Source organism: Gossypium hirsutum, chromosome D07 (genome assembly GCF_007990345.1).
Source record: "Gossypium hirsutum isolate 1008001.06 chromosome D07, Gossypium_hirsutum_v2.1, whole genome shotgun sequence".
Taxonomy (NCBI): Eukaryota; Viridiplantae; Streptophyta; class Magnoliopsida; order Malvales; family Malvaceae; genus Gossypium; species Gossypium hirsutum.
The window spans coordinates 5,487,256-5,559,344 of NC_053443.1; the positions used below are offsets into that span (position 1 = coordinate 5,487,256).

At 30.4% G+C, this 72,089-nt stretch overlaps 6 protein-coding genes and 1 long non-coding RNA gene across 12 annotated transcripts in view; 4 read left to right on the forward strand and 3 right to left on the reverse strand.

Moving 5' to 3' along the window:
* Window positions 1–7,793: 7,793 nt before the first annotated feature.
* LOC107953594 (calcium-dependent mitochondrial ATP-magnesium/phosphate carrier protein 2) lies at window positions 7,794–11,374 on the reverse strand. Its single transcript, XM_016888944.2, has 4 exons — window positions 10,786–11,374; window positions 8,802–9,587; window positions 8,624–8,714; window positions 7,794–8,535 (listed from the first exon to the last, which is right to left on the reverse strand). Exons 1-4 carry the CDS (start codon window positions 11,183–11,185, stop codon window positions 8,343–8,345), a joined length of 1,470 nt encoding a protein of 489 aa, XP_016744433.2. The 5' UTR covers window positions 11,186–11,374; the 3' UTR covers window positions 7,794–8,342.
* A 5,068-nt stretch (window positions 11,375–16,442) lies between these two features.
* On the reverse strand, window positions 16,443–19,695 carry LOC107953593 (uncharacterized). Its single transcript, XM_016888943.2, has 4 exons — window positions 19,632–19,695; window positions 17,880–18,726; window positions 17,632–17,790; window positions 16,443–16,893 (listed from the first exon to the last, which is right to left on the reverse strand). The coding sequence occupies exons 1-4, from the start codon at window positions 19,637–19,639 to the stop codon at window positions 16,669–16,671; spliced, it is 1,239 nt and encodes a 412-aa protein (XP_016744432.1). The 5' UTR covers window positions 19,640–19,695; the 3' UTR covers window positions 16,443–16,668.
* A 1,980-nt stretch (window positions 19,696–21,675) lies between these two features.
* Window positions 21,676–23,460, reverse strand: LOC107953592 (uncharacterized). Its single transcript, XR_001699251.2, has 2 exons — window positions 23,229–23,460; window positions 21,676–22,318 (listed from the first exon to the last, which is right to left on the reverse strand). It is a non-coding gene; the product is annotated as an uncharacterized lncRNA (long non-coding RNA).
* Window positions 23,461–29,898: 6,438 nt separating this feature from the next.
* Window positions 29,899–32,114, forward strand: LOC107953591 (succinate dehydrogenase assembly factor 2, mitochondrial). The gene is made up of 5 exons (XM_016888942.2): window positions 29,899–30,068; window positions 30,155–30,262; window positions 30,367–30,493; window positions 31,598–31,666; window positions 31,752–32,114. The coding sequence occupies exons 1-5, from the start codon at window positions 29,983–29,985 to the stop codon at window positions 31,896–31,898; spliced, it is 537 nt and encodes a 178-aa protein (XP_016744431.1). The 5' UTR covers window positions 29,899–29,982; the 3' UTR covers window positions 31,899–32,114.
* A 4,044-nt stretch (window positions 32,115–36,158) lies between these two features.
* LOC121219287 (uncharacterized) lies at window positions 36,159–46,470 on the forward strand. Of its 4 annotated transcripts, XR_005915959.1 has the most exons (7): window positions 36,159–36,291; window positions 36,742–36,813; window positions 37,476–37,535; window positions 38,168–39,424; window positions 43,829–43,900; window positions 44,563–44,627; window positions 46,259–46,470. XR_005915959.1 is itself a non-coding variant. In XM_041097195.1 (6 exons), the coding sequence occupies exons 4-5, from the start codon at window positions 38,623–38,625 to the stop codon at window positions 43,885–43,887; spliced, it is 861 nt and encodes a 286-aa protein (XP_040953129.1). In that variant the 5' UTR covers window positions 36,170–36,291; window positions 36,742–36,813; window positions 37,476–37,535; window positions 38,168–38,622; the 3' UTR covers window positions 43,888–43,900; window positions 46,259–46,470. The 4 variants fall into 4 exon arrangements, 1 of the variants encoding a protein (XP_040953129.1); XM_041097195.1 differs by lacking the exon at window positions 44,563–44,627 and having other exon boundaries at window positions 36,170–36,291; XR_005915958.1 differs by lacking the exons at window positions 36,159–36,291; window positions 36,742–36,813; window positions 37,476–37,535 and having other exon boundaries at window positions 37,995–39,424.
* Window positions 46,471–49,101: 2,631 nt separating this feature from the next.
* LOC107953590 (random slug protein 5-like) lies at window positions 49,102–53,774 on the forward strand. Of its 2 annotated transcripts, NM_001327609.1 has the most exon segments (6): window positions 49,194–49,344; window positions 49,555–49,813; window positions 49,889–49,925; window positions 51,463–51,568; window positions 52,473–52,583; window positions 53,483–53,774. In NM_001327609.1, coding segments are annotated over 6 exon segments (744 nt in total). In that variant the 5' UTR covers window positions 49,194–49,230; the 3' UTR covers window positions 53,600–53,774.
* A 16,923-nt stretch (window positions 53,775–70,697) lies between these two features.
* LOC121219288 (floricaula/leafy homolog) overlaps window positions 70,698–72,089 on the forward strand; it is a 4,353-nt gene continuing 2,961 nt past the window's right edge. The window contains exons 1-2 of one of the 2 annotated variants that reach the window (XM_041097197.1): window positions 70,698–71,280; window positions 71,629–71,990. In XM_041097197.1, coding sequence (XP_040953131.1) covers window positions 70,806–71,280; window positions 71,629–71,990 — 837 coding nt within the window. In that variant the 5' untranslated portion in view covers window positions 70,698–70,805. Of the gene's footprint in view, window positions 71,281–71,619; window positions 71,991–72,089 lie in introns of both variants that reach the window. The other variant, XM_041097196.1, reaches the window with a different exon arrangement.

The following is a 72,089-nucleotide window of genomic DNA, read 5'->3' on the forward strand; positions in this document are numbered from 1 at the left end:
ATTTAGTGACCCAGGGTGTAATTTACCCTTATTATTTACTTTTGAATTTTGGTATAATTATGGCCTTGGTCTATGTAAATTTGTAATAATTTTTTCTTATACTTAAAATTGTAATAAGTTGATTTTTTTTACTATTATTAATATTACTTATTAGTCCAAATCAATAACACTATTAAAAATTTTCTTTACTAAGCTAATATGAAATTTTAATGAAAAATATTCCAAATTTTATATCTATAAGCCTTTTTTTGTCTTCAAACGGAACGAAAATGAATAACGCAATCAAGTTTCTTTAATTGATCACTGGGTTTTTACTCTCTCTTTTCTCAATTTGTAGGGGGGAGGAGGAGGAGAGGAGAGGGACAGGGTGATTTTTATTTTATTAAATATTAATATATTTATATTTATTTAATGTTAATGTTAATGTTAATGTTAATATAATATAAATTTTAAATTTATTATTATATTTTTTTGAAAAATATTTTTCTTATTTATATATTTTTAAATTTTATATATTATTATTATTTCTTGTCAACAATATTTTTTATTTTTATATATTTTTAAATTTATTTTTTAATATTTATGTATTTTTTTTAGTTTTTTTAGAATTAGGATCAAATTGAGATCATTTGTAAATTTTGAGGGTTAATTTTTTAAATTTGTGACTAAATTGATATTAATATATAAAAGTTGAAGACTAAATTTGTTAATATATTATTTTTTTAACTGACACATCAACTTGTCATTTGTGATTTTAACAGGAGTAATCAAAATGGCCGAATTATATGACGTGGGTGCTTAAATTGCAATTTTTTATTTTATTTTAAATGTTTAAAATGATTTTTTTTACATAGTTACGTGACTATCTGTATAGTTTACTTAAAATAACTATTTTAATAACTATAATTTCACCTTTTTAAGTTGACTTAAGAAAGTCCGGTTTTAATTTTTCAAAAGTATTTTACACTAGGACTAATGAAATCTTTTAACCATATTAATAATTTGAACTAACGCGTAACAATAATAATAATCAAATAATCAAATTATGTCATATTAAATTATTGAGACTAAATCCTTCAATCAAGTATACTACAATAACTAAAACATAATTGGACTAAAAATTCAATTTAAATTTATTGTGTTTTAACATGTTTAATTTAAATTTTTTATTTATTATAAAATCATTACATTTTTTAAAGTTTATACGCCAAAAAAACCTTTAAGAAAATATAAAAAAAATAATTAATCCCTTATATTAAATTTGCACCCAATTAAGCCCCTGAGATTAAAAAAAAACCAATTAAACCCCTCTATTAATAGTTTATGTTATTGGTCACGTTGACCATTAAAAAAATTGATGGACTAATAAGAAAGTGACATGCGGCGACTTATGACTTAATCTATTATTTTCCCATAAAAAAATTATAAAAATTCAGAAAAATTATAAAAATATTTTAAAATTCATTAAAATTAATAATTAATAAACCTTATAAATATTATAAAATATAATAAATCTAATAATTTTCAATAAATTATAAAAATTTTATAAGATTTTGCTTCATCATTTTTCCAAAACTTTTAATTTTTTTTATTTTTGTTTTTAACTTGAATTTAGTTTTTTTTTATAACCCACCGTTATTTTTTGTTTTTATTTAAGAAATAAAATTATTACCCATCTTTATGGATACAACCTGACTTGCCGTTATCTACTAATATTATTATTTTAAATAATATTTATTTTTGTAGGTCTCGACAGCCTATCATATTACAACTTCTATTTTATTTCAACTATTTTTAATTAATAATTCTAAATTAAATACTTTATTTATTTTTAAATATGAAATTATTAATATGATGAAAAATAAAAGATATTCTTGATATTTCAATTTTTTTTTAAATTCATACTTTTATATATATTATAAATATTATATCTAAACCTATACAAACTTGTGAATAAGTAGAATTTCCATTACTAATGCATATGATATATTCTCCGTCCCCTTCCTCTTTATGTCTATTTTTGAAGACCAGAGTAAACTAAAATTTTCATTTGAAATTTACTAAATAATAATCCCATGGTTTCATATAATCAGCATGTACCTGTGTTTACTAATAGAATGTTATCTACATATAATAACGGAGTAATAATTTTACTCTTACTGAAGTTTAAATACATGCTCTAATCAATCGTATTTCCTTAAAATATATAACAATCCGCTTAAAACTCAACCTTCTAAAAAGATCTCCATGCAATGTAATTTAATAACATTATATATGATTACAATTATACCTAGAAGATATTGAAAGGAAAATAAAAACAATAAAAAGCACAAAAATTTTAACGAAGTTTAATAAATTACACTTAGGTCTTCTAATACTACCAAATATATTTCTCAACAATAATCTTCATTAGCGATGGATTGGAGGCGCTAAAGCTTGGTTTTCTTTTTGCGTTGCCCCGTTTTCAGTTTAGTCGGTGTTTTGATTTATGATTAAGGGAAGCGGGACTAGCCAATAGAGTATAGGCGTTGGATCGTGAATCTTCGCACGACGGAGGAGCACCTTGTCTCGGGCAGTCATCGACGAGGCCGATTCCACACTCACTTGCATTCCTAATGTTTGGATATCAAATTTTGTCTCTGATCTCTAACCGTTTGACTTCTTACTCTTGCCTCTTCCCTGTAAGAACCACGAGAAATGCCACTTCGGCTTAGTTTCCATGGGCTCGGGTTTTAGTTTATGCAACATTTGGGTTTGTTCCTTAGGAGTGAGCCCATGGACTCTTTGATAAATTTTGTTAAAAATTTATATCTCATACTAAATTTGGATTGATAAATGAGTACATACTAATATCACTTTTTCTTAGTATAATTACATAAGTCAATTAAATTTAAAAGATGTAATATCAAATTTAGTTCTTAATATTTTTATTTTTGTCAAATTGACATTTTTCAGTTAAATTTGACTTTTAATTTTTTTTAAAAGAGTCAAATTTGATCATTAACCCTTAAAAAAAAGTTGAATTGCCGATTGAATCTTAACTCAGTTGGCATCAATATCGTTGCCAGTATAGGAGAACGCGGGTTTGAGTGTGCTAAAACGCTTTATCCTCTAATTCAAGATTTGGGGAGGGGCTATGAATAGTTCTAGATATTGTGTTAAAAATCAAATATTAGGAATTGTAATACTACGCTCATATAAAAGGAAGTAAATAAAAAAGAATTGAATTGTCATTTTTTAAATTTTTAAACATTACAACCTGCATGGCAATCCGTGTAAACTTCGTGTTATTTTTTAAAAATTTATTTTTTTGAATATTTTTAGAAATTTAAACTTATTTGTTGAAATGACATATAAGACAAATATTATCATGTCAATGTGAAGCACATACGGGTTGCCACGCTAATATCATTAAAAAATAATGTTTTAGTCAACATTTTTGTTAAAAAAAACTATTTGACTTTTTTTTTTTGAAATACGAATGCACCTAAGAGATCTCCCTATTACAGTGATTTTATCAAATTAATCTCTCTACAATTAAATGGAACGATTTAGTCCTTATGCTATTAAAAAGAATAAGCTAAAGCCAATTTGGAATATAGTTAACATTTATTGTTTAAAAATATCATTTACTATTTAATAGAGTAATTTTTTTAAAATTTTTATGGTTCTATAAATGAAATCTTTTATTTAGAATTGAACTACAATTAAAATAATAATTTTAAGATATTTTTTATACAGTGAACGTTAGCTTCATTAAAATTTGACTTATTTGATTCTTTTTAATAGTATATCGACTAAAACAATCTATTTAATAACAAATGTCTAATTTAATCTAGTCCTGTAATACAAGGATCTCCCAAATATTTTTTTTAAAAAATTAAAAACCAAAATTAATAATAAATAAATAAACAAATTCCAAGAAAAAGGAACTAACTTTAGCATTACACCTCTTTAAAACCAAAGTTTGTATTGTGTAATAAATTTGGATTGGTGAAAGGAAGAGTAAAGGGAATAGGTGGATGGTGCAAAGCATTTTGTACCCTAAAATATGAAAAAGAAAGGGGGCATAATCTTCTTCTATATCCTTCCCCCTCTAGATTATTGAAATATAATCTTACCTTTTTGCCAAAACATGCCTTCTATGTCTCTTTCCATTTGTTTATAATTTTCATTCTCTTCCATAGAATGGGAGCCCTCCACCTGTTATCTAACTTTCCCTCTTTCATTATTTGGCTTTATCAGAAGAGTATAATAATTTAATGTAAAAAAAGTCAAAATATTATCTGAGTCCACAAAATTTAAGATTTAATTTTTTTTTGTAATTGATTGAGTTTTAATTTAATTAGTATTAATATTATTGTTAGTGTATAAATATGTGGGTTCGAGTACGTTAGAGTGTATTGTCTTCCTATTTAAGAGTTGGGAAAATGCTATAAGTAGTTCTAGACATTATATAAAAAAGAACATATATAATAATAACTTATAATAAAATTAGTATTTAAAATTTTAATTACTTTTGTATTTTTTATGGTAATAAGTTGTAATAATTTGCATCATTAATATTTATTGCCAAATTTTACTTCAAAATGTATTAATGAAATTTTTTACAAAAATACTAACAATAATAATAAAATTAAATCTTAAACTTTATTCAAGAAAGGTGATGCCAAGAGCAACTAGGGCCTTTTCTCTCTCAAAATTTGTAAAGTTATAGTTTGATCCAAATTAATCAATATTGTATTAATTTACGTATCATTTTTATTTCGATACCGTTGTGTTTTAATATACCGTTTCGAATTTATCTATATTTTAAAAATATTTTCATATATACTATATATATATATGCAAATATGTTTTAATTACGTGCATATAAAATTTAATATTATTAATCAATACCACATTTAATTACTAGTATAATAACATGAGGGAAAATATTATTTAACACAAATGTATTACAATAGATATAAAATAAAGAAGAGTTAGCATAACCTAAACTTGAAATTAAGGGGGGGGGAATAGAGTAAAAAATCTTGTAAAAAGTAAGACATCTTCAAATTAAGTACATGACTTTTTCTTATATTTTTTAAAAATAAGTCATGTGGGTGGCTAAAAATTACCAATTGAAATTAATTTATTACTAACTCATATACTAAAACATGGTGAAAAAATAATACTCTTTTACATAGTTATAATTTATTTTTAAATGTAATTATAAAAAATAAAATTAATTAAGATAAAAAAAATAAAACCTTTTACCAACCAATGCATATCTTAGTAAAGCACGTACCAATTGTTACAATATCGATCAGAACAGTTTGATTTCTCTAAAAATTATAAATTAATATAATAAAATTATAAAATTATAAATACATTAATAATTTAATGGTGTAGTTAAAAAATTATAATTAAATATTAAGGATTAAAAAGAATTCCTAACTTTCCCTTAGATTTGATAAAAAAGAATAATAGTAGTTAGTGGAAGATAAGATATTCCCCCATGAGAGAATAATATGAAATTTGACACATTTGTCTTCTTTCTATTATTCTTTGCAACATTGAGCCATTGACACTTGTCTCGCACACCGTCCATGAATGTACTTTATATAAACCTAGTGTTGCTGAAACTAAGACAATTTACAACACAATCTCTTCTTCCTTTCCCATCTCATCTCCGTCAAAAAAAGAATGTGGAGAAACAAAAAGAAGAAGAAGAAGAAGAGCTTTAGTATACCATTTATTCTCGGGATTTAAATTGCGGTGGCGTTAACATTATCGGAATGAAGTTTATAGTGATTTAAATCCTTGATAACATTATATATCATGTATCCTCTTCTTGTTTCTCTTACAGGATTTGAAGGGGACAAATACAGGCAAGTCATTGAGGCAAAGGGAAGGTCATGCCTTTCTTCCGGATTTTTACTTTTTTTTTTTCATATGTTTTTTTCCTCCTATGTTTTAACGGATAATTATTTGACATATTGGTGGTAGAAAATTTTAATTCTACAAATTGAGTTGAAATTTTATCATGTATTATTAAATTGTATTTAAAAAATTAAAATATAAATAAAATATATATCAAAATCTCAACTCGTTTGTGTAAATGAAAATTTTCATCACTTATATAACAAATAATTATCCATGTTTTAATACATACTCATTAAGATTTCTAGAGCTGTTTGATTTTCTCAACTTCATGCTTGTATAAGTTAAGAATAAAAATTGTTTTCATTATACAATCACATTTCTCAATTTCATTACTAGTTTTTTTTTTTGTTTGTTTGTTAAATTTTGGTATTAGTCTTTGTATTTTGTGAAAGTTGTAGATTTAATTTATGTATTTTAATTTAATTTATGTATTTTGTGAAAGTTGTGGATTTAATTTATGTATTAGTCTTAATACCTGTACTTATCGAATTTCAAAATTTTAGTCATCACCCAAAGAGTAGCAATTAATTTGGTTGGTTAAATTCAATTACTAGTCTTATATTATAAATACAATTATACATTTAGTCCATATTCTCCTATTGGATCATTCTAAATCCCTATACCCAATCTTGATGCAAAATGAATGTCATTAATCCATTAACTGAGTTTTCAATGAGTAATATATGAAATTAATAAGTTGACATCGCATTGCATATATGATAATATGTTTATCACGTCAAAATTTGGAAACAGTAAAACTTAATGAATTTAACATATATCATTTAATAAGGATTGATATTTTTAAAATTTGAAAAATGCATGACTAAAAATACCAAATTAAAATATGTGGTTAAATTCACAACTTTCTCAATATACAAAAACTAAAAATAGAATTTAACCTTTTTTTTCTTTTAAAATATAGAAACTAAATCCACAACTTTCTTTAGTATTTAAATAATTAAACAATTACGAAATTAAAAATTTTAATTATTTAATTTTTTTTCTCAAATTATCAAACAACAACCTAAGCATATTGGGATTAGCTTGAGACGACGAGATATTTTCAGTTTAGATTATCCATTTGAGATCATGAACATGGTTAATGGAACAGTGGTTTTTATTAAATATATATATATATAAATTCTTAAAAATATATTTACATAAAAAAGTATAGTTAGAAAATTTTAATTTATATTAGACTTGAGATACATGATCTACATGGATAGTGTAAAAAATATGACGGTCAAATTGTTAAAATATCTGTTAATGCACGGTATTAACAAAGCTGGAAAAGGAGGAGAGGGGTGTCAAAGGAGGCCAATCCACCTATTCTAAGGCCGACAGCTGAACAAGTAGAAAAGCTCAAAATGAATGCTTAGCATATTAGGGTTTTGAGTGGAGAGGAGTTCTCCCATTGTTGATACTTTTAAGTATTTATAGGTAAATGAAGGCTTTTACTTAATATGCTAATAATAAACCCTAAATAACCTAATAGAAAATCCAACTAGGTCCAAATTAAAATAGAAATATATCACTCTTAATCATATAAAAAATTAAAAAAATATAAAATCACTTAAATATTATATGGGAGTAAATAAATCTCTCCCATAATTAATAACAAATAATATATTTATCAATTCAAAAGTTACATCCTCAGTTATTAACCACAAAAAAACTGACACATGAGATGCAAATCAATCCTTTTCCTAAATTGTAGGTTTAAAAATCCATGACTTATAATCTTCCGACTTCCTAGGTGTGTTAGAACATGAACAATAATTTTATATATATATATTAAAAAATAATGTCAGACCCTATAAACTTGGAGATTCAGACATCATATGGTATATAAATTAGATTCTCAACATTGGTTTACATAAGCCTGGGTAAAATTACAACAAAACTACGTACCCCATTGTTTGAAAGTGGGAATTGTTACCTACTCAAAATAATCATCTTTATTTACAGTAAAAGTATCATGGAACTTTCATATTAAGAGTTGAATTGTATTTTGTCTATTTTATTCAAAAAGTATATAAATTAATCCATTTACATTAGATCAAATAACAAAATGATCCTTTTGTTAAAAATTTTCATTTATTTTTACTGTTAAAAATTGATCTTTGCATGTCAACATGAGGTACACGTAGCGTGCCATACATCACTGTCCAGTTATTCCATTAGCCACAACAATTTTTAACAATACATTTGGATGAAATTTATGATAGAAAGGATCAATTTGTTCTGTGATATAATATATAAGGACTAATTTGACCAAATTTTAAGTAGAGTGAACAAAATATAATCTGACTCTTGGTACAAGAGCGTCCATGGTCCTTTTACCCTTTATTTACTTTTTTTAATTATCTTATTATTAGTTACATTCCTCTATAAGCCCAAACTTTAGGACTTCACTAATCAAAGTTTAGTCTCTTTTTCATTGCCTCATAAACCAAATATGAACTGCTTGCAGCAGGGACTACCTTGAGAAGAGTTGGTATTAGTCCTTTGTAGAATCCTCTATAACCTTCCTTCCTATATGTTCTCCAAAATACGTCCGATATCCCGTTATACACCGTGTTCGACGTGGTACGTTGTGCTTGCATTCTGGGAAACAACCCATAAATGCAAAGGATATTTTATTATCTATAAACAAATGATTGGAAATGGGGACTTGTGTACGTTACGATAATACCTTGTTCGAATAACCTGCAAAGGGTAAATGCATGTTGCTCCTAAAGCTCCGGAGATTGCACCGCAACATATATTCACTAGAGGACCGGGTTCTACAAAACCACGAAAAATGAGACGAAACTGAAAAATGAAAATAAAAATATGCAAGACCAAAATATTGGAAGTGAACAGAAAAGTACCACTGTCCTGAAGAATATGTGTCCTTGAGAAATCTCTCAAGGTCTCATAGACGGTGAGGTCGATACTGGCATAAGGGATAATCCCGAAAATAGATGGCACAAGACCTTTGTAAAATGCTCGAGGTCCCTCTTGAACCCATATATCCCGGGTTAACTTCCCTAGATGCGGAGCCTTTCCACCTTCGGAAGCACAAGTTTGCAATCGTGTTTTTACAAGATCCATTGGGTAGATAGTGGATTGTGCCACTGCACCCGCAACACCACCGACAACAAGTTTCCCACCAGCACCTATATCACCCTTGTTATCCCCCATATGCTCTCCTATTACATCCTTCAGCATTTCGAATGTATAGAACTTGATAGCACTTTCGGGTGTTACCTTCACGATATTTAACCCATTACCTCGGAAAAATCCCAACAAACCTTCTTCCTTCAATATCTTCGTTACAGCAGGCAGAATACTTGTACGTGTAGTCTGAACCTGCAAAACAACTTTCAGGCGATCGAAAGGGGCAGTTGCAATACGAGAAACCGCACCTGCTATTCCCCCTGCAATAAAAGAATTGATTCTCGGAACGTGTTTATTGATGCCTTGAGGAATAACAGCATGTTCTCCAATATCTACATGGCAAACCCTTTCCCAATGATGATAGATGTTCTCGACATTAGCTTCGTGAGGGTAGAGTAAAAGGAAATCCCTCCATTCTTCGAATGTTATAATCCCATTATTGTCCTTATCGACATGCTCCACAAATTGAGCAAGTTTCTCATCGTTGATTTGAATCCCTGCAAAATACCAACAGCCAGGACTTATAAGATGTAAACAATGGATTCATTGCAATGATGGTAACAACCAATTTTTCCACATCAAGATCACAAGAACTATCACGCATTTTCACTGGAGAAGTTTATAGGGATAAATCATGGGGGGTAAAACGGGAGCAAATTCATCAATAACATGCACAACTTCAAGTCTTTGATACGTTACTTGTTATGCAAGAAAACAGACAGATTCCGAAAGATTCGACCAAGAAGAAAATGTTTCGAACATCCAGCAAAACAAATAGACACATACTAATGACAAGAAACTTTACCGGACTATCACACCAAACAAACTGAAGCATGAGTATATACCAACAAGATAGTCTAAAATAGGACACTGTTTCTACACAATGGGAAACTCATCGGGCCCATGAAGGTTTATGCCTTCTCAGTCTATCATCAACAAGCTCGTGGGAGCATCTTCCCAAGTATAACTATATACCAAATTCCCTTACAAACTTGAAGAACACAGCACATAACCATAGTCCATATTACCAACTAAAATACAGCTCTTGTTAAGCTCTACGATAATATCCATGGTCAACGTTTATCTATCGTACTGCGATTTGCTACCCCAATGGCCTAAGGACAAAGCTACTAAAGGTCAGATAGCAAGTGTAAGATATCCAACTAAACTTCCATTATAGTTAATGGTTTGTAACTAGACAACATAGAAAGAACTGTCAAACCCGGTAAATGTGTGATCCAATCCCTTTAGCATCAATCATTTCACAAAGTTAGCCAAATGGTAAACTACTAAAAGGTTTTGTACAAAGTAAAAAACAAATTCTAACATCTAATTAGCCTGCGGGCGCCTACTAATGGTTACCAAACAAGAAAATCACACTGCCACCACACACTTCCTTTCAAACAACACAATCCGCATTAACGCTATATATGTTCCTTACATGTTCCGAGTGGCGGTCCGAGTTACAAGCACTGCAAAAGCAAGTTCTCCGGTCTCCCAACGATGAATTTGCAAGCACTTCACATTCAAAAGATCGAAAACGACAAACACTAACCATAAGTGGTTCAAAGTTTTTAATGATTTTTCACCACCAACTCAACCAATGCAACTATAAGACTAAACTGATCAAACATATAAAGGTGAAGACAAACAAAACTAAAACAATGTAATAAAGAGAGCATCATAGTATATTACCAGCTTTAACAAGTGCATCCCAAAGCTCTTCAGGCAAAATGCAACCACTATGTTCCACATCAATAGCTTGAAAAATCCTATAAAGTTCAAGCTCTTTATCATCCATATACCTCTTAAACTCATAATAATCTACACACCCATCTCTGTTTGCATCACAAACTTTCAAAAGATCATTGGCATACTTATACTCAGCAGGAATCTGTAAAGCCGAAAGACCCTTTTCAATTTGAGTATAATCCAAGAATCCCACATCAGCTGCATCGAAAAAACTGAACATACTACGAATCCTCAAATCCCTTTCTTCTTTGGTTTCCCCTAATGCTAAAAGAACATGTTCCATTGAAACAGGACCCCTTTTTTTTACCGGGTTGCAACATTCAGGTTTGGGTTTGGCCTCCATTTTAGATAAGCATGGAGTTTTTGAAAGGAATAGAACATTCAGAAAAAAAAAAACCCCCCTTTTATTGGGCAGAATGATACAACCAAGAAATTAAAAACATTGACTTGAATAGTGACAGAAAGAAGACAAATGACCTGTAGACTTTTCTCTTGGTAGGTCAAAAAAAGAGGGGGAAAATGGAGTCAAAGTCCCAAAGGAAATTACGGAGAACATCATAAATATAAGTCCAACGCAATTGCGTATGGTTTTGATTACTATAATAATAAATTCAAACTCTTAAAATTTATATATTTTGTAAATTTGATTTTAATTTAATAAATTTATTTCATAGTATAAATGTTAGGTTAAATTTATTATTATTTTTAGAATTAAAGTTAAAATGAAAAAAATATATAAACACCAAAGACTAAATTTATTATTATACCAATTAAAATTATTACAATTGATGATGAAAGACATTAACATCGATTAAATTACTCTATTTTTTGTTTAGATGAACTAAATTACTTTTTTTCCAAAATAAAAAAATAAAATAAAAATAAATCAAATAAACAAATATATATAATATAACAACATACACATATTATAATTTCAACAAGTGGAGCATCATGTTTTTTTTTATATAATTTATATTTTTTTAAAGATTATTTTTATAATTTTTTATTATCCATAAAATTATAAAAGTTTATGTTTAAAACAATTAATTAATTAGATAAACATTAAATATATATTAAAATATATTATATTATGAAAAAAATTAGTATAATGCACGGATAAATTAATAAAATGAATATTTTATACCAATAATACGAGCAACAATTCGATTTCTCTAATAAAATTTTACTAATATAGCATTTATGAACCAAAATTTAAGACCATTATAAATTAAGATTTATAACATATTATTCACTAAAATTTTAGTATAATTTTTATTAAAATATGTTTATATATCCATGCACGTTTAGTTTGTATTTATTAACAAAGATATTATTATTATTTACACATTTAATAATATGTTATTCTATCAATTTTAAAATATATGTTTAATATGAATATTTAGATTTTCAATTTAGTATATTAACAAGTATAAAATATTAAAAATTTAATAAATATTATACTAATTATTAATAATTACTGCCCGTGAATATATATTATGTATTTTAATATATTATATATTCATATGCATAAATTATTTATATTTATTTTAATATATCTATTAAATGATCAAACCCTGCATATGATTTAGTATAAAATAATTTAAAATATTTTAATTTAATAATTTTGAATATATATTATATTACTTGATAAATTAGTATTCGCCTCCTTAAAAATTATACAAATAATATATTATATTTATAAATAATCTTTTGTGATAAATTAACTAAGTATAATATATTTAATTAGATAAGCAAGTGATAATCTCTCTTTTTTATATTTAATTTTATAATTTTTTATTTACGTTTCGAAAATCACATTTAAGTTTAAAAAATTTAAAACAGTGCTGAAATTTTTATTAGATAATAATTTTAAATATTAAGTTATTATAATAATAAATATTATGTTATAATTTTAATTAGATAATCAAAATTTTAAAATTTAGATAAAAAATTAATTAAATAATTATCTATTTGGTTTAACTTAAATATTTATTTATATATTATCTATAAAATTATTTTTCAAATTTAGTTAAATATTTAATTAAATAAAAAATTATTTGAATCTAAATTTTTTTTACCTTTGAAATAATATCCTTTACATTTTTTTAAGATAAAAATAACATAAATTATAATTTACTTTCAATAATCATAAATCTATTAAAATTATAATTTAAAAATTAAATCATAATTATCTTTAAATTTTAATTACCTACCAATAAGTTTATAAATACCAGAATAACAACTTAAGCTTAATTTTATAAATAGCTCACATAACTTGCAATAGAGGTGTTCATGAGCCGAGTCCAACTAAAAATTAAGGCTTGTTTCCTAGGTCCAAGCCCAGCCCAATAAATGACCCTAAAATTTTACCCAAGCCTGACTTGAAAATGTTCATAAAATTTTGTCCAAGCCTAATCCGGATAAAAATGCTAAAATTTGGGCCCGGCTCGACCATATTAATTTTTACATTATTTTTAAATATATATAATAGATCAAAATACTAAAAACATCAAAATAAATATTTCCCAACAAATTAATTTTAAAAAAAAATATGTATACTTAAAAATTATAAAATAACAACATAATAGTAAAATATTAGCAAAATAAAAAAAAAACAAGAAAATAACATTAAAAAACAAAAAGGAAAGTATATTTTTTTTATCCTTTAGTAAATTTAGGTCAGGTAAAAAATGTCTTACCCAAGGCTCGACCCTTTTTAAATGGGTTTTATTTTTTTGTCTAAACTTATTTTTCGAGCTTTATTTTTATTCGATCTCTCTCACATTTTAAGCCAGACCAGGTAGCCCGAACCATGATTAGGGATAACTTGCAATAAAAATTACAATTTCAAATATCACTCAAAGTATCATTGTCTTATAAATGGTTTACGTTGTGTTCCTTTCAGAATATTAGTGGTGAAGCTAACCAAGCGACACATTCACTCTCTCAGTATGGGTTTCTTGCAAGTCCTGCGCAAATTTGGGTTGAAGAGATGCCACCATGTGTCTTTTTCAATACCTAGAGGTGGATAAGTTAAATATTTTAATCAGTTTGGGATTTTTAAGCCTCTTGACAGTAGATTTGATGATCATTTCTTCTTGGGTTTTGTTTTGCTTGGCTATCTATCTTTCTTTTCTAATTGGGAAGATTTTAGATTAATTTGTGACTACCACTCATTTTCTTAAATGAAAATAAATTAATTTGACACTTTTAAATATGTATATCTCTTAAGTAACAAAATTAAATATATATTAATTAGGTATTTCTAAAATAATTTTAAAATAAAATATTTGTGACCCATTTTAGAATATTATTATTATTTAAAAATACATGATAAGGTGAAAATACTACTAATATTTATTACAAAGTTGAAATAAATAATGTCATCTAACATTCAATTGATGTATTTATTGGAAAATATTAAAATATATTTGAAAATAACAAGATAATAAATAAAAATAAAAAAGTAACAATTTTTTATTGGATAAGGATGAGAGAAAATGATATAAAATTTTATGCTTAGAAAATGAAAATGAAAATGAAATCACAAAAGAAAAATTAGAAGTAAAAGTAAAAGAGTTATTAATCAAAATAATAAAATCAAACTGTGCCCAACTTAAGCCATTCACGCGGGAATGAGGATTTTTTTGAGATATTTTCATATTTGGTCCCTTAACTTTTGTTAGACTTATAATTTAACTATAATTTGTTTTAAATTGTTTCTATTTAGTGTAAAGTTTGTCTTCTTAATTTACAGAAATTAAGCATTTCAGTAAGGAATAATGATTCCAATTTGAACTCATTATAAGGATTATAATAAGTATAAAATTTTACTTATAATAATTTTTTAAATATACATATATATAATTTTCATTGAAATACTTTTTAAGCTTATGATTGGTATACAAAAATACTTACATTAATTTTTAAAATAATTATAACCGTTTAAAAACATATTAAATTAAAAAATTTAAAAGATTATACAAAGTTTATAATGCATTATTTGTACAATTTTAAAATTTTAAATAAAATTTATACACTTTTTTAATATTTTAAAAGTTTTAAAGTATAAAGTATAACAATGGGTGAACCAATGAAAAAGCCCCCTTAAAAGAGAGAAAACTATTGGTTGATTACATTACAATTTACAATGGTGTAATGAGTTATTTGATCTTCTAACTTTATAAAAAAAATCATTTTAACCTTTGAACTTGTATCATTTGTCACATCACCTTATAAATGAAAAAATTTACATTGGTTAACTTTGCTGGTGTGACATTCACATGATAGTTCATGTATATGCCACATTAGCAAAGCTAACAAATGTTAACTTTTTCATCCATTTTGATGTGATTTGACAAATAGTATAAGCTTAAGAGCTAAAAGATGTGAAAATTAAATGAAGGCTAAAATGATTTTTTTTTATAAAATTAGATGGTCAAATAAATCATTATATCTAAAAATAAACTCTCTTTATAAAGCAAATTGTATTATTTTAAAGGGTTTTTTTGTATCTTTTAATTATCTGATAAAATAAAAAATATATATAATAAGATTTAAACATGTATCTTTTTTTTTCTTCACAATTTTTATACTTTACCATTCAAATCAAAGCATTAGTTATTCATATCAATTTTAATTATTCATATTAACGTTATATCTATAATTCTATTTATAATTATTTTTATATATTACATTTGTGTGTATCGATTCATTTATATTTTATATAATTTATCATGATTCAATTAAATGTTGATGGTGCGTGAAAAGAAAATACAGATATGGCCGCTTGTGGGGGAGTTATTCAAGATTGAAATGGAAAGTGGATTATTGGTTTTTCTAAACTTATTGGCTCTTGCTTAGCGTTTGAAGTAGAACTATGGGGTGTTGTTGAAGGATTTCAGATTACCTGGAAGATTGAACTTCGGAAAATTGTTCTGAAAATTGATAGTATGGAGGTTGCTACCATGTTGTCTAGTAGTGCTAAGCCTGATGATCATCGGTTGTGTAGGGAGGCTCGCAAGTACACAAATAAGGAATGGGAGGTGATTACTCTAACATACCTATAGAGAAGGTAATAAGCTCGCCGATGGATTAGCTTCAATGGCTTGGGATCAACCGCTACAATGTTTTGTCTTTTACTATCCACCGGATACAATTCGTAGTTTATTAAATGCAAATGTAAATAGAGTTGTGACGCCAAAATTTGTGGTTGACTAGCCACTACTGTTTTATGCTCTTTCTTATTAATTAGAAAAAAAAAACAAGTCGTTAAGAGCTTTATATTTGGCATTCACGTTGAAGTCTCGACAATGAAATCTCCTCTCACCAATTTGTAATGAAATAAAAAAGACAAAATTAAATAGTTAATGATCATTTTGTAATTTTTCATAATTAAACGATAAAAAAAATACTAATAATTGAATTAAGGAATTTGTCACCGGCACAAACACTCATGTTGAAAAATGTTAAACACTATTATTTAAGATCCATGTCACTGTCAAAGGTGGCAAAAATGCCTTAGTTCATGAATTTTATATGAAGTAGTTGGTACTTGATTTTGTACTTTCTTTTATTTTAATTAAGAAGACTTTATCTATATTTTTCAATTTTCGTAAGCAACATATATTAGACATAATATAAGTATATAATCCTCTAAATAATATAAACCATTCACAAAATTGGAACACTCAGACAACTTACCTATGGTTTACACTACAACCAAGAGTTACATTATTCATGACTATGTATCACTAATTTCACAAAGAAAATTATTGGAATTCATATATTTTTAATAACATAATTACTTGAGCAATGGCTCATTGACTAAGCCAATGTCTCGGCCACCAATATGTAGAATAGCCCCATAACTCCAGTATGCTGTTTGATACTGCTGTAATTAGACTCTAAAATTAGAGTCTCCCCTTTTGATATTTTCTTAGTTCCTGGTTTAGGGTAGCAGGTCGACATTCCTACGATATAACCATTTTCGTTTCCAGCTTCCTCTCCCGTCCCGTAAATCGGTATCGAAGAGCATAAACTCCGGCCGTCCTAAAATCATTGTACGAAAACATGCACATTACGACATTAGAAGAAGACATTATATTACTAAAATTCACTAGATGATCGCATTGGACTAAAGTTGTTAATTTTAACTTTATTTGATTAAACCGAATCCAAACCTAATTTAACTTAAATTAATAATTAAAAGTCAATAACTCTAACTTGAAATGATTCAAATCATAAATGATCTAAATTTGGAATAATCTAAACTTGAAATTATTCAAATTAAGTGTCAAGCCCAAATAAAAAAAATTCAAAATGATCCAAACCTAAAATGACATGACTCGAAAAACCTTGAATAACCCAAACCCATATATGAATGAAACAAAAAATAACTCGAAGCTTGAATGACCAAAACTCTAAATGACCCCAAATAATAACCTAAAATTATCTAAGTTTAAACTTGAATACCAAATTGAAATAACATGAACTAAATGTCAAAACTGAATGATTGAACTAGAAATGACTCAACCCAAAAAAACTCAAATGACCCAAATTCAAAGCGATTCTAATTGTATTTGATCCAAATTCAAAAGAATTCAAACTAGAATTAACCTAAATCCAAAATAATATGTTAAGTCAACCTATCCTATTAAATTTATAGATATGCATTGAACACATAAATTGCTTTTGAACTACCATGTTGACATTCTTATAAAATTTATGGGAATTGACCATTGTATTTTGGATAATTTATGCATATGCATGCAAAGGGAATTTCATTACCTTCCCATAGAGAGCAGAACCAGTGCCGCCCGCATGTTGGTGTGCAACACCATATACCAAATAACCACCAAATGGCATTTCGAGACTAACGCTTTTGGCGTCAATGCATTTGTCGTTTGCCGATCCCGTGGCACGACAAGATTCAACTTGATACTCCACCTGCATAATTGTATTCATCACGATCATATTCAAAAATAAATTTGATTGTACGAAAAAAAATTGTTACATCGAATAAACATTTTAATTACCTGGCAATTGTGCTCTGAATTAATCCCAGTTGAATTACGAGATTTCTTCCAAGTATCAGAAACATCAAATATATAAATATTAACTGGCACAATCAAACTATTCATATCGATCCACTTCACGGTGTATTGGAGGTAAAGGTTTCTTTCGATACCAATAAACCCATCTTTCAACCTACATTTTGTGCCATCATAGCAACATGATAGTCCCCCATCATAATTTGGACTCAAAGGTGTTCCATCTTCCTCCTTGGTAACATTATACAAATTGCACCGACATTCGGTACATCCTGTCCTATCTTCCACTCCCCTTGTATCGATAGCATGGACGTTCAACCCCCATGTTTCTACAAACCCTGATGGAATCTTAGTAGGGTTACCGATTTCTATCCCGTAAGGATCAGGGATACGAGTCTTAGTTCTTCGTGTCTCGGAACCGAGACCAAAAAATTGATCAAGTGCTCCATCTTGACATATTCCGCTATTTCTCCCCGAAATATAATCCGAATTGTTGAGCTTTGAAATGTCTTGATTTTCCAAACCTTTACGTACATAGAATTTAAGAACTAGCCAATGATGCAAGTAAGTATCATACAATGGAATTGGATTCCCACTTTCATCAACAACCTCAGCATCGAAACTTTTTAAGGCAATATGACCTTTCGGAAAATCAATATTTGAAAAAAGTTTATTCGCTACCGATCCCGGCCCGAGCACGAACTGAGGTGATCGGAAAACACCAGTTTTTACCTTATGTTGTTTACTCCGAGAGGCTTGTGAAAATGGTAGAGCTGAAATCAACAAAACTGCAGCAAAAAGTAACCATCCAAGATTGAAAGTCTTCATTTCCCTGTCAATTTCAATGTCTTGAGTTAAAACATATAATCCCTAATTAAATATTTCAATGGAGCCAAATTTTATAAAATTATATAAAATAAGAAAATTTGTTAGTGTTATTGTAAGAAATGAACCAAATGGGTCATTTGAATATTCACCTTTTTTGCCAAATTATTTTCATAGTCATCAAGTATGATTTTGATGGCGAAAAGCAACAAGTATAATTTCGAAATCATAAATATATAATATACATACGGAAAAAAAAAGCAAATTTTCAAAAAACTGACCCTTCATGGTGCATTAGACATAATAAAGATATAAAAGAATTGTTGGATGCTTTATTTAAGCATTTAATTATGTGTTTCTTTATAATTCGATTATGAAAAGTTACAAAATAATCCTTGAATTATTAGTAAATTTCTTTTTTAGTCACCAAATTATAAAAAATTACAAAATTATTCAACTATTCAATTGTCTTTTTTATCACCTAAATATTTTGTATTTTTTGTGTTTCCATTTTTTTTAGAACAATTTCATTATAGATTTTAATAATACTGCTTTTTTTGATATAATGCGTAGAACTACTCATATCTCCTCCTCAATCTATAAATAGGAGGATAATGTACTACAGCGCATTCAAACCTACGTTCTCTTGCATTGTCAACAATGTTAATGCCAATCAAATTAAGACTCAATCGGGATTGTGTTTCCATCTTTACATTAAGTAACTAGTAGTTAAAAGGGAAAGGAAGAAAAAATCAAATCAAGTACTAAAACAACTTGAATTCGATTTGATTAATAACTCGAATTCAACTAAATTACCACTTAATCGTATTCAAATTTTTTCGACAGGAAACAAATATTAAAGCTACTAGAATCGAACTGAAAAAATCAAAAGGAAAAAGAAAAGCAACGTACCTCAACATTTTGAGATTATTTTCTTCACCAACTATTGCTTGCTATATATTTCAACGTTGATGTTGATCAAATATCCAGAGCTTTAGTTCAATATATACACATAAACATTTTAATTAATTAATTAATTAATTAGAGATAGTGACAAGGTAGCATATGAGACTTGACTTCCTGTTTTTGACTTTTCTCAAGTGTATTTTGATGCTAATATTTTAAAGCAAATTTCACATTAAAGAAACCCCTGAATCCAAAGTGGCTGCTGCTGAGCAACAGAGCTTACCATTCGTGCCTCTTGTTTTGACTGTTCTACATAATAATATTACTCCTTGAACCTCAAAGGTCTATTTTGGGTGTCAGTTCTTGTACTCTTCCAATTTTTAAAATTTAATCTCTTGACTTTTCAAATATTTAACTCTTCTACTTATTTGATTTAAAAAATAAACTTCGGGTGAAAATGGACTTGTATTAAGACACATTATAAATAAATTAATAAATAATTTTATAAATTCATTAAAAATAAATATAACCGTTATTTTCTTTAACAAGTAGCATCTTAAGATTCATTGATAATATATAAATCAAATAAATAATCTATATTAGCAAATTTAAAATACTAAAATGCCATATATTAAAATTTAATGGAACTCCATTAATAGTATCACCGATGGAATTTTAATAGTAAAAAAAATTATATGGTCACTCTAAATTTTTGATATTAAGTAAATCGATTCTTGTAAAAAATTTACAACGTTAATATTTTTGTCAATTGTATATATTTTTATTGGTATAATAATAAATTTAATCCTTAAAATTTATAATATCGAAATTGAAATTTTATTTTAATTTTTAAATTAAATAAAGACATTCAATTTCTAAATAACTTGTAAGGTCACATCAGTAGGAAGAGAAGATGAAGTTTAACTTTACAATCTGAGATAAAGAAAAGTAAAAAGGTAAGCTTTATAACACAATAGATAAATCTTAATTTAATGTTCAAACTTCTCAACTTGTTTCATTGACTCCATTTTTTAATTATATTGCTTGCGTTTCTTCCAAAAAAATTACAAAATTACACAGCTTACGAGGCATGACAAAAATAAAGGGCATTAAAGTTTATTATTAGAGATAATCAAAGATGCGTTTGTTTGTCACTAAATTTTTTTCTGGAAAATAATTTCTAGAAAATTATTTATTTTTTAGTGTATGAATGAATTTACGTAAAATATTGTCTGTTATTTGACAGATTTTTTAAAAATATTTTCTGGAAAAGCTGTTTTTACATATATTGTAATAATTTATTTATTTATAAACAAATCAAATTAAATATATAATAATACTCAATTATTAAGCTATAATATACATTAGAAAATAAAAGAGAGAAGAACAATGCAATATGTGAAATATTTAAAATTAACCTGTGCTTTCAAAGCACAAAAAAACTATTACTGCACTTCCACGCGTGTCCTGTAAGACAGAGCTTTGAAAATTTCATAAATCAATTTATGAATTCTGACAAATAGATCCATAATGCCAAATACATGAAGAGAAAAAAAGCATGTATAAATAAGTTTGACATAAGTATAGAACTATTCATTCTTCTTTCAAATTTCTTTAATGAAATATTTACAATACCCTTTTTCTCAATGTCTATGCGTCTTAATGCATGTTATTTCAAATGTTTGTCATCAGTAACTCAATGCAATATATTGCTAGCACCAAAAAACTTTAAAACTAAAACCAACTGTTGGCTAGTAACTGAAATAACCTATGGCCACCATGTAGAACGTGCAATGTCGAGCCTTGAGCTGGTTGTCAATGCTAAAGGGAAGAGCTACAAATCACATTTGCTGGGGTTTTGGCAGCAGAGGAAGAAAACAGAAGCAAGTAACCCGGATGATGTAAAGATTAACTTCATTACTTGAATAAGCAATATGCCATATACATAAGTAGTCTGGATTACATGTGTTGGTTTTTTTAGCAGAAAACAAAGGAGAAAAAGAAAAACGAATGCAAAGAAGTTTGAATAAGAAGAAAACTGGATTTGATCTCCAAAAAACAGATCTTTTTCATTGACTTGAGAAGCATTTATGTTACAATGAAATATGGCAGTTACCTAATGTATAACTACTGCCACTAATACATGACTAAAGCCTAGCTAGAATTACACACAAAATGTAGCTGACATACCAGCTATAACATCAAACATAAATCAACAACTACTCCTACTAACTTTAACTATAAATTACATTGGAACTAAATCAAGTTACAAATGAACAAGATTTCCTTTGCTTTTACATAACAAGAAAGATGAATAATTGTAATAAGATCTGAAGCTATGATTTCCTCTGCTCATTATCAATAATTTTAGATTTCAAGACTGGATGATCAGCAGACATAATCTACTATAGTTAGAAATTAATACCAAAAGAGCTACCCAGAAGCAATATATAATGTTGAAATCCCAAACTGTTGAACATTTTACCTCTTAATATTCTGTCTAACACTTGATCATATTATGCAACTTAAAACAGTATAAGATGCTGCCCAATTGTTACAACAGCAAATAAACAAACTCATTAATTGTTAGGATGAATCTAATAACCACCCCCATACTTCATACCTGACGAAATGCAAATCGTTAACACCAACAAAGCCTCCTAGCCCTGAACCGAGAGTAGCTCTCTAGAAACCTGTGCAAGAACCGACAATTAGCAGGAGTTAGTGGGCATTGTTGACAGAAATCATCCTGGTGAAAGGACTTAGCAGCATGAACGAGAGCACACCCAATTGGACATAACCACATGCAAGTTACCAAGCACTGAAATTTGCTAGTATTAGGGCCTTTTGACATAGAACCAGAAGGGGATACTTACAATTATCGACGATAGAGAAGGACAGATTGAAGGAGGAGGAGAATGTTAGGTTTGAGGGGAAGCATTGACTACAGACAAAGTTTAACCCTACAAAGAAACGAGTATGTATTTCCCACAGACTACTACCCTGCCTGCTCATCACATAAACTTAATGAGATGTGCCAACAATCTCAATCTAAAAGTGCACATATTTATTAAACTAGCAGAACAGAACAGCTCGCTTTAACCATGAGAATGAAAAATCAATATCAGTATGCTTTGTAATTAGCATCACAAGTTGCTCTCTTCTCAAACTTACCAACATATGGAAATCTCTGTCTTCTAATAAAACCCTAGTATCACATACATGATCTATAAATAAAAAAGATGACTCTTCTTTACACATTTAACACACACTTAACAGAGCAGTACATTGTTTAACGGATTGACATCACGATGCAATTTCTTCTCAGCAAAGTGGGTATGGGATAATAAATCACGTTTATGTTAGATCAACATATGTAAAAATTGGTCACGGAAGAAAGAAAGGTAAGGTAAAATAAGAAGGGAGAGGGAGGGAAGAAGGTCTCCGCTACCCAGCACACGCGTCCAGTGCAAGGGGAAAAGGGAGAAGCTTAGCACGAGACAAACAGAAACCCAGAAACAAACAAAGCATAAAAAAGGAAGAAGAATAAGATTCTTCAACAGACAGATGAAATACAAAAAAAAAAGCATAAAAAACTTTTACCTTGATTGAGATTCAAGAAGGGAACTGGATGGAGAAGGAGAAGGAAGATGAAGAACGGAAGAAGGAGAAAGAATATGGTGAGAGTGGAGGAAGATTTTCCGAAAAATGTCTTACAGAAATAAAATTGGTAAGATATTTTCCGGAAAAACTCATCTCATTTACATGTTTTAGAAAATATTTTCCCATGTAATTGATTTTCAAGCAAACAAACACTATGTAAACAAACAGACCCTAAATTAAATAATAAGATAAATTTAAAAAAATGGTTTAGGATTGAAAAATAAATTATAAAATTTTAGGAGATTAATATGTAATTTTATAAAAATTTAAGGGTTAAATAATAAATTTACTATTTTTAAAGGCCAAACCACAGTCTACCCTTTTTTTTCACTCGTGTCAGGAGCTTAAATAAGGGTAAATTACACCAATAGTCACTCTGATTTCAATTCAAACACTCAACTTTCGAAAAGTAATAAATCGACCAGTCATTAACATTTTCTGTTATAGGCCTAATAGGACAGCTGACGTGGCTAGTTAACTTGCCACGTTAGATGATGAGCCAAAAAATCTAAAGTTTAGACGGGCTTAGAGAAAATAAAAGAAAAGATGAATTGATTGATTGATTGTTTGATTTAGGGTAAAAAGAGATGATTAATTGGGTTTTTACTTTTCTCCTTCTCCTTATCTTTCTTATTCTTTTTCTTCTCTCATTTGTCTTCATATTCTTTTACCACCTCTTTATCATGGTGTTTTCCTTCTTTCTTCATCTTTGCCACCTTATCTTTTTTCTTTCTTTTTTTTCTATGTTCTCATCACCTTTTTCATCTTTGTGCATCTTCTCATTTTTCTCATTTTTTTCTCCTCTTTATTATTCATTTCTCCAATTTCACTATCCTCGTGTTTTTCCTTATCCTTCTCTTTATGTTTCTCCCTTTATCCTCCTTATGCTTCGACTTTTCCTTCTCCACTATTTTGGTCATCAATTCAAGTTCAACCTCAGCCTTCTCTTCATTCTCATGGTTTGGCTCTATATCCTTCACCTTCACTTTGAAATGTAGTTCTTCCTTCTTCGCCTTTTTTCCTCTACTGACAATTGATTCAAATGTACCTTGCAACTCAAAACCCTTTGCCACAAATTGAAACTCGAATGTAAGTCATTCTTGATTTTTCAGCAAGTTCTCGAAAAGAATGCAAGATATAAATAAGCATGGAAAAAATACAACCAAACATGAATAGAATATAGGATTATTAAAAGATACAACATGATGTTTGGCATATTACAACTACTAGCATCACACATAAAAGCAAGTTTAGCACAAAACTTCTGATAGTAGAAGCATGATGTTCAAAGTTTCAAACAGAAAAGTGATCTGAGTTTTATGCAATGATGAATTTGTGTCCTTCAACTAACTTGATTCCGAATACTTTCACTACCGTCATATGTTAACAAGAAGTTAAATGACATTTCAACTGAATGACAATGAGAGGGAGAAAAGTAAAAACCCTCCAACTGGCCGGTTAAATGACAGCAAGATTCTTGTTAAATGCCAGGTCACTTTTCCATTATGTTTGTAACAGAAAATAGTTAGTAGAACTGATTTGTTATTTTCTAAAAGCGAGTGATTGAATTGAAACCAAAGTGACAGCTTTGTCAGTTGCATCAAAGTTGAGTTACTGTTAGTGTAATTTGCCCTTTAAATAATGACAAGAAAAAGAGATTATATGTGGCTTTTATTCCTAATTTAGGGTTATCTAAAGAATTTTCTGACTTCTATAAATGCACTAAGGTTGGGTGATAAGTGATAAAAGTAACATATTTTAACTCTATTCTTAATGCGTTTTTGGATGATTATTTGATGTAAAATGGTGAATTTTATGCTCTTGATCTTTTAAATTTATGTTTCTATACTTAGGAGAGCATTTGAGAGCAAAATGAGCAAAAATCGGAGCAAGTTTTTGGAGCCACATGGGCTGGACCCTCCCACACGGGCTGGGCACACAACCGTGTAAGCCACACGAGGCTGCCACACGTCTATGTGCCAAATCGTGTGGATTTCACAAATCGTATCCTCGACACATGGAAAAATGCAGTTTTTAGGTTTTTTGGAAATTCTAAGACCTATATATACCAAATATAAGAAGAGAGGAGGAAGCCGTCAAAGATTTTTGAAGAAAACAACTCAGAAAACACCTTTGAAGCCAACTTGAAAGCAGATTTCCATCAAGATTGAATATCTCATTTGATTTTTTTGAAGTTTATTATGAGTTTCTTTATTTCTTGTGGTTATACTGTCTCTAAGATGTTTGTATTTGCGATTATGAACTAATTTTCTAAATACCTAGGGGAGATGAACCCTATGGTGAATTATGTCTTTTGATTTTCATTTTACACAATAAAACTTGGATCTTGTTCTCAATTTTGTGTGCTTAATTCTTGGTTTAATATTTCCGAACTATTAATCCATATTTGATGTGCTTGAATAGAGGAGGAAAAGTCCATGTTTAAGAGTAGATCTAGCATAATTGAGTAGAGTTGTATGGAATCCTAGAAATAGGACGATATAAATTCATTGGATTAGAGTCAAATCTAATAAGGGGATCCATAGATTGAGTTAATGCGACAATAAGGGTTTTAATTAGAAAGAAATTTCAATTAATCAACCTAGAGTCAGTTGCTCTTTGTCTTGAAAGAGATATTAGAAAAATTTAGGGATTTCTACTAATCAAGATACTGAGTGAAGAAATTGTTTAATATAGATTGATAATGATAGATGAAATCTAGGTGAATTCTTTCTTGGGTATTGTTTCTCTTCTTTGTTGTTAATCGTTTGTTTTTCTGATTTATTCTTTGTCGTGTTCTTTAGTTAATTAATTTAGTTAATTTTAGTTTTAATCAATCACTCTAAATTGTTGGTTAAATAATAGAAAGACGGTAATTACTAGTACTTTTAGTATTCGTGGGAACGATATCTGTGCTCACCGTAGCTATACTATTAATTGATAAGTGCAATTGCCTTTGTCGAATTTTTAGTTAGTTTCGTGGACATTATTGGGTAAATTTTTATCTTAGTCTGACAAAATCAACAGCTCATGTGACTCGTGGGCCTTAAGCCTTTTTTCCTTGGGCTGGTATAATAATAGTTCCTCTTTAAATATAAGATAAGTTATAAATAAACCTGATCATGGGTTGAGCCACCTCGCTTAGGTCTGAAGGTCCACTCAAAAAATGAGAGGTTTTCGGTAAAAGTATAGGCCCGAAAAATAGGTTTGAAAAAAAATAAGATCCGTTTTCTAAACGGGTTGGGCCACAGTAATATTTTTTTACTCGATCCGAATCTACCTAAAATTTTTTCCACTGTTATTTTGTTATCATTTTGCTATTATATTGCTATTATATTGTTGTTATTATTTGGACATTGTATAATACTTGTTTTATTGTTAATTTTGTTATTATTTTAAAGGTATTTGCTTGTTAAGTTGCATCTATTTTAGTGTAAGTTAAGTATAAAAACTTTTTTAATGTATTTTTAAATTTTGGGAAACATTTATTTTAATGTTTGTAGTGTATTTAATATATTATATTTTTTAAATTTATTTTTATATACAAGAATATAAAAAAATTAATATGAGCATGTCAGACCGGGTCCAACATTTTTTATCTAAACGGGACTTAATTTTTGGGCCGAGCTAAATTAGAACCTATAAAACAGATCTAAAATTTTACATCATTCTAACTTAATCCATAATCAAATTTAATTATAAAATCCAGTAGTGAAAGATTTGTTTATGGGTAAGATTGCTTAGAACTACAGTGTCTGAGAGAGTGTAAAGAATTTTTTTTTTTGTGGGGATAAACTTTGCATTTAATTTTGTCATTTGAAGGAATTTTTAACACAAGAATTTCTTATTACTTATTATTGTTAATTTAAATTTACTTCAAAGTTATTTATTTTCTTTGCATTTAATTTTATATTAGTAAGTTATATGATTGTAAGTGATTTTACGTGTTTAATTTTTATTAATTTTTAAATAACATATTTTTTTAATTATTATTACATAGTGACAATTTCTCTTTAACTTTTAAATATTATACAAAGTTGGAACTATGAGAAAATAAACTATAATATTAATTTGAAAAAAAAATAAAATTAAGTAAAAAATAGTTTATGATATATATAAAAAATATTTACATTAAATTAATAAACACATTTAATAATAGTGATTAAAACATAATTGTTGAAAATTGACTTTCTTTTAAAAAAACTCAACATTTTCCACATGTACCAAACAAATAACAAATAGAAAATGACAGTTTTCAGAGTGCTTACTTCACACAGTATAAATAATTTACCTCATCATCAATTAAAATAATCACCAATCACTTTTCGATGTTATTATTATTCGAATATTATTTAATATTGTCTTTTTGAAGAACCATTGCATTAATGCTTCATTCTTATATATATATATATATAATTCTAATTTATTAATACTAACTATCTCTATTTTAATCGATAAATTTTTTAATGCTACTTGATTGAATATGTCTAATTATTGAATGCTATTTATAAAGCTAAATTTAAATTTAAATTTAAATTGGTATATAACTTTAATATTAATTAAGTGATAATTAACATGTTTGAAGTTCTATTCAAGTAATAACTCTATATTAAATTAATAAAATTAGAACAATTAAATTATAATTATAATTATCATAATTTTTTTATAATTTATGCTTAAATATCTATTCAAGTAATAATTATATTTTAAACTTAGCACAATTTGTTTACTAATAGTTTTAAATTAAATTATCATTTTTTAAAAATTAATTTACAAATGCAATATAGTAGTATATTTTAGCTTTTTTTTCTTCATAAAATTAGAATTAGCATAAAAAATTCAACAACATTTTTCATAAATTGATTTTAATTTTACTTTTTAAAATATTTACATAGAATTTTAATTAAAAGTTTGAAAAAATATAAAATAATGATACTAATAATTATAATCAATAATATAAGTATAAATATTATTTGTTTGGCCTTAATTTATATAGTTTATAATACAAACTTTAAAGTGACTTTACAAAAGAAATTAATTAAAAAGCTGAAATTTTGCAACATTGCAATAATTGGTTTTTTTATTATTATAAACTTCTAATCATGGTTCTCTAATTATCAAACATTGCAAAATTTATAAAAAAATTAACAAATAAATATATCCTATTTTAATAAATACACATGGTGCATTGCACGAACTAAGAATATTAATTATAAATATAAGTATGTTTATATGATGTTAACAGCATGCATAGACATGACCGAATCCGAGCCTACAATGTCTGTATTCAACATTAAATCGAAAGGTTCTACTCTAAAGTGCATCTACTTTGAATGGATCAACTCATTTAAAATAGTGTTTTTAAAATTGGATTAGATCGGTTGGTTAGGCTGATTAGATTAGAAATTAGTTGATACATCGGTTCGGAATAAGGTAAAAAATTAGATGATTTGCGAACTGGTACGAACCAATTGAATTGAGCTAAAAAACTAATTAAATTAGATTTTATAAAATTTTTAATAATTTATTTCATTTGAATAGGATAGATCGATTGGACAAAGAAACGATAGTATGACTTATTCGACCACCAAGTCAGTTCCTAAAACATCATTTAGAAATGGCATCATAAACCAATGTTTTTTAAATCGGACCGGTAGTCAAACCAATCAAGTTATCGTTTCATCAGTCCAATTAAAAAATTATTTAAAAAAAACTAAAAAAAAAATGGTTCTACTGGTAGTTCCCTATCTAACTAGTTTAAAGCCGCTTTCTAGACATGTCCCTCCTATCGGTTCCCAGTCCAATTGGTTGGTCTGTTCTGGTTCAAACAACACTGGTCTAAACTTGTTCATGGGTCGGGTGATCTACCTGGAATGCTCTACCCGTCTTGACTTGGTCGAACTTGAACAAAAACTTTTTTGCCCTCGAGCTAGCTCAACCCGACCCAATTTTAAATTAAATAATTTTATTTTAAACTTAATTATAAAACATATAAATATTAATATAAAACAATATTTTTAATATTTCATTATTTTAAAATAGTGATCTGAATTATCTAAGTGGATCGGGCCAAACTGGGCCGGGCTCAAACCTAAATTAATTTTTTTAAATTTGGGCCTCACACCAAAAGCCATGTACGGGTCTAACCTGCAGCCTAACTTCTTTACGTGGATTAAAATAAGCCACGTGTTCCTCTTCACTTTGATTTTTAGGGTAAATTGCACTCATGGTCACTATAAAATAAGATCTGTCTTATTTTGGTCACTTTAAAATTATTTTTCCTTAATTTAATCACTTTAAATAAGAAAATTATACGAATTAGTCACTGCCATTAAAATTTCCATTTTCTTTTAACGGATTGCTGATGTGGTATATTAGCACATTGAGTGACTAAGATATTAGCATATTGGTTAATTTTTTAGCCAAAAATCAACAAAATCTATCAAGTGTCAGTCACTCAATCTGCTAATGTGCCAAATTAACAATATGTAAAAAGAAAAATAAAATTTTAAAGGCAGTGAGTAATTTGCACTTATTTCTTATTTCGAGTGATTAAATTGAAAAATAAAATTTTAAAATAATCAAAATAGTACAGGACCTATTTTAGAGCCAACATGGCCTAATTTTTAATTTATTTATATATTGCTTTTCTGCCCTTTTCTCTCGAGTGTTCCAGAATCGGTTCGTTAAGACAATGGCTACCATCAGAATAGCTCTTCGTAACGTCCACCGCATCGTTAATACCTCCGCCGTTGCCGGCCGTACAACGACCGTTTTCAGGTACCCATTAACCCCTTTAGTTTTTCATTTCACCTTTGTTTGCTTTTTTGTTAGTTTTACATTATAAAAGAATTGTCCTTTATCAGGCCACAGTATGGTTGGGTTTCAACATATTTTTCAACTAATATTAGTAACACTCAGCCATTAAACATCGATCTTTCTAACGAAGAAAGCAAAAGGCGTCTTTATAACAGGTAAGCTTTTTATATTTTGGGTACTTTTTTTTTCTGATTTTGATGATCAATATTTAGCTGGATTTTGAATTTTTTTGATTGGTCCCTGTTTTGGGTTTTTATAGATTGTTGTATAGGAGCAAACAAAGAGGGTTTCTGGAGCTGGATTTGGTTTTGGGAAAATGGGTTGAAGAACATATCCATTCCATGGATGAAAATGGAATTAAAGCTCTTGTTAATGTCCTCGATTTGGTAAAAAATCCATTTTTTTGATTGCTTATAAGCTGAACTGACATGCCTTTAAGTTCAAAAATACTCTCTTATTGGTTCATGCTTGTAGTTGGTGTTGCTTATATGAAACTATAGTGGATTATCATGTTTCATTGCTAGTGGAGCAATGTCTTGGTTGCTGTATTAGTAATAGAATTAAAGAATTCTTGGGGTTTTGGATGCTTTTCCCAGAACTATATCTGAATATTGTCAGTTTTGAAGCATGCCTGAGCATTAAGGCTTGAACTGCCAACTATTGATCTTCACTCATAAACATAATCCTTAGCTGGCTTCTAATCTTCCTTCTCTCATCTCTGAGATACGTTTTATGAAGAAAATGATTTTTTTTTATCTAAAGATCAGAAAAAAAAGGGTCTGCATCTCCTGTAAGAATGATTTAGAAGATCCAAAACCAAAAATATCTGTATTTGCTAGCAACAATATGGTGGAGGCTGTCAATCAACATATATTGATCCAAAATCTGATTCTAGTGGTAAAAGTATCATGGAGGCCACTGTATTAGCAGTCAGATTTCATTTTGCCCTCTCTAAAAATGGGTAAATTAGTCCTTGTACGTTAAATCAAATAGCAAAGTGGTTTTACTATTAAAAATTCCATGTTCACGTGACATGCCATGCCATGTGTATCTCATGCTGATGTATAAGGGTTAGGTTTTCGACAGTAATTTAACATAAGAGGGATTAACTTGCTCGTTTTTTGAGTAAAAAGAGCAAAATACAATTTGACTCCTAGTACAAGGGCTTTTATGGTACTTTTAGTGATTTAAGTCCAGTATGGTACCTTTGAGTATGTAAGAAATGTTTTGAATTGATTCATTTTAATGAATCAATGATGTTGGCCCTAGAGATTCACAGCAGATAGTAGAGGCACCGACAATGTGTTTTCCAATGCATGATATTGCTGATCGTATTAAGCATACTAGTGAACTGTGTATTTCTATCCATAAAGTGATATGAAACCATAAAAATGATCTTTCTCAACACTATAACTTTGAGGGAAGAAATCTAACAAATCATGCATCTCATTACTATCCAAATGTTTGCCATATTTCTTTCTCTTTTGCAGGAAAACCCCGACCTTTGGAAATGGCTAACCGGTCAAGAACAACCACCCGAAGCAGTGACCGTTAATCCTGTAAGAGATGATCTAAAATATAAAAGTTTTGCACTTGTATTTCTTTTATTTCCCAGCATTCTTATATGATCTTTCGGTTGTTTAGGTCTTCTCTGCAGTGCAACAGAAGGTTTTGAAAAACCTCAACAACCATTCCTCTCCCGAGACCCGAGCAACCCGTGGCCGGCCATGGGTGAGAGGGTGGGATGATATCAAAAAAGGTCGCGATAGCCCAATCACCGGAAATCAGTAGCTTTTCTTTTGCCTTTGAGATAACAGGTTCTGAAGGCTTGTTTATTTCGAAACAAATTAAGGTTTGTAATATGTAATTTCTTCGATATTGTATGCTAGAATATGAAATAAGGATGGCTGCATTGCTGCAGTGAAGCTGGAGATGTAAGAAAACCCTGAATGTATTTGGTATAGGCCTTATTTAAGTTGATCTATAGCATAAAAATTGTGGCTTGAATTTGTCATTTCTTCTCTGTGCTTTAGCAAATAGTTAGAAATAAAGGTTTCTAGTACTCTTTGAGCCAAATGTGTTCTTATTGTTACTTATTGAGTTTAAATTTGCACATTCCTCTAGTTTCAAGGCATGTTTTGGCCTCTAGATTTTCATTTTTTATTGCAATTAAAGCATGGGAAATGTCTTCCTAAATTTTGCATCTCTTACAACCTAAAACAACATCGATACCTCTCTCCCTCAAGCAAACTCTACATGGCAAAAGTTTTTTTAGAGCACGCCACAGGAATGTGAAGGTTCCATAGAAGCTTCCAATTCAGATAGTACGAGGAGAGTAAACTTTGATTGTAAGGGAGGGTAACAATTGAGTTTATTGTTGGGACTGGACTGCAATTACCATTGTTTTAAGGATAGATTGGGCTTTAGTTAATAAGTAATTTGGACGATTGTTGAATAAAATCATTTTTTGAATGAGGTTTCATAAAATAAGATCAGTAAATCCGAATTATATTAACCAAGTTTATGTGTCTATCTTCTCTCGTTCTCTTATTTGTTTACTACCTCTGTTACATAAGTCCGTTTTCAAACTTGTGTTCGGGACATTAAGTTTGGACAGAGATGAAACTGAATTGTGTTTTTTCAGCTTGGAAATATAATTTCTAAGCTTTATTCAACAATACAATGATACAACAAATTGACTCCAACACTTATAGTTACAAACTAATTTGAACATGTTTCACTTGTATGATTTTTCGTTACTCAAAAACATTTCTATAAATCAATCATAACTTCAGCTAAAGAGATCCAATTGAGATTCAAATTGCGTTCAACAACAATTTAGGGATAAATATCGAAGATCTTATTGCTTAATTTTTTTTATCACAAAATTTCTCAACCTTTAAATTGAAAAATACCATTACTCAAATGACTAAAGCTGATGATGTATTTGGTGCAGATGCAATGGCAAAATTAAAATAATTAAAATATTCAATAAACAGTTTAACCATTAAATCCAACTTACTCGCTAGTTACAATATTCCTACAAAGTAATAAATTACAAAGAAATAACTTCTCTCAAAGGCGAAGTCAGATAATCTTTTAGGGGTCAAAAATAAATTATAATTTTTTCGATAGTAAAAATGTAATTTCACCATTTTAATTGTTTCTATCTTTGTAATTTTTAAATGATTAAATTAAATTTTTATCATTTTTAGGAGGGTTAAAGTGTAATTTTATCTTTACTAATTTAAAATTTTAAAAATTTCAAAAGACCTAAATATAAAATTTTCCATTTTAAGGGGTCGGGGCCCTTACCAGCCCCTAGTTCCGCCCCTGTCTCCCTCCCTCTCCCTCTAGAAAAAAATAACTAAATTAACGAAATCCAATTAAATATGTTTCATGAAAAATGACTTACGAAAATTGTTTTCTATATTTTCTTGTATTTGTTTTGTGGAAAACAACTTAATCATTAGAAAACAACTTATAGGTCAATGAAAAAAAATCATTTTTCCTGAAAATTAATTTACCCTTTCAAAAAATGTAAATTATTTTCCAAAAAATAACTTCTATTTTTATATAAAAATTAACTTGAAGAAAACATAATATTATTAATTAATAGTAAATATTCAATTTTAATATTAATATGTAATATTATAATATTCAATAATATTAAACATACATATTTAATTATTTATATTGAATAATACAATAATTTATTAATATAATTAATATAAATGATTACTTTAATAAATTATTGAATATACAATTTTATTTTAGTAATAAAATTTTAACGGTAATAATTTTAAATTTCAAATAATATTCTTAATATATTAATGAAAAATATTTATATTAATATTTTAATAATCTATCTATATTATAATTTATAAATATTTTATAGTATAAAATATAAATATTTTAATTACATAAATATAAGTATTGGTTTAAATATGCTTAGTTTCATTTATCATGTGTCACTATCCATTCTCATATATTATATTATTATAAAATAATTTTGATTGGAAAAAGAAAAGCTATTATAATATTTTGTAACAAATATGTTTATATTATGTTTATTTTAGAAAGAATAATTTTTAAAAAATAATTTTAGAAAAATTTGTCAAACAGCGAAAAATATTTTACAGAAAATCATTCAAACATAAGAAAATATCAATTTTTTTTAAGAAAATCAATCAATTTTTTAAAAAATCCTTTTTTATAAAATATTTTTAATTAATCAAACGCAACCTAAATAAAATAAATAATTAATACTAAGTACTCAATTATTAAAGAAGGACAAGTCTATCAATTTAAAGTATCACCAAACAATTTTATTGAGCAGTTGCTTTTTCATCCCAAACTCCAATAAATGCTTCCAGCATAGTCTAATAAAATTTGTGACAACATGAACATAAGCATGGATGGGTGCAAGCACGCGCGTAGTGTCCCGGTCCAAAGTAGAAATTTTTTTATTATTTAAGTTTTTTTAATTTTTTAAAATTTAAAATTAATAAAGGTAAAATTACACATTGACTCCTCTAAAAATGATAAATTTAATTTAATTTTTTAAAAATTATAAAATATAAACTATTTAAATAATAAAATTATATTTTTACTATCGTAAAATTTAAAATTTAATTTCAACCCTCTAACAAAATTTTCTACCATTCGCAAGGGCACATCAAAGTACTTAAAGCTCTAAATCAATCAAGACTTAGAACAGTGAGTTAAAAAAATAAATCCAAATATAGGACAGCGAAAGTGCAAAAGGAAGGGGAGAGAATTAAAAAGGAAAAAAATTAGGGGACAAGTAATTGATGATTCTTTCATTTCAGACAATTATTGTCGTGGGGAATATCATTTGATTTGTTTAAGTACAAAGGTCTTATATCTGTTAAGTACAAGAACAATGGAGCAATGGAGTTGACTGATACGAGAAATAGTCACTGGAAGAACCATTTCAAGAACAATGGAGCACTGGAGTTGACAATGATAGGAGAGATAATCCACTATATTTTAAGTTTCTACAACAAGTACTTCTATATTTAAAGATCAAGTTAGGAGTTAAAATGCATTAAAACTCGGTTATTCAAAATATCACATTCCAAAATTAGGGTTAGAAAAAACAGGAAAAAATATAATTAGATTTTAAAGTATAAAAAGAATAGGGTAAACAAACTTAGAATGCCTTGAAAATTATGGTAGTTAAGGAAATAACAGTGGTAAAGTTTTAACATTTATTTAAGTTCTAGTTCTAAATTTGAAACCTAAAAGTACCGAATTTTTAAACCAGCCTATACCGAAAAATGATTTTTTTGTCCTTAATTTAAATCAACCCTAATTTTAAACTAATTCCTAATTCTTTTAAATTACGAAATTTTTTTTATAGTCAATCTTTTCAAAAACCTAGAATTCTTATTTAGAAAATTATTTTTCAAGAAAAGCTCTCAAAATTTTCTCTTCTTCTTCTCAATTGCTGAACCATATTCTCAACCAAAGATTTCAAGGTTTTCAATTGCATCCCTCTTCTTCTAGTGATTGTCGATTTCTTCATCCAAAAATAAAGGTTTTTGTGTCTTCAGTCAGGTATGGGATCTAATTTAAGCCTGTAATGACCCAAAATTCACAAGCATCAGAAAAAGTACATTATCGGGCCTCCGTCTTAGTAAATTGAGTTCAAAAATAATTATTAAAAATATTTATTAGACTAGTTGTGTGTTTAATTAGGTTTTAGATAGGTGAATTTAGCTTAATTAAGAGTAATTAGTAAAAAGAATTAAATTATAATAGAAGTGAAAGTTTAATTATAGATTAAAATAAAATAAGAGGGACTAAATAGGTAAATAAGCCAATGGCTTAAGTTTAGGCGGCAATGGGTGAAAAAATCTTAGATTTTTTCTTGATTTATATTATAAAAATATTATTAAATTAAAATATTATAGGAAACAAATAAGATTAGGACAAATGTATGGTTATGAATGTGAAATGTGTATTAAAAGATATTTATATTAGTTATTATATATTATATTATTATAACCAAAAAAAAAGAAAAACAAATGAAATAAAAGAATAGAAAAAGAGAAAGAAGAACAGAAAAGAAACAGAGAAAGAGACGAAAACAGGGGAAGAAAAAGGGGAAAGAAAAGAAAGGGGGAAAATTAAGATTTTGGAGCTTGAAGTTTAATAGGTAAACTAAATCAAGACATTTTCTCATAAATTTGATGTTTTTTTTGAATCCTAGAGTGAAATACTCTTGGATTTAAGTTAAAAATTTGAAAGTTAATAGATTTTTGAATAGGGTTTATGTTGAATAAATGATGGAATTGAGGGTTTATTTGATAGAGTTTCTAGTTAGAGTTGATAAAAGGATTAAATTGTGAACTAAACTATAAGTTTTGAATTTTAGGGATTAAATTGAGGAAAATTCGAAATTAGTGAAAAATGCTGAAAAAAATTAGTAGATAAATTTGAGTTTGGAAGAAATTTGAATAGAAATAGTGTGTGAATTACATTAGAAAAGTAAATAAATTTAGTTAGGATTAAATTGAAATTAAAGTATAAATTAGATAGAAATTCTATTATTATTATTATAAATTAATATTGTAATTAATAGTGTAAATTATTATTATTTTCGTAGCTAACAAGAAAAACGAGGCATCGACATTCAAAGGAAAAGAAAAGATCGTTGAGGAGTAAACGCGTATTCCGGGTTTGTATTACTATAACTTAAACTATTTACTAAATGCTATATTGAAATATATGTGAATTGAAATAATAGATGTTTTGAATTGTTTGAGTATTTGAGATTGTTGTGGAAATGAATTCGAAATTGGAAAAGTAAAATAATACCCTATTAACTTATCGGACTAGATTGGATACAAATGGCATGCCATTGGATTTGTGATGTGATGATGAGATTTGTAGTTCGGCCGAGAAGATGATTATATTATTATATGCTTTGGTTTATCCGAAGAGGCATTTAATGCCTTATTGGTGTGTTATGGAGGATTTAAATAATTTCGGGTGTGTTTAGGTTGGATATTCTGGTGTGTTTGGGTGGAATCCTCGTATCTGTCAGAGTCCGAGCCTTGTTAATAGGGTAAATAATTGAAATAAAAATTTGAAAATGAAATTTGTTGATTTGTCACTATAGAAAAATACGAGAAAGAGTGTACGAGTTAAATTATGAATTGAATTAGTATGTAAATATATATTTAAAATTTATGGAATGATAAATGAATATATATATTTAGTTTAAAGTGATTTATAAAGCTTATGGTCAATATTTGAAATATTATTATTAAATAGTTTAATTTATAGTAATACCACTGAGTATAAAAATACTCAGCGTACGGTTGTTTCCGTGCGCAGGTTGTAGAAGTCAAGTACTGATCCAGCATCCAAAACCAGACCCGACTTCAGCAAATTTTGGTGATGTATGTTTTCTTTTGGTAATGTGGCATGTACATAGGATGTGTATAAACGTTATTATGTTTTGAATATAAATAGTTAAAAATGTTAGTATTATAAATCTAAGAATTTTAATGAAAGAAATTTATCCATTCCAATTTAATTAGTACATTGATAAATTTAAATTGATATTGAATTAATTGAGTTTGATTAGAATGTATTTAGAATAGAAAATGTGAAAGTGAAATGAATTGGTTGAATTGGTTATGTTTGAAAAAGTTATGGTTTTATTTGCAGGAGGTTTAATGTAAAAATAAGCAAAAATGCTGCCGAAATTTTTATAAAAAAACCGAATGAAGTCAATTAGTAATGTTTATATGAATTTATGATTTATATATATTTTTAATATGTTGGTTATTTATGATTTGTTTATTTGTAAATTGTTTAATATGTCCGGTAATGTCTCGTAACCCTGTTCCGGCGACGGTTTGAATTTAGGGGGTGTTACAATTATTGGTATCAGAGCCATTGGGTTTAGTCGATTCTCAGACTAAATTGGGCTCGGAATTGAGTTTAGATGTACATGCCACTATCGAGTCAAACTGAGTCGGGATTTTTGGATGCTGACCTATTTATTTGTTTCTGTTTAATAGATTAAAGATGTGTGATGAAAGATTAAATATAACTGATGAAGAAATGTATCCTGAGATAGAGAATTAGATGAAACAGAGTCAATATCACCTAGTGTAAATCCTGGAAGAAATCAACCTTTAAATGAAGAAAGAGATAGAGATAACTCACAATTGTTAAGAATTATTGTCGATGCTCTACAAAAAGTAGCTGGGACTGTTCCTGCTACAACTTCTGTATCAACTCAAAGACGGGCCCCGATAAAAGAGTTAAGAAAATATGGTGCTACAGAGTTTATGAGTCTGACAGGAGTTGATCCATCTACAACAGAGAATTGGATGGAATCAACTAAACGAGTGCTGCAGCAATTAAAATGTACCCCCCGAGAATGTTTAATCTGTGCCGTTTCATTACTTCAGGGTGAGGCTTATTTGTGGTGGGAATCTGTAATCCGACATTTGCCAGCAGAACAGGTAACATGGAAATTATTTCAGAAGGAATTTCAGAAGAAGTATGTTGGAGAGCTATATATAAAAAGCAGGAATTTTTAATGTTGAAGCAAGGTAACTTATCAGTAGTGGATTATGAAAGAGAATTTTCTCGATTGAGCCGATATGCTACTGAGTTCATTCCAACAGAAGCTGATAGCTGCAAGAGATTTCTACGAGGATTGAGAGATGAAATCAAAGTACAGCTGGTGTCACAGCGAATTACAGAATTTGTGGATTTGATTGAAAGAGCTAAGATGGTAGAGCAAGTGTTGGGTTTGGATAAAAAGCCCGAGATAGCTAGATCGACTGGGAAACGAGCTGGCATTACTATTTTAAGTCCTCTACCGAAAAGATCCCGAGAATTCAGAGACAGTTGGAAGTCAAGTTTCAGATCGGATCGAGGTGATAAAAATCGAGGTAAACAGACTACTGTTTCTACCGGTAGTGTAAAAGAACCTTCACGAAATATTGATATCCCCGACTGTGAACATTGTGGAAAGAAGCACTTTGGTGAATGTTGGAGGAAAACTCGACGGCGTTTTCGATGCGGGTCCACAGATCATTTCATCCGAGATTGTCCAAAAAATAAAGGTGCTATACCTGCAGCATCTCAGAGATCAGTATCTACTGTTAGAGGCAGAGGATCAGGTAGAGGTAGTTCGGTTTCAAGGGGAGGAGGTATTAGGAGGAGCAGTGATATAGCTACTCAGCAGTCTGAAGCAAAAGTACCAGCCAGAGCTTATGTTGTCAGAACACGGGAAGAAGGCGACGCCCATGATGTAGTAATAGGTATATTCTTACTATATTCTGAACCTGTTTATGCTTTAATTGATCCCGGATCTTCACACTCTTATATAAATTCAAAACTGGTTGAATTGGGAAAGTTAAAATCTGAAATGTCTAGAGTTTTAATAAAAGTATCTAGCCCTTTGGGACAAACTGTGTCTGTAGATAGAGTATGCCGGAGATGCCCGTTGATGATACATGATAAAATGTTTTCCGTTGACTTGTTGATTATGCCATTTGGGGATTTTGATATAATATTGGGGATGGATTGGTTATCCGAATACGGGGTGATTTTGGATTGTTACAAAAAGAGGTTCAGTATTCAAACAGAGGATGGAGACAGAATTAAGGTGAATGACATTCGTAATAGTCGATCGACACGTATTATTTCAGCAATCAAGGCTAGTAAATTGCTTCGACAGGGTTGTACAACATATCTAGCTTATGTTATTAATTCTGATTTGGTGGGTAGTCAGTGTAGTCAAATCAGAACTGTATGTGAGTTTCCAAATGTATTCCCTGAAGAACTACCGGGCATACCACCTGACAGAGAGGTTGAATTTGCTATAGAAATGTACCCGGGTACAGCACCAATCTCTATACCTCCGTACCAAATGTCGCCCTCTGAATTAAAAGAGTTGAAGGTGCAGCTGCAGGACTTGTTAGATCGTGGATTTATTAGACCGAGCATTTCACCTTGGGGAGCTCCGATATTGTTTGTTAAAAAGAAAGATGGATCAATGCGGCTTTGTGTTGATTATCGGCAGTTGAACAAAGTGACAATTAAGAACCGGCATCCGTTGCCTCGTATAGACGATTTATTTGATCAGCTAAAAGGAGATTCGGTATTTTCGAAGATTGACTTGAGATCTGGGTATTATCAGCTGAAAGTAAAAGAAAGTGATGTGCCAAAGACAGCTTTTCGTACGAGGTATGGTCATTATGAATTTTTGGTAATGCCGTTCGGATTGACTAATGCTCCAGCTACTTTTATGGATTTGATGAATCGTATTTTTCAGCCGTATTTAGACCAATTCGTGGTGGTTTTTATTGATGATATACTGGTTTATTCGAAGTCAGAGTCAGAGCATGATCAACATCTCAGAACTGTGTTACAGATTTTGCGAGAAAAATAGTTGTACGGGAAACTGAGTAAATGTGAATTCTGGTTATCAGAGGTAGTATTCTTGAGACATGTTGTGTCTGCTGATGGGATTAGAGTTGATCCGAAGAAGATCGAGGCAATTGTTCAATGGAAGGCACCAAAGAATATATCAGAGGTACGCAGCTTTCTTGGTTTGGCTGGGTATTACAGAAGATTTGTAAATGTGTTTTCGAAGATAGCTTTGCCGATGACCAAGTTACTACAGAAGAATGTTCCTTTTATCTAGGATGATCAGTGTCAGAGAAGTTTTGAGACATTGAAACAAATGCTGACAGAGGCACCAGTTTTAACTTTACCAGAATCGGGGAAAGATTTCATAGTGTACAGTGATGCTTCTCTGAATGGTTTGGGTTGTGTATTGATGCAAGATGGAAAAGTAATAGCTTATGCATCTCAACAGTTGAAGCCACATGAACGCAACTACCCGACACACGATTTGGAGTTAGCTGCTGTAATTTTCGCGTTGAAGATTTGGAGGCATTATCTTTATGGTGAAAAATGTTATATATATACCGATCATAAAAGTCTCAAATACCTTCTGTCACAAAAGGAGTTGAATCTGAGACTGAGACGATGGATAAAACTTCTGAAAGATTATGATTGTGTTATAGATTATCATCCAGGAAAGGCAAATGTGGTAGCAGATGCATTGAGCAGAAAAACAGCAGTTGAATTACGGGCAATGTTTGCTCGGCTTAGTATTAATAATGATGGAAGTTTGTTAGCTGAGTTAAGAGTCAAGCCGGTAATGTTTGATCAAATCAGAGCAGCACAGCTAGAGGATGAAAAGTTGATGAAGAGAAGAGAAATGGTACAGCTTGGTACGGTGGAAAATTTTAGTATTGACGAGAATGATTGTTTGAGATTTCGAAATCGAATTTGTGTTCCAGCTACTTCTGAGATTAAAGAGCTGATTCTTCGAGAAGCACATGATAGTATTTTTGCTTTGCACCCAGGTGGAACGAAGATGTATCGTGATCTACGAGAACTGTATTGGTGGCCAGGGATGAAGAAAGATGTAGTCGAGTATGTTGGTAAATGCCTGACTTGTCAGCGGGTAAAAGCAGAACATTAGGTACCGACAGGTTTACTTCACCCTATTAGTATTCCTGAGTGGAAATGGGATTGCATTACTATGGACTTTGTTACGGGATTACCGTTGTCAGCAAGCAAAAAGAATACTATTTGGGTGATAGTTGATAGACTTACCAAGTCTGCTCAAATTATAGCAGTCAGAACTGATTGGTCATTACAAAAGTTTGTCGAGGTTTATATTCGAGAAATTGTTAGATTACATAGCATTCCGGTATCAATAATTTCAGACCGAGATCCTCGATTCACATCGAGATTTTAGAAGCAGCTGCATGAATCATTGGGTACTCGAATTAGTTTCAATACAGCTTTTCATCCGCAAACTGACGAACAATCCGAGCGCATAATTCAGATTTTGGAAGATATGTTGAGAGTTTGTATCATCGACTTTGAGTCAGGTTGGGAACGATATTTGCCACTAGCAGAGTTTGTTTATAATAATAGTTTCCAATCTAGCATTCAGATGGCTCCATATGAAGCACTATATGGTCGAAGGTGTCGATCACTATTATGTTGGACAGAATTGAATGAAAGAAAAGTAATAGGGTCAGAATTGATTCAAGAGACAGAGGAAACAGTTAAAAAGATTAAAGATAAACTGAAAGCCGCGTTCGACAGACAAAAATCATATGCAGATTTGAAACGGCGAGACATTGAATATTCAGTTGGTGATAAAGTATTCCTCAAAGTATCGCCTTGGAAGAAAATTTTAAGATTTGGCTGAAAAGGTAAATTGAGTCCACGTTTTATTGGGCCGTATGAAATAGTTGAAAGAATCGGACCGGTTGCCTATCGATTGGCTTTACCTTCGAAATTACAAAAGATTCATGACGTTTTTCATGTTTCGATGCTTCGAAGATATAGATCGGATCCTTCTCATATTATTCCCACTGAAGACATTGAAATTCGATCTGATTTAAGTTATGAAGAAGAATCGGTTCAGATATTAGCACGGGAAGTGAAAGAATTAAGAAATAAGCGGGTTCCTTTAGTCAAAGTCTTATGGAGAAGTCATAGTGTGGAAGAAGCGACTTGGGAACCAGAAGAAACGATGAGAGCACAATATCCTCATCTCTTATCAGGTAAATTTCGATGATGAAATTTATTAAGGGGGAGAGAAATGTAATGACCCAAAATTCACAAGCATCAGAAAAAGTACATTATCGGGCCTCCATCTTAGTAAATTGAGTTCGAAAATAATTATTAAAAATATTTATTAGACTAGTTGTGTGTTTAATTAGGTTTTAGATAGGTGAATTTAGCTTAATTAAGAGTAATTAGTAAAAAGGATTAAATTATAATAGAAGTGAAAGTTTAATTATAGATTAAAATAAAATAAGAGGGACTAAATAGGTAAATAAGCCAATGGCTTAAGTTTAGGCGGCAATGGGTGTAAAAATCTTAGATTTTTTCTTGATTTATATTATAAAAATATTATTAAATTAAAATATTATAGGAAACAAATAAGATTAAGACAAATGTATGGTTATGAATGTGACATATGTATTAAAAAGATATTTATATTAGTTATTATATATTATATTATTATAACAAAAAAAAAGAAAAACAAATGAAATAAAAGAATAGAAAAAGAGAAAGAAGAACAGAAAAGAAACAGAGAAAGAGACGAAAACAGGGGAAGAAAAAGGGGAAAGAAAAGAAAGGGGGAAATTGAGATTTTGGAGCTTGAAGTTTAATAGGTAAGCTAAATCAAGTCCTTTTCTCATAAATTTGATGTTTTTTTTGAATCCTAGAGTGAAATACTCTTGGATTTAAGTTAAAAATTTGAAAGTTAATAGATTTTTGAATAGGGTTTATGTTGAATAAATGATGGAATTGAGGGTTTATTTGATAGAGTTTCTAGTTAGAGTTGATAAAAGGATTAAATTGTGAACTAAACTATAAGTTTTGAATTTTAGGGATTAAATTGAGGAAAATTCGAAATTAGTGAAAAATGCTGAAAAAAATTAGTAGATAAATTTGAGTTTGGAAGAAATTTGAATAGAAATAGTGTGTGAATTACATTAGAAAAGTAAATAAATTTAGTTAGGATTAAATTGAAATTAAAGTATAAATTAGATAGAAATTCTATTATTATTATTATAAATTAATATTGTAATTAATAGTGTAAATTATTATTATTTTCGTAGCTAACAAGAAAAACGAGGCATCGACATTCAAAGGAAAAGAAAAGATCGTTGAGGAGTAAACGCGTATTCCGGGTTTGTATTACTATAACTTAAACTATTTACTAAATGCTATATTGAAATATATGTGAATTGAAATAATAGATGTTTTGAATTGTTTGAGTATTTGAGATTGTTGTGGAAATGAATTCGAAATTGGAAAAGTAAAATAATACCCTATTAACTTATCGGACTAGATTGGATACAAATGGCATGCCATTGGATTTGTGATGTGATGATGAGATTTGTAGTTCGGCCGAGAAGATGATTATATTATTATATGCTTTGGTTTATCCGAAGAGGCATTTAATGCCTTATTGGTGTGTTATGGAGGATTTAAATAATTTCGGGTGTGTTTAGGTTGGATATTCTGGTGTGTTTGGGTGGAATCCTCGTATCTGTCAGAGTCCGAGCCTTGTTAATAGGGTAAATAATTGAAATAAAAATTTGAAAATGAAATTTGTTGATTTGTCACTATAGAAAAATACGAGAAAGAGTGTACGAGTTAAATTATGAATTGAATTAGTATGTAAATATATATTTAAAATTTATGGAATGATAAATGAATATATATATTTAGTTTAAAGTGATTTATAAAGCTTATGGTCAATATTTGAAATATTATTATTAAATAGTTTAATTTATAGTAATACCACTGAGTATAAAAATACTCAGCGTACGGTTGTTTCCGTGCGCAGGTTGTAGAAGTCAAGTACTGATCCAGCATCCAAAACCAGACCCGACTTCAGCAAATTTTGGTGATGTATGTTTTCTTTTGGTAATGTGGCATGTACATAGGATGTGTATAAACGTTATTATGTTTTGAATATAAATAGTTAAAAATGTTAGTATTATAAATCTAAGAATTTTAATGAAAGAAATTTATCCATTCCAATTTAATTAGTACATTGATAAATTTAAATTGATATTGAATTAATTGAGTTTGATTAGAATGTATTTAGAATAGAAAATGTGAAAGTGAAATGAATTGGTTGAATTGGTTATGTTTGAAAAAGTTATGGTTTTATTTGCAGGAGGTTTAATGTAAAAATAGGCAGAAATGCTGCCGAAATTTTTATAAAAAAAACCGAATGAAGTCAATTAGTAATGTTTATATGAATTTATGATTTATATATATTTTTTAATATGTTGGTTATTTATGATTTGTTTATTTGTAAATTGTTTAATATGTCCGGTAATGTCTCATAACCCTGTTCCGGCGACAGTTTGGGGTTAGGGGGTGTTACAAAGCCATTATGTATGATTAATTAAGTTGAAGCATTGGGAATTGGGGTTTAATGTTGAAAGAAACAACATGCAAACCCTTTTTATGTAAATAACCCGCGAACCCTAGGAGAACTATTATGTGAACCCTCATGTTATATAGTATAACATAGTGAATTGTTAATACATGTATGCGAACCCTAGGTGAACTATTATGCGAACTTTTATGTGAAATGTTAGAGCGGACCCTTAGTACATGTATGCGGACACCTTTAGAGAATATATGCAAACCTTTAGTACATTTAGGTGACCCCTTAGTGAATATGTATGTGAACCCTTTATGCGAACCTTCATGTGATATAGTATGTGAATTCGTATGTGCGAACCCTATATGTACGAACCCCCTGTGATTTAGTGTGCTAAGCCTATATGTGTACCCTATGTGTGAACTTGTTATGTATGTGTTAGCCAAACTAGAACGATAAACAATCTAATATTAATATAATATTACAAGTTTAATTTGCATGAAAAATCTGTACATGTGAAAATTGATATGAATGAATGCATGAAAACATGTAATTTGATGATAGTATGTGATAATTAACGTGCTTGACAAGTATTGCATCGATTGTTGACAAATAGCATGATATGATGAGTTTATGTGCATGATTACATGAAATTGGGTATGGAGGACGGAGGAGTTCTGTAGGAGAAAGTGGCAATTTAAGTCCATACTGAAAGTCAGTACTGCATGAAGTAGGCGACAATTCATCGAAGCTAGGCAAACCAGGATGATAGTTTTAAAAGCCATCAAAATCGGGCAGTCGAGATGATAAGTTATTGTAGTAAAAGTCATCGTCACAGATGACAAGTCAACAACCATAGTCACTGGGAAATCTAGGATGGTCAATTATTGAAATGTGTTTTGGAGTGTTGAACGATGCTTGAGGGCGGATAGGATGGATGCGTGAGAACTTAAATTTAAAATTGCATTGCATCATGAACATAACCTATACATGCATTGATTTACTGAATGCTCCTTACATTATGCTTAATTGCTATGTTGCTATAAATTAATGCTTTACTATTTGCACGGCTATATGTAGTGGTAAAAATTAGACACACACTGAGTTGTCATAAGCTCACTCCCTCTTTTTCCTTACCTCTTAGGTAATGCAGGAAACTAGGACTCAGAATGGCATTAGAGGAACCTCGGACAACTTGTTTTTTTTTTTTAAGTTTCCATTAAAGTTTCCATTAATTATTTTTGGGTTGTAATTATTAATTATTTATTGCTTTTATATCTTAAAGATTGTTTAGCTTGTTAATTTTAAGCATGATACTTAGTTAATACTATGATAATTGCAAAGTACTTAAAGTTTTAATAAGTCTTTTTAGACATTAACTGTTTTTCTCAAAACTTCATATTATTAATATTGAAATTGGATTGATAAGTAAGCTGATTTAACCAATGAATGTTTTTCTTAAAAACAAAAGAGTGATTTTCATACAAACCAACTCAAGTAAAAGAATGACTTTACTGAATCACTTCGGTGATTAATGTAACGCCTTCGGTTTAGCCGAAACTCATAAACCGGGTTGGGGGTGTTACACGAAAAGTATAATAACTAGTCATTCTTTAATTAATTATCAAGTCAGGATTTGAAACTGAGATGATAAAATGAATCAAAATTCGAAATGTCATTTGAAAAGTACAATAACTAAACATTTTCTCATTAATCATCAAGTTGAGAGTTGAACCTGAAATAATAAAATGAATCAAAACTCGAAAGTTGGGAATTGAGCCAGTGATACTTAGATGATTCAAAACTCAAACTGTCATCAAAAAAGTATAATAATTAAAACCTTTTTTAAGTAATCATCGAGTTGAGATTTGAACCAAAAATAATAAAGTGAATCAAAAATTGAAATCTCATTCGAAAAGTTAAATAACTAAATATTTTCTAATTAATTATGAAGTTGGAAGTTAAACCTAAGATAATGAAATAAATCAAAACTCAAAATGTCATCCAAAAAGTAAAATAAAAAAATTTAAGATTTGAAACATAAACAATACGCATGTATTTCGAAAAGGGTGCGTATTTAGTACTCTAACAATATATTTATTTTTATTTCACAAATAATTTTAAAAATTGACATATCTCTTATTTTTTAATATTTATTTTTTTAATTTTCTTATAGGCATATAAAACATTTATCAAAACCCTTAAAAATGTTAGTTTTGGTTGAAGGTTGTCAAGAAAGCTATCTAACTGGTAGCAATGTTATCAATGTCCTTAATTATCCCAACGGTCTAACCAACTAGACAGCGACGTGAATTAAATTAACTCACCAAGTTGTGGGGCTTTCTTCGATGATGGGGCATTTAGGGATTGTCAATAACGGCCGGTGACCAATTGTTTTACAATAATTTTATGATAAATTATTTTATACGATATTTAGAATTATTTATAGTTACTTTCTAACCCTTAAAATAAGAGAATAATGTGTTTTAGTGTATTCAAATTCATATATTTTTACACTGTTAACAACATCAATACCAATTGAACTAAGAATCAATCGGCTACTGATGATGATTATTTAATTAAAATCAGTTTATAATAAATATCATATATCATATTATATATATATTAGAAGGTTTAAAATCAAAGTTGATGTAAACGATTTGTTTTAATATAATGTGAACTCTTATTATTTTAAATTATTATATTTTTTATCAATTTTAAATAAATAAAATTTGAAAATTTTATGTGAATTTTTTAGGTAAAAAAGTAAAAATTTATAAAAAAAATTCAAAAATATGGAAACAAAATATTTAGAAATTAAATTTATAATTTTAAAAGGCATATTAAATACTTGAAAATCTAAAATTAAAATTAAAATATGTGCTCACATAATGGGTTTTTAGACTAAAAATTTTAAAGCATAACAATAATTGAAGTAATTAAGATTATTGCTAACACATACAATCATGAAATTTATTCATATTATTAATAAAATTTTATTTAAAATATAAAATAAATTAATATATTTTAATTTATACATGCAATCAAATTGTGTATTGCACGAGTAAAAACCTAGTATATAAATAAACAAAGTTATATTTTTAAGAGAATATTCTTATCTTTTTTATATAATAAAAAGCAAAATTTTGATCATAATAAAATCTAAACCCAAAACATCATGTTGATAAATAATTAAATTTATTATTATAATTAAAGTAAATTTATGTTTATGCGGATCTTTAATATAATATATTTGTTATTTAATTTTTTTTACCCACAACGTGAAACATAAATAAAATATTTCCTAAAATGCTTTTCTTTTTTTAGTTTTTTTATTCTTTAAAATTATAATTTCTTGATAAAAAATTTGTAACATTTATTTTAGTTTTTTACACAACTCAAAAACTATTATTTCAAATTACGAATGGAAGTTGAACTAAGGTTGGGAGCAATCAAAAAGCCACACGTGCCGACAACCCTAACATCACCAATAATGAAATTTAAATAATAATAATAATAAGGTTAAATTCTGCTATTAGTCCTTGTATTTAGTAAAAGTTGTGGATTCAATCTCTGTATTTTTATTTGGTCGTTTTCAGTTGTTGTACTTTTTAAATTTTAAAATTTCAATCCTCACCAGATAATAATTGTTAAATTCATTAAGTAAAGTTCTATTATTTCTAAAATCTGATGTGTCAAACATATTATCATATGTGTAATGTCATGTCAACTTATTATTTCTACATATTACTTACTGAAAATCCAGTTAATAGGTTACCAACTGTCATTTGCATTAAGATTGAAATTTTAAAATTTGGAAAGTATAGGAGTACTAGTAAATGAATTTAACTGCTATTGTTTGGGTCAGGACTAAAAATTTTATATTTGAAAAATACAGGGACTAAAATTTACTAATGCAGAAAGTACAATGACTAAAATTAATCAAATAAAAGTATAAGGACTAATAGTAAAATTGAACCTAATAATAACAACAAAAATGAATCATAAATTTTGCTTGAAAAACTTGATATATGGGGTTTGAAAAATACAGCCCTATATTTTTCAGTTGTGAAAGTTAAATGGTTTTTCACAGACAACATAAGGAAGTAGACAAGCATGATGATGAGTTCAAATAACATGGAGTGTTCCGCTAAAGCGAAGGAAGAAGAAGAGATCACCAAAATAAGTCTTATGAGAAGCTTGGTTGAAACACAAGATCCTTCTTCCAAGGTATGTTTTTTTGGTTGTTTTTCATTTATACAGTCGGATTTAATCTAGTTGGTTCAAAAAGTGACGTCCAACAAGTTTGAGATTTGGATCTTAATATCGACAATGCCTGTTTTTATTCTCAGGCAAAATCATGATTTCTTCTGTTATGTCAAAATTATGATTGGAAAATTGAACCAGAAGTCCGACAAGTTGAACTTTCGCTTCTTGTAGGAAGTAGATGATATGACAATAAGAAGATTTCTAAGAGCTCGTGAATTAGATGTGGAGAAAGCATCGAGCATGTTCCTCAAGTACCTGAAATGGAGACGAAGCTTTGTTCCTAATGGTTTCATTTCTCCATCAGAACTCACACATGAAATCCAACAGAACAAGATGTTTTTACAAGGTTCCGACAAGAAAGGACGACCTATTTCTGTTCTTCTTGCTGCAAGACATTTCCAGCATAATGGCGGCCTCGACGAATTCAAGCGTACCCCTTTTTCTCTTTTTAGTCTCTCTGGCTGTGATAATCTTGATATTAATTTGCTTTTTGGTTAATTTACAGGTTTTATAGTCTACATTTTCGACAAAATATTGGCCAGGTAATATTTTTATTCGCACTCCCTCACATTGGTGGAATAAGGCTTAAGCACAATATTAGCGGACGATTTTTAAATCAGATTGATAGTGAAATCGAGTATATCATCAGTTTGTTGGTGTCATCGGACCGATTAAATTATTAAAAATTCAAAAAATATAATAATAATTAAAAAAATTCGGTTCAATTGTCTTGTTTAACTGGTCCATATAGGTTTTCAAGTCAATCGGTTCAAAGTCCCTCCTGACTAATACTTTAGTTAGTTCTCAGTTCAATCGGTCAGTCCAGTTAGGACCTGATTATGGCTAGGGTCACCCACCCAGGCTCGAGGTCTTCTGGAAAAGTAGGAGGGTTTGAACAAAAGTATAAGCTCAAAAAATGGGTTTGGATAATAAAATAAGACTTGTTTTTCAAAAGGGTTGGGCCTTGGGTAGAATTTTTTTACTTGGCTCTGGCCCAAATTTGCCTAAATTTTATTTTCTACTGCTGTTTGGCTATCATTTCGCAATTATATTGTTACTATTTTGTTGTTATTGTTTGGATATTGTATAACTCTTGTTTTATTGTCGATCTTGCTACTATTTTAGAGACATTTGCTTGCTAAATTGCGACCACTTAGTGTTATTTAAGTATAAAGACTCTTTTTAATGTATTTTCAATTTGTTGGGAAATATTTATTTTAATGTTTTTAGTGTATTTTATGTAGTATTTTTTTAAATTTGTTTTGATATAAAAATAATATAAAAACTTAATACAGGCGGGCTAAGTTGGGTTCGAGTTTAGCATTCTTAATCTGGTTCGGGCTTGGGTAGAATTTTAGGCCCATTTTTTGCCCGAACCTAGAATTTTTGCATCGGGCCAACCCAAATCTAATTAGACCTGGCCCATGATCAGGTCTAGTCCGATTCAAACAACATTGATATTAACACACTTTATGCTTGTTAATAATATAGGCAGGCATAAAGTGTGTCAATATCAGGTCTAGTCCAGTTTGATTCAAAATATAAGTTTAAAATTTTACTCACGTCTATATATTTGTAAATGGCTAACCTAAACTCAATTTAGGTCTGCCCATATTATTTTTAAATTTTTTAAAATATTTATATTATTTTTAATTTTATATTTACTAATTTTATTTATTTTTATTTAAATGTTATATAAAGGTATCTTAACATTTTAAAATTTTACATTATAGTATTACATATTACTATAGATTTAAAATATGTATTACAAATTATATAATATATAAAAATAACATAATATAATATATTACAAATTTAGAAAATTGGTTGGGCCCAAGTCCAGCTCATATTTTAAATGGAGTTAATATTTTACCCGAATTCATTTTTCAGATCTAATATATTTCTTTAAACCCTCTAAATTTTGGTGTACTTTCGAGCTTGGATGGTGCAGATCTAATGTGTGTACTAGAACAGTTGATAAACTTATATATATATATATATAATCAATCATCTGTCAAATTTAATTATTATAAAAGATGATTGTAATAATAGCGATTGATAGTATGATTGGGGTGACAGGATGCCTCCAGGACAAGATAAATTTATTGTGATCGGAGATCTTGACGGTTGGGGATATGCAAATTGCGACATCCGGGCATACCTTGCTGCTCTATCTCTCCTGCAGGTTTAACTCTTAATCATATATTAGTTTAGATTTTATTTCTCATTTAGATAATTTTTAACTTATAATTCATTTGAATCTGTTCGGTTTTTTTTTTGCTTGCAAAATACACTATATTAATATTTTTAGGAATTTAGTCCTAATTTTAAAATATCACCTCAATAATTTTTTTAAAAATAATAGTGTTAACAATTAGATTTAGATTTTGAAATTTGAAAAGTAAATTGACTAAATTACTAGAAACAAAAGTACAAAAACTAAAATTTAAATTTATAAAGAGTACAGGGACTTATATCATAGTTTAACCTTCTAAAAAAGAATGATATTTAAGTCGGGTAAACTATAAAAATAATCACTTTTGTTCGCCTCAGATTACATTTTTGTCACTTATGTTTGAAATGTTATGTTTTAGTCACTTACGTTATTATTTTGTTACGAAGTGGTCACTCTACTGTTAAGCTCCGTTATCTCCCTAACGGCGGTCCTATGTGGCAGTTCAAATTAAATTTATTTAATTAAAAATCTATTTTTATCCCAGCAACTAAACATGCAAGTTGGCATTTAAAACCCATTTGAACTGCCATGTAGGATTGCCGTTAGGGAGGTAACGGAGTTTAACAGTAGAGTGACCACTTCGTAACAAAACGATAACATAAGTGACTAAAACGTAACATTTCAAACATAAGTGACTAAAATGTAATTTGAGACAAATAAAAAAAAAAGACTATTCTTTTAGTTTACCCTTAAATCTTTCCTAAATAAATTAATATTCCGTTCATACGTGATACCATCTGAATCAATAACTTATAAAAATAGTATATAAATAAAGGTTGGAAATCCTTTAACAAAAATAAAGCCAAATAATTTATTAGCCAAAGAGTAATATTTTTTTAATGAAAATGGGCAGGATTACTACCCGGAAAGATTAGGAAAGATGTTCATAGTGCATGCACCCTACGTTTTCATGGCGGCCTGGAAAATTGTTCACCCTTTCATCGACGTCAAAACCAGGAAGAAGGTAATATTATCTAAATCTGAATTAAATATGTGTCCTTCCTAAATATCCGAATTTTATAAGCCAAAAAATATTTTTTAAAGAAAAACTTGTAGAAAGTAAAATGTAAAGAGATAACGAATTTAGCTATCTAAATCCGAATTTATAAAAATCTTAAATATTCGAGTCTACAACATATAGAGTAAAATGAATATCTATACATACCCACCTAGGGCATAGGGCCAAGCAAGAGCCATGACTTCTCCTAAAATGAAAATTTGTTGCTTTAGATCTCTCTAAATTCATAAAATCCTAAGCTAATGTATGGTAAAATTATAGTGTCCCAAAATGTTAACATTTCAATTTAGTCTTTTAAAACCACACATATATATATAAGTCAATACAATAATAAAATTACATTTTAACCCTCATAAAACTATATAATTTAATATCGTTCCCCCTAAAAATTTCTAGCTTTGTTCCTATACGTACTATTTATTGTCATCACTATATATGTTTGGTCTAGTATACTTGACTATTTTTTTCTTATTATAAAAAAATTTTATTTTTATACCTATATTCAAATATGTGTCGAATCAATAGTGGAGTCAGGTGGCTGGCAATGACTCTAACCCTCTTAAAACGAGAAATTTTCCTTTTAGCTCATTTAGGATTTTTAAAATTTTAATTTAGTAATAGTAAAATTACAATTTGATTCCCAAAAATGATAAAAATTTGATTTAATAATTTAAAAATTATAAAGATTTAAATTAATAAAATAATATTTTTATTATCGTAAAAATATATAACTTAATTCCACCCCTAAAAAATTTGATGGCTTTGCCGTTAACAAAAATTTAGCTTACTAAAAATCATCTTGTATGGTAGATTGATATAGAAAAAATTTGGTGTGGAATATACAGATAGTATTCGTTGAGAACAAAAGCCTGAAATCAACATTGCTTGAAGAAATAGACGAGAGCCAACTGCCAGAAATGTATGGTGGCACATTACCATTGATTCCCATTCAAGACAGCTAAAAAGCGCGCGCGCGCGCACACACATATATATATATATATATATATAAAAGCTGATTGTTAAAGAAGCTTTAAGGGAATATTGTATGTCGTTTTTTTATAGTTTATGTTTAAGATTTGTAACTGATTTTTTTTAATAATGTTATCTTTGAAATTTAAATCTATATCATTCCTTAAAGTATAATGTACCTTATTATTACATCTAACACTTGTTAGTTGGAAAATTATAGACAAAATCTATATTTTTATTTATTTCGTGATACTAATTGAAAATAAAATCGAGGAATCTAGCAAAAGAAGAGAAAATAATTAAATCTAAATTTATGATTACAATCTATGATGAATTCGTTCATAATTGATAAATTTATATAAATTTTATGATTAAAATATTTTGCCAATTATCTACTTATGTTTAAGTTAATACAAAGTTATAATTTAAATTCATACCTTTTTTTTATGAACCTCTCCCTCTCTTTATCCTTTTAACTTCTTTTAGAGAGTAATCTAGGACTCACGCGTGGTTGGTTAAAGCATATGTCATTAATATAATAAAATTGCCTCAAATTTCTTTGTTTGCTCTTTTTTTTTTCATTAGGTGTCGCTATTCGGTTCTGACAATTACATATTGTCTAGTTGCTCAATGCCCTATGAGTAATTGTAAGAATTGTGTCATTTAGGTTACTAGTTTTCTTGGCTTAAGGCTTAAGCTCTTTGTTAATATAAAACAATGTCCTTTTCCTCCGTTAGGTCTAAAGTACGTTATAAAGTGATCTGATGAATACTTGACAAATGCAGTAAGAAGTTTTGTTGGTGTCATTTTATTCATTGAGATTTTTGAGTTTTTATTAGCTAGAATGGATTGGTCTTTTCCACAATATTAATATTAAGTTGCATTACAAGGTTAGCAACTAGATGGTTTTACTGTATTGATATCAACTAATATTTAGTTGAACTAGTGGTTCAATGATTTTTGCAAGTAAATAAAAATGTATAAGTAAATATCGACTCAGTGATTACCTAAGGTTTAACTAGTATTAAGTTGAATTACGTGATTGGATTGTAATGCGAGAACACAACTTATATTAGTAGGAAATCTACATTTTTTGTAGTCCATGGGGTCAAATTAAGCAAATGACTCATGTAAGGACTATGGTAGTCTAATTGAGGAGATAGTTTGTTTTGGTTGTCGAAGCTAGATTGACTCTAAAAAATAGAGACATAAATGTGATTCTTTGATTGGCAATACATTAGATAGAACCCAAGTTGAATTTATCCTAGATTCGTTTATGAATTAATTCACTTGCAACATTCTTAGTGTGACTTACATGAATCTTGAGTAAGTGAACGGTCATGTGTGAATGGCTCTAGTGCTCTGGTATATTGAAAACACGTGCTCTCATGGTAGTGAGCTGAAAGTTGGTATGTTGAGCACATGACATATGCATGACATACTAGCATGGCTTCACTTACAATAGTGAAACATAGCTTGATTAAAAGAGTAAATGACATCCTTCCATTAGAATTGTATAGATTATAAAATTACAACATGACCATGGGTCATTTGTATAATACCCTTTACCCAATCCAAAAGTTTGGTTAGATAAAGAATGCCACATTAGTTATCAAAGTGACCCAATCAAACAATCATACAATCAAATCATAGGTAAACACGTGTTATAATCATACAATAAACAATTTCAAACTTCCACAAACAATTGCAAACAAAAACCAAGCTTAATCAAACCTTTAAAAAAATCAATTAGAAGCCTAAAGTATGAATTATGCATTCATGTCTTAAGACACAGAGGTCATGTCTTGAGACTTGCCTTCTCTTGATCTAAACTTAGTTACTGACTTCAAATGTCTCTAGACTTTACCCTTATTTCTTAAGACCTTGCTTGTCTATCTCAAGACTTAAACCTAGAAATTTTATCTTGTCTCAAGACTTAAGCCCAAAGTTGCAAAAAAGTAAGGTTCAAAGTCTATTCTTTTCAGAGTTCACCCCAAAGGCTATTCTTAACTATTATGTTTGCGTGAGGTTTGCCCATCATCGTCTCGGGACACGCAAAGAACCCCATTAGGTAACCATCATTCTTTAGTTCTTTTTCAGAGGGTGTTATGACCATGGACTTTTCCTTCAGAGCTCATATCAGAATTCGTATTTTTAGTCCCGATAGATTCCATTAGACACTACCACAGTGAACAGACATAAACTCTCTTAACAAACTCTTCGTGCATTGAAACAATCTAAATTCAACATTTTACTTCCATAACATACACTTAAACATAACACACATCTCATAACATACATTTCACACACATACATACTCAACCATACTTCAATGTTTCAATACTCATGCACCAATCATCACATACTATACTTTTCATGACTTCAAATCCATAGTTAAATCAATTTTCTATAGATGACTCACAATATGAACAATATACATGCAGGAGTCAGTGTAGAACTTACCTGACACCCACGTACAACAACTTGAATTCCAAATTCAAACTTCTATCATGAAACCGCAGCAACCACTGCTTATAAAACATAAGAACACCATTACTACTCTTATACATGCAAGTTGCTTATCATTTCAATCGCTATCAATCCCATACAAAATGTAATGACCCAAAATTCACGGGCATCGAAAAAGTATAATATCGGGCCTCCGTCTTAGTAAATTGAGTCCGAAAATAATTATTAGAAATATTTACGAGACTAGTTGTGTGTTTAATTAAGTTTTAGATAGATGAATTTAATCTAATTAAGAATAATTAGGAAAAAGGATTAAATTGAATAAAGGGTGAATGTTTAATTATAGATCAAAAGAAAATAAGAGGGACCAAATGGGCAATTAAGCCACATTTGGAAGTTGAGGCGGCATAACATTGTAAAAATCTTAGATTTTTATATTATTTATTTATATAAATATATAAATTAATTATAAAGGATATTATTAAATTAATTATATTATAAATATTATATTAAGAAATAAATTAAATAAAGACAAATGTATGGTGATATTTAATACAGGTGTATTAATAAAATACATACATTTGTAATACTTATATTTAATTACTAAATAGATATTTGTTTTAATTATTATATTAAAGTAATTAAATAAAAGAAAACAAAAGAAATAAAATAAAAGAAATAAAGTAAAGTAAGTTAAAATAAAAGAATAAAAGAAACAAAAGAAGAAAGAAACAGAATAGCCAAAGACGAAACAGAGAAGAAACAGGGGAGAAAGAAGAAAAAAGAAAGAAAAAGGAAAAATTGAAGGTTTAAGGTTTAAAGCTTTGATTGGTAAGTCAAATTAGCCCTTTTCTCTTAATTCTAATGTTTTAAAAGCTTTAAAACAAAGTTTTGATGGAATTAAGTTGATATTTTGTAAGTTCATAGGTTTTCAAGTATAGTTTATGTTGAACAAAAGAGATGAATTAGGGATTAACTTGAAGGAATTTTAAGTTAGAATTGAAAAAGGGATTAAATTGTAAAAAAAACTATAAGTTTTATGTTTTAGGGACTAAATTGAGGGAAATTCGAAATTAGCAAAATATGCTGAAATTTTGATAGTTAAATTTTAGTTTGGATGAAATTTGAATAGAAATAGAGTGTGAATTGAATTAGGAAAGTAAGTGAATTTAGTTAGGATTAAATTGAGAATTAGGAAGAAATTGAATAGAAATTCAATTATTTATTATAATTAGTGCTGTAATTAATATTACAAATTATTATTTTCGTAGCTAACAAAGAACCCGAGGCATCGGCGTCAAAAGGAAAGGAGAAAGTTATTGAGGACTAAAACGGGAGAATAACGGTTTGTATTACTATAATTCAAGTTATTTATTATTAAATGCTAAATTTTAATTTATGTGTCTAGTAAATGAAATGTGAGGTAAGTATAATATTAGTATTAATTTATTATTATTATTATTATTATTATTATGAGTGGGAATTAAATTGAATAGTTTATATGAATTAATATTTGAATTGTTTGTTGATTGAAAGCGGGAAATGAATTTGAATCGAATTGTGAATGGTATTAAATTGTATGGAAATGTATTGAGTTGTGAAAATGTGTGAATTTGTGAAATAATTATTGATTGAATGTGGAAAAATGATTGAATTGAAAGTGTGAGAAATTGTGATTGAATTGAGAATATATGTGATTTAAATACCCTATTAACTAGTCGGGCTGAGTCGGATATAGTTGGCATGCCATAGGATTGGAAGAGTTCAGGGATACTTCGACCTCGAGTCGATGAGACACTGGGTGTCACTATATTTCTTCGGATAGATTCGATGAGGTACTGGGTACCAACTTTCTTCGGCTTTGCCGATGAGACACTGGGTGTCAACTATTGCTTCGAACTATCCGATGAGGCACTGGGTGCCATTCTGGTGTGTTTGGTTGGATCCGTGTATCCGCCAAAGTCCGAGTTTTGTTAATAGGGTAAATGATGAAATGATAAACCGAACGAGTTGGTCAAACGAGCTATTGAAATGATATGAAAAAGTTGAATTGTGAATTGAAATGTGAAATGAGATTGAGAAATGAACCTAAGGTTCGTGATTTATTCAAACTCAAATTGTGGATATACGATATTGGTTGATGAATTGCTATTGTTGAAATATTGAATTTAAATTGTATATACGATTTATGCATTACATGTACATTATTGTTATAATTTGAATTATGGTAATACCACTGAGTATGAATTACTCAGCGTACAGTTGTTTTCGTGCGCAGGTCGATAGAAGTCAAAGGTCCCGGTTCAGCATCCAGATTAATCCCGGCTTCGGCAAAACTTGGTGATGTATTTTTCCTTTGGTAAAGGTGGCATGTACATAGATTGTGTATAAAGGTTATTATGTTTTAATATATAATGGTTAAAAATGTTAGTATTAAAAGTTTATGGATTTTAATGAAAGAAGTCTATCTATTTTATCTAATTAGTACATTGTTAAATTTTAAATTGATATTGTGTAGATTGAGTTTGATTAGAAGTATTTAGAATAGAAAATGTGAATGTGAAATGAATTGGTTGAATTGGTGATATTTGGGAACTATATGGTTTTAATTTGCAGGGGGTTTTATGTAAAAATAAGCAGAAATGCTGCCGAAATTTTTATAAAAAAAATGAAGTCATTTGGTAAACAAACTAATAAATTTTATGAATTATTTTAATATATTGGTTATTTATTTAAGAATTGTTGTAAATCGTTCGATACGTCCGGTAATGCCTCATAATTCTGTTCCGGCGACGGTTCGGGGTTAAGGGGTGTTACATTTTGTGGTATCAGAGCTATCAGGTTTAGCCGATTCTCGGCCTAAATCGAGCTCGGAATTGAGTCTAGATGTACATGCCACTGTCGAGTTAAACTGAGTCGGGATTTTTGGATGCTGACCTATTTGTTTGTTTTGTTTTATAGATTAAAGATGTCTGAAAGAAAGAATAAATGATACTGATGAAAGAATGTATACTGAAGATAGAGAATTAGATGAAACAGAATCTGTTGCACCGAGTGTGAATCCGTTAGGCAACCAACCTTCTAATGTAGAACGAGAAAATGTCAGAGATAGAGATGAATCCCAATTACTGAGAATTATAGCTGATGCATTACAAAGAGTAGCAGGAACTACTCCTGTTACGACTTCAGTACCTACTGTTAGACGGGCTCCGATAAAGGAACTGAGGAAATATGGTGCCACTGAATTTATGGGTCTAAAAGGAGTTGATCCATCCACAGCTGAAAATTGGATGGAGTCGACTAAAAGAATTTTGCAGCAATTGGATTGTACCCCCGAGAGTGTTTAATCTGTGCCATATCGTTGTTACAAGGGGAGGCTTATCTATGGTGGGAATCAGTGGTTCGACATTTACCAGAGAGTCAGATAACGTGGGATCTATTTCAGAAGGAATTTCAAAAAAATATATCGGAGAGATGTATATTGAAGACAAGAAACAAGAGTTTTTGTTGCTACAACAGGGTGATATGTCAGTAATAGATTATGAGAGGGAATTCTCGAGACTCAGCAGATATGCCTCCGAGTTTATTCCGACAGAAGCCGATAGTTGTAAAAGATTTTTACGGGGTTTACGAGACGAGATCAAAGTGCAGCTAGTATCTCATCAGATCACTGAGTTAGTAGATTTGATTGAACGAGCCAAAATGGTGGAACAAGTTCTGGGCCTCGACAAAAAGACTGAAGTTGTTAGACCAACCAAGAAGCGTACAGGAACTACCAGTTCGAATCCTCAGCCGAAAAGACCAAAGGAATTCCAAAGTGGTTGGAGATCCAGTTTCAGGTCAGACAGAGGTGGTAAAAGTAGGGGAAAACAGACGATGATATCTACTGGCAGTGTGAGAGGTCCTTCCCGAGAAATAGATATTCCAGACTGCCAACATTGCGGAAAGAAACACAGAGGGGAATGTTGGAAATTAACTAGAGGCTGTTTTCGATGTGGTTCTACAGACCATTTCATCAGAGACTGTCTGAAAGTTGATAGTACTATACCCGTGACATCACAGAGATCGGTATCTACAGCTAGAGGCAGAGGGTTAGGAAGAGGTGGTTCGGTTTCAAGGGGAGGAAGTATTAGGAGAAGCAGTGATATTGCTACTCAACAGTTTGAGGCTAAAGTACCTGCCAGAGCTTATGTGGTCAGAACACGGGAAGAAGGTGACGCCCACGATGTAGTAACAGGTATATTCTTACTATATTCTGAGCCTGTTTATGCTTTAATTGATCCCAGATCTTCACATTCTTATATAAATTCAAAATTAGTTGAATTGGGAAAATTTAATTCTGAAATATCTAGAGTGACTGTAGAAGTGTCGAGTCCGTTGGGGCAAACAGTATTAGTGAATCAGGTCTGTCCGAGATGCCCGTTAATTATACAAAATAAAACTTTTCCTATTGACCTGTTGATTATGCCATTTGGAGATTTTGATATAATACTGGGGATGGATTGGTTGGCTGAGCACGGAGTGGTATTGGATTGTTATAAAAAGAAGTTTAGTATTCAGACAGAAGACGGGGATAGAATTGAGGTAAATGGTATCCGTACTAATGGGCCGGCACGTATTATTTCGGCAATAAAGGCTAATAAATTGCTTCAGCGGGGTTGTACAGCGTATTTAGCCTATGTTATTAATTCTGATTTGGTTGGTAGTCAGTGCAGTAAGATCAGAACCGTATGTGAGTTTCCAGATGTATTTCCTGAAGAGCTACCGGGTTTACCACCTGACAGAGAGGTTGAATTTGCTATAGAAGTGTATCCGGGTATAGCACCAATCTCTATACCACCGTATCGAATGTCGCCCACTGAGTTGAAAGAGTTGAAAGTGCAGTTACAGGACTTGTTAGATCGTGGATTTATTAGACCGAGCATTTCACCTTGGGGAGCTCCAGTATTGTTTGTTAAAAAGAAAGATGGATCGATGCGGCTTTGTATTGATTACCGGCAGTTAAACAAAGTGACGATCAAGAACCGGTATCCATTACCCCGTATGGATGATTTATTTGATCAGCTAAAAGGAGCTTCAGTATTTTCAAAGATTGACTTAAGATCTGGGTATTATCAGTTGAAAGTAAAAGAAAGTGATGTTCCGAAGACTGCATTTCGTACTCGATATGGTCATTATGAATTTTTGGTGATGCCGTTCGGGTTGACTAATGCTCCAGCTGCTTTTATGGATCTGATGAATCGTATTTTTCAGCCGTATTTAGATCAGTTTGTGGTGGTTTTTATTGATGACATCTTGGTTTATTCGAAGTCAGAGTCAGAGCATGATCAGCATCTCAGAACCGTGCTACAAATTCTGCGAGAAAAACAGTTGTACGGGAAACTAAGTAAATGTGAATTCTGGTTATCAGAGGTAGTATTCTTGGGACATGTTGTATCTGCGGATGGGATTAGAGTTGATCCGAAGAAGATCGAGGCAATTGTTCAATGGAAGGCACCAAAGAATGTATCAGAGGTACGCAGTTTTCTTGGTTTGGCTGGGTATTACAGAAGATTTGTAAATGGGTTTTCGAAGATAGCTTTGCTGATGACCAAATTACTACAGAAGAATGTTCCATTTATCTGGGATGATCAGTGTCAGAGGAGCTTTGAAACATTGAAACAAATGTTGACAGAGGCACCAGTTTTAACTTTACCAGAATCGGGGAAAGATTTCATAGTGTACAGTGATGCTTCTTTGAATGGTTTGGGTTGTGTATTGATGCAAGAAGGAAAAGTAATAGCTTATGCATCTCGACAGTTGAAGTCATATGAACGCAACTACCCGACACACGATTTAGAGTTAGCTGCTGTAATCTTTGCATTGAAGATTTGGAAACATTACTTGTATGGTGAGAAATGTTATATTTACATTGATCATAAAAGTCTTAAATATCTTCTGTCACAAAAGGAGTTGAATCTGAGACAGAGACGGTGGATTGAACTTCTGAAAGATTATGATTGTGTTATAGATTATCATCCAGGGAAGGCAAATGTGGTAGCAGATGCATTGAGTAGAAAAGCAGCGGTTGAATTACGGGAAATGTTCGCTCGACTTAGTATTAAGGATGATGGAAGTTTGTTAGCTGAGTTATGAGTCAAGCCGGTGATGTTTGATCAAATCAGAGCAGCACAGTTAAAAGATGAAAAGTTGATGAGGAAAAGAGAAATGGTACAGTATGGTGCGGTAGAAAATTTTAGTATTGACGAGCATGATTGTTTGAGATTTCAGAATCGAATTTGTGTTCCATCTACTTCTGAGATTAAAGAATTGATTCTCCGAGAAGCACATGATAGTATTTTTGCTTTGCACCCAGGAGGAACGAAGATGTATCGTGATCTACGAGAACTGTATTGGTGGCCAGGAATGAAGAAAGATATAGTTGAATATGTCAGTAAATGCTTGACTTGTCAGCGGGTAAAAGCAGAACATCAGGTACCAACAGGTCTGTTACAGCCTATTACTATTCCCGAGTGGAAATGGGATCGCATTACCATGGATTTTGTTACGGGGTTGCCATTGTCAGTGAGTAAAAAGAATGCTATTTGGGTGATTGTTGATCGACTCACAAAATCAGTTCATTTTATAGCAGTTAGAACCGACTGGTCATTACAGAAGCTTGCCGAGGTTTATATTCGAGAAATTGTTAGATTACATGGTATTCCGGTATCAATAATTTCAGACAGAGATCCTCGATTCACTTCGAGATTTTGGAAGCAGCTGCATGAATCATTGGGTACTCGACTTAGTTTCAGTACAGCTTTTCATCCTCAAACTAATGGACAATCTGAACGAGTAATTCAGATATTAGAAGATATGCTTCGAGCTTGTGTCATTGATTTTGAATCAGGTTGGGAACGTTATTTACCATTGGCCGAGTTTGTTTATAATAATAGTTTCCAATCTAGTATTCAAATGGCTCCGTTTGAAGCACTTTATGGTCGAAGGTGTCGATCACCAATATGTTGGACAGAATTAAGAGAAAGAAAAGTGATTGGGCCGGAATTGATTCAAGAGACAGAAGAAACAGTTAAAAAGATTAAAGATAGACTGAAAGCCGCTTTCGACAGACAGAAATCTTACGCAAACTTGAAACGACGAGACATTGAATATTCCGTTGGTGATAAGGTATTCCTCAAAGTATCGCCGTGGAAGAAAATTTTGAGATTTGGTCGGAAGGGAAAATTAAGTCCGCGCTTTATTGGGCCGTATGAGATAGTGGAAAGAATTGGGCCTGTTGCTTATCGATTAGCCTTACCTCTAGAGTTACAGAAAATTCATGATGTTTTTCATGTTTCGATGCTTCGGAGATATAGATCGGATCCTTCTCATGTTATTCCCACTGAAGACATTGAACTTCGATCTGATTTAACTTATGAAGAAGAACCAGTTCAAATATTAGCACGAGAAGTGAAAGAATTAAGAAATAAACGGGTTCCTTTAGTAAAAGTTTTATGGAGAAGCCATAGTGTGGAAGAAGCAACTTGGGAACCGGAAGAGACGATGAGAGCACAATATCCTCATCTCTTCTCAGGTAAATTTCGAGGACGAAATTTATTAAGGGGGAGAAATGTAATGACCCAAAATTCACGGGCATCGAAAAAGTATAATATCGGACCTCCGTCTTAGTAAATTGAGTCCGAAAATAATTATTAGAAATATTTACGAGACTAGTTGTGTGTTTAATTAAGTTTTAGATAGATGAATTTAATCTAATTAAGAATAATTAGGAAAAAGGATTAAATTGAATAAAGGGTAAATGTTTAATTATAGATCAAAAGAAAATAAGAGGGACCAAATGGGCAATTAAGCCACATTTGGAAGTTGAGGCGGCATAACATTGTAAAAATCTTAGATTTTTATATTATTTATTTATATAAATATATAAATTAATTATAAAGGATATTATTAAATTAATTATATTATAAATATTATATTAAGAAATAAATTAAATAAAGACAAATGTATGGTGATATTTAATACAAGTGTATTAATAAAATACATACATTTGTAATACTTATATTTAATTACTAAATAGATATTTGTTTTAATTATTATATTAAAGTAATTAAATAAAAGAAAACAAAAGAAATAAAATAAAGGAAATAAAGTAAAGCAAGTTAAAATAAAAGAATAAAAGAAACAAAAGAAGAAAGAAACAGAATAGCCAAAGACGAAACAGAGAAGAAACAGGGGAGAAAGAAGAAAAAAGAAAGAAAAAGGAAAAATTGAAGGTTTAAGGTTTAAAGCTTTGATTGGTAAGTCAAATTAGCCCTTTTCTCTTAATTCTAATGTTTTAAAAGCTTTAAAACAAAGTTTTGATGGAATTAAGTTGATATTTTGTAAGTTCATAGGTTTTCAAGTATAGTTTATGTTGAACAAAAGAGATGAATTAGGGATTAACTTGAAGGAATTTTAAGTTAGAATTGAAAAAGGGATTAAATTGTAAAAGAAACTATAAGTTTTATGTTTTAGGGACTAAATTGAGGGAAATTCGAAATTAGCAAAATATGCTGAAATTTTGATAGTTAAATTTTAGTTTGGATGAAATTTGAATAGAAATAGAGTGTGAATTGAATTAGGAAAGTAAGTGAATTTAGTTAGGATTAAATTGAGAATTAGGAAGAAATTGAATAGAAATTCAATTATTTATTATAATTAGTGCTGTAATTAATATTACAAATTATTATTTTCGTAGCTAACAAAGAACCCGAGGCATCGGCGTCAAAAGGAAAGGAGAAAGTTATTGAGGACTAAAACGGGAGAATAACGGTTTGTATTACTATAATTCAAGTTATTTATTATTAAATGCTAAATTTTAATTTATGTGTCTAGTAAATGAAATGTGAGGTAAGTATAATATTAGTATTAATTTATTATTAGTATTATTATTATTATGAGTGGGAATTAAATTGAATAGTTTATATGAATTAATATTTGAATTGTTTGTTGATTGAAAGCGGGAAATGAATTTGAATCGAATTGTGAATGGTATTAAATTGTATGGAAATGTATTGAGTTGTGAAAATGTGTGAATTTGTGAAATAATTATTGATTGAATGTGGAAAAATGATTGAATTGAAAGTGTGAGAAATTGTGATTGAATTGAGAATATATGTGATTTAAATACCCTATTAACTAGTCGGGCTGAGTCGGATATAGTTGGCATGCCATAGGATTGGAAGAGTTCAGGGATACTTCGACCTCGAGTCGATGAGACACTGGGTGTCACTATATTTCTTCGGATAGATTCGATGAGGTACTGGGTACCAACTTTCTTCGGCTTTGCCGATGAGACACTGGGTGTCAACTATTGCTTCGAACTATCCGATGAGGCACTGGGTGCCATTCTGGTGTGTTTGGTTGGATCCGTGTATCCGCCAAAGTCCGAGTTTTGTTAATAGGGTAAATGATGAAATGATAAACCGAACGAGTTGGTCAAACGAGCTATTGAAATGATATGAAAAAGTTGAATTGTGAATTGAAATGTGAAATGAGATTGAGAAATGAACCTAAGGTTCGTGATTTATTCAAACTCAAATTGTGGATATACGATATTGGTTGATGAATTGCTATTGTTGAAATATTGAATTTAAATTGTATATACGATTTATGCATTACATGTACATTATTGTTATAATTTGAATTATGGTAATACCACTGAGTATGAATTACTCAGCGTACGGTTGTTTCCGTGCGCAGGTTGATAGAAGTCAAAGGTCCCGGTTCAGCATCCAGATTAATCCCGGCTTCGGCAAAACTTGGTGATGTATTTTTCCTTTGGTAAAGGTGGCATGTACATAGATTGTGTATAAAGGTTATTATGTTTTAATATATAATGGTTAAAAATGTTAGTATTAAAAGTTTATGGATTTTAATGAAAGAAGTCTATCTATTTTATCTAATTAGTACATTGTTAAATTTTAAATTGATATTGTGTAGATTGAGTTTGATTAGAAGTATTTAGAATAGAAAATGTGAATGTGAAATGAATTGGTTGAATTGGTGATATTTGGGAACTATATGGTTTTAATTTGCAGGGGGTTTTATGTAAAAATAAGCAGAAATACTGCCGAAATTTTTATTTAAAAAAATGAAGTCATTTGGTAAACAAACTAATAAATTTTATGAATTATTTTAATATATTGGTTATTTATTTAAGAATTGTTGTAAATCGTTCGATACGTCCGGTAATGCCTCGTAATTCTGTTCCGGCGACGGTTCGGGGTTAAGGGGTGTTACACAAAAACTTTATACTTACAGTCTCATTGTTCAATTACCAAATGCAGATTTACTCATTCAGAACTTAACATGCAGAGTTGAAATACTTACCCTGATGCGAAGTAATTATTGATCATAAAAGAACCTTAGCCTCTAGATCATCGAGGTAGGATACATCAGATTTAAGGAAGGCTTCAGTAGATACCACTTGGGGAAGAGAAAGAAGAACCCCTTTCAGAACACATTCTCACATATAAATATGACTCATCTTGCTCAATGGAATTTAACAAGTGTCATACATATCAAAACTTGCATTCTTATTAGCCTACAATTTTCGAGAAAAGTATAAATAAGTTCCCTTCATCAAACTTATCAGGTTGAACTATACAATTGATTTCTAACCTAATTACTTAAAGTTTAACTAGCACGGTATTCCATACAAACTAGGCGTACTATACCTTTAGCGAATACTCATCCCATTTTTCACTTTTATCTCTTAACACGAACGCCTCCTTCATATAGCAGAATATCATGAAATCAAATTTTTACCAACTCAAGTGGCGATTACTATCTATCTATACGTATATGCCAAAATGGTATTGGGCGGATAACACCACGTCATGCAGACTGTCTACTTCTATACACCCAGAACTTTAGATCCACCAAAATTGGGGTGTTACAACACCAGCCTCAGTGCCAACTAGAATAAGTGATAGTGCAATCAACTCTCCAATCATATTTGAATGCACATGTAAGAAGCCCACCAAGTCTCAACTATTAGTTTCCTCCATAGGACACCTGCCAAATGACTCACATCTATCTATATAAACTCTCCTCACTAACTAGATCTCTTTAAAACACCATTTCACACCCAACATTTCCAAATTGGCCAAAGAACCTTTCTTTCATTTCTTAGGTTACCTAAAATATCTTTTGATGGCTCTTAGCATTTCTATGTGAATTGTCTCCAACCTCTATCACTAAATCCTTTATCAACATTGCCATAATAATTTATTTATATAATGTTATCACAAAAATTAGAACCTCGTGTTTCTTATAGATTCTTGTTATACCTTTACAATATCACCCTTATTGAATCACAAAAAGTAACATGTTTTAACCTCATTATTAATGTGTTTTTAGGTGATTATCCGATGTTAATTGCGAATTTTATGCTTCTAATCCTTTAAATTCATATTTTAATGCTTAATAGAGCACTTAGAAGCAAAATGAACGAAAAATGAATGAAAATCGGAGTGTCGAAGCAAGTTGCAGAAGCCACACGGGCTGAACCATTTCACTCGGCCAGACTAGACATGTCCATGGGCCGGGCGGCCCGACCCGACAACCCACCCGAAATATGGGAGGGTTCGGGTAAAAATATAGGCCCAAAATATGGGCTTGGGCAAAAAAACGAGGCCCGTTTAAAAAACGGGTCAGGCATCGGGCACCACTTTTTTGGCCCGGGCCCGGGCCGGGCTCGGGCTTATGATATTTTTCCCGGGCAGGGCCAGGGCAAAATTTCAGGCCCATATTTCGGGTCAGGCCAGGCCCGGGCCTAGGAGGCGTGTCGAAAATTTTTTTCGGGCAAGGCCCGAACCTGGCCCGGCCCGGCCCGGCCCATGGACAGGTCTAGGCCAGACCACACGACCGTGTGGTAGACTGTGTCGATTTCATGGGATTATGCACCAAACAACAGAAAATCGTGATTTTTAGGTTTTTCAAGCATTCTAAGACGTATAGATGACAAAAATAAGAAGATAAGAAGAAGCCGTCAAAGAATACTCAATAAAACAACTCGAAAAACACCATTGAAGCCAATTTTAAAGTAGATTTCTGTTAATATTGAAGATTCCAGTTGATTTCTTACGAAGTTACCATGAGTTTCTTTATTTCTTTTGGTTATATTGTATCTTGGATTTTTCTATTTTCGAGCATGAACTAATTTTCTAAATACCTAGGGGAGATGAACCCTATGATGGATTTTTTCGTTTGATTTTTATTTTATGCAATAAATATTTAGTTTCTTATTCTCAATTATGTGTGTGTAATTTTTGGTTTGATATTTCTAGAGTATTGATATATGTTTGATGTGCTTAAATCGGTAGTTGAATAGACCTTGTTTAAGATTAATCTTGCGCAATTGAGTGAAGTTGCATACAATCCTAGAAATAGGACGACATAAATCTACTAGATTAGAATTAAATATAATAGTGGAATCTATAGCACGAGTTAATGTGACAATAGAGGTTTTAATTAGAAAGAAATTCCAATTAATCATCCTAGAGTCAGTTGCTCTTATGCTCGAAAGAGATATTAGCATAATTTTGAGATTTCTACAGATCAAGGTACTAAGTAAAGAAATTGCATAATTTAGATTGATAGTGATAAATGAAATCTGGGTGAATTCTTTCATGGGCATTGTTTCGTTTCTTGGTTGTTATTCGATTATTGTCGTGATTTATTCTTTTTCGCGCTTATTAGTTGATAAAATTAGTTAATTTTAGTTTTAATCAATCATTCGAATTATTTAGTTAAATAATAGAAAGACGGTAATTATTAGTATTTGTTGTCCTTGTGGGAACGATATATTTGTTCACCGTAACTATACTATTAATTGATAGGTGCATTTGCCTTAGTCAAAATTTTAGTTAATTCTGTGATCATCAACACTTAAAGGTAAAACTCGACAAAGCTCAACTTTGTGACTTTGCCTGAACACCACATTATATGAGGCACCTTAACACATTCCCTAAAATATATATGGGGAAGAATTTTTGTCAACACTTGTCAATCCATCACCACCACGAACTTGCCAACTCTCCAATCGACCATCTTACATAGTCCCCTCTCATTGTCTTTACAATGCTATTAGTTAACAATTCACACTCTACCACCTGTATCTATAGAATATAACATTTAATGGTCGGGAGCCACACCAAGCCAACCTCCCTCAATAAATACTTCCTTTCAACACCAAAAAAAAAAAACATAAGATAAGATAAAAAAATAGCTTACATTCTTCTCAAACATTCTCTCAACTCAAATAAACAAACCATCATTGGTGTAGAGGTGCTCATGGGCCGGGCCGGGTTCGGGCTAGGCTTAGAAAAAAATTTCAGCCCGGCCCGAAATATGGGCCTAGAATTTTGCCCAGGCCCGGCCCGGGAAAAATTCATAAGCCCGGGCCCGGCCTGGCCCGGCTCGGCCCGTTTTTTAAATAAATACCAACAATTTGTTTTAAAAATTAAAAAAATTAAAAAAGTATTTTAAAATTAAAAAAAATTTAAAAAGTATTTTAAAAAAATTTAAAAATTTAAAAAAATTTAAAAAAGTATTTTAAAAGTATTTTAAAATTAAAAAATAAAAATAAATAAAAATATTTATTATATTCGGGCCGTGCCCGGGCCAAAAAAGTGGTGCCCGAGGCCCGACCCGTTTTTTAATCGGTCCTCATTTTTTTGCCCAAGCCCATATTTCGGGCGTATATTTTTACCCAAACCCTCCCATATTTCGGGCTGGCCGTCGGGCCGGGCCAGGCCGCTCGGCCCGTGAGCACCTCTACCTTGGTGGCCCTTTATACCCCTAAGGTGTGAACCTCCACTATTTTTAATAGCTCTTCACACTATTTACAATACGAACCATCATCATTATCTACTTTTAACATTTCGTATAAGCTTAATTGTTAATTTAAAGAATTCAATTCACATGTAAAATATTGAGGTCATTAATTATGAACTCGAGAAAGAAAGAAAAGATACATACAGGCAAGATATCAAGGAAGCTAGGAAAAGGATTGAAGAAAGGAAGAATATTGACTGTTCAAAAAGAAAAACAATGGTGAACAGTATTTTTCCTAAAATTTGTGGGGCAATTTGGGTACATTCAAACAGCAAAAGAATGATGGTTCAAATGAAAATCAGACCATGGGGGCAACTCCAAGGAATTAAAACCGAAAACTCATGCTCAACACCCTAACAAAAGGAAAGAAAAAGTCAAAGTCAAAGGAAACATAATCTGGCACTCACAGATGCTTCAAAATTGCCCTACGGATCTCTATAATCACCAATCAAATGGTTCAAAACATTATAATAGTAATAAAAAAAAGGTCCTCATGTAAAACACCAAAATCTGGCCGTATCCTGATATCAGGGTACGTTAAAAAAAAGTCTAATCATTACCCGTATTGACGTGTCGATTTCCTATTCGTTCCCTATATATAAATTGAATAAGGAAAACCTCATGCAAAGGAAACATTAACTGCTGTCTCTCTCACTGGTTACTGGTTAGGTTCCAACTGTCAAGTTCGGTTCCCTTGTAACAACACAAAGAAACCAATTCATGCAAGGGTATTTTGGGAATTCCATAGTTGCTCTCTTTATATCAATCGGCAGCTTCCTCTTGCCAACCAAACATAAAGGGATAAGAATATTTTTTCTTCTTCTCTATTTTCTTGTTTTCACTTCAAAAATGGACCCTGAGACTTTTGCTAGTGGGAGCTTCTTCAAGTGGGATCCAAGGGGACTGATGGCGCCAACGCCGGCTCGTTTGGTGGAAGCAGTTGCCGCCGTACCTCAGCCGCAGACGGTGGCTGTGGCTGCTGCTGCTGCTTTCATGGGGAGGCCGAGGGAACTTGGGGGTATTGAAGAGTTATTTCAAGCTTATGGAATCAGGTACTATACTGCGGCGAAGATAGCTGAGTTAGGGTTCACTGTAAACACCCTTTTAGGCATGAAAGAAGAAGAGTTAGACGAGATGATGAATAGTGTATCACAGATATTCAGGTGGGAACTCCTCGTCGGTGAAAGGTACGGTATTAAAGCCGCCGTTAGAGCTGAAAGGAGACGGCTTGAAGAAGAGGATTCACGGCGGCGACACTTGGTTTTAGGTGACACCACCACCACTACCACCGCCGCCAACGCTCTCGATGCTCTCTCACAAGAAGGTTCGTTCGTTATTATATATATATATATATATATAAGAAACCCCTTTGATTACGTAATTAAAAGAATCTAGACAAGACTTCCCTTTGACAGTTTCATTTTGCTGTTTTTCTTTCTTTGGTAATATACGTTTTTGATGTTCATTTTTATTACAGAGACTATTACACGTAAATGTTTTGTATGAAAGCTTTGAAACAATCTCATTTTCCATGCAATAAGCTCATCGTGAATATATATATATAAGAGCACCTTTGCCATCCCTAGGTGCAATAATATTATATGTATGTATATAGTTAGTTTTGCTGTATTTGTTGGGGGGCGTTGAAAAGAGTGGTTGACAGGGTTATCAGAGGAGCCAGTGCAGCAAGAGAAAGAGGCGGCGGGGAGCGGCGGAGGGGGAACGTGGGAGATGGTAATAGGTGGAGGAAGGAGGAAGCAGCAGCGGCGGAGGAAAGGGCAGAAAAAGGTGGTTGAAGTTGACAACGGGGATGAATTCGAGGGTGGTGATGACTATGATGAAAACGGTGATGGTGGTGGCGGTGGCTACGAGCGGCAGCGGGAGCACCCTTTCATCGTAACGGAGCCCGGCGAGGTAGCACGTGGCAAAAAGAACGGCCTTGATTACCTCTTCCATCTCTACGAGCAGTGTCGGGATTTCTTGATTCAAGTCCAAAACATAGCTAAGGACCGTGGCGAAAAATGCCCCACTAAGGTAACATATCAACCTTTTTTTAATGTTTTTGTTTTTAAGTTGATATGAACCTTAAAACCAATATGAAATTAATTAAAAATTTTAATTTTAAAAAATTCT

Excerpts from the sequence above, each read along its gene's own strand:
- LOC107953594 (XM_016888944.2), bottom strand. The coding sequence starts at position 11,185 with ATGGAGGCCAAACCCAAACCTGAATGTTGCAACCCGGTAAAAAAAAGG. Across the intron at positions 9,588-10,785 it reads GGATGCACTTGTTAAAGCTG|GGATTCAAATCAACGATGAG; the intron begins GTAATATACTAT and ends GGTATTTTGCAG. Across the intron at positions 8,536-8,623 it reads TTGCAGGTTATTCGAACAAG|AATGCAAGCACAACGTACCA; the intron begins GTATTATCGTAA and ends GTTGTTTCCCAG.
- LOC107953593 (XM_016888943.2), bottom strand. Across the intron at positions 17,791-17,879 it reads ATTCAGAGCACAATTGCCAG|GTGGAGTATCAAGTTGAATC; the intron begins GTAATTAAAATG and ends ACAATTATGCAG. Across the intron at positions 16,894-17,631 it reads GTTCTGCTCTCTATGGGAAG|GACGGCCGGAGTTTATGCTC; the intron begins GTAATGAAATTC and ends CAATGATTTTAG.
- LOC107953591 (XM_016888942.2), top strand. The coding sequence starts at position 29,983 with ATGGCTACCATCAGAATAGCTCTTCGTAACGTCCACCGCATCGTTAAT. Across the intron at positions 30,263-30,366 it reads AAAAGGCGTCTTTATAACAG|ATTGTTGTATAGGAGCAAAC; the intron begins GTAAGCTTTTTA and ends GGGTTTTTATAG. Across the intron at positions 30,494-31,597 it reads TTGTTAATGTCCTCGATTTG|GAAAACCCCGACCTTTGGAA; the intron begins GTAAAAAATCCA and ends TCTCTTTTGCAG.
- LOC121219287 (XM_041097195.1), top strand. The coding sequence starts at position 38,623 with ATGGAAATTATTTCAGAAGGAATTTCAGAAGAAGTATGTTGGAGAGCT. Across the intron at positions 39,425-43,828 it reads CGCCCATGATGTAGTAATAG|CTAACAAGAAAAACGAGGCA; the intron begins GTATATTCTTAC and ends TTATTTTCGTAG.
- LOC107953590 (XM_016888940.2), top strand. The coding sequence starts at position 49,231 with ATGATGATGAGTTCAAATAACATGGAGTGTTCCGCTAAAGCGAAGGAA. Across the intron at positions 49,345-49,554 it reads CACAAGATCCTTCTTCCAAG|GAAGTAGATGATATGACAAT; the intron begins GTATGTTTTTTT and ends CGCTTCTTGTAG. Across the intron at positions 49,814-49,888 it reads CGGCCTCGACGAATTCAAGC|GTTTTATAGTCTACATTTTC; the intron begins GTACCCCTTTTT and ends GTTAATTTACAG.